The sequence below is a fragment of the Malus sylvestris genome, chromosome 16 (genome assembly GCF_916048215.2).
Source record: "Malus sylvestris chromosome 16, drMalSylv7.2, whole genome shotgun sequence".
NCBI classification, from domain to species: domain Eukaryota; kingdom Viridiplantae; phylum Streptophyta; class Magnoliopsida; order Rosales; family Rosaceae; genus Malus; species Malus sylvestris.
The window spans coordinates 18,704,227-18,776,315 of record NC_062275.1 but is presented as its reverse complement, the minus strand read 5'-3'; the positions used below and the strand labels follow the sequence as shown (position 1 = coordinate 18,776,315).

The following is a 72,089-nucleotide window of genomic DNA, read 5'->3' as shown; positions in this document are numbered from 1 at the left end:
AAGTGTAAAAAATGTAAAAAAAATATATACAATCACTCATAGTGACAAGCTTTACAACTTTCATAAAGGGGTCAGCTTCAAAATCCAACACTATAATCCATAAACCTTAAATTTATATTTAACCGTCGAATGTCATTTACGCTTTATTCTTGTTACTGAATTTCATTTTTTAAATTTTCTTTTTTGAAAACATGATCATCTGGTGGATGTAAGAAGATGAATGGTTCAGATATTTGATATCACATTTCGATATTTACAATTAACTGAAATATGAGTCGATGTCATATAGTTTGTAGAAAGATAAACATCAAGCAATATTTTCACTAACTATAAAACTCTAAACATAATATCAACGATCCAAACCGGTCATCTTTCTGCATCCTCTAATAGATCATGTTTTCAGAAAAAGAAAATCCGAAAAAAACAAAATTTGATAAGAAAAATGAAGTGTAAATGTAAACAACAATCAACGGTTAAATTTTGATTTATGATTTATATGATTATAATGGTGAATTTCAAAGTTAAGCTCTTCACGTAAATTGTAAAGCTTGTTATTACGAGCGTTTATATATTTTTTCTATATTTTTTACACTTCTACATTAATTAAAAAATATTAGCTTTGGGCAAATCAATAGTGAACTCCATATCTCGGTCTGACGGTAATCCAGGTAAATCATCAGGGAATACATCAGGAAAATGTCTGACTACTCGAACATCCTTCACACTACTTGAAGCAACATCATTTAGCACTACATGAGTTAAATATCCCTGGCAACCTTTCGATAACAACATTTTTGCTCTTACAACATAAATAACACCATGCCTCACCCCACTACGATCACCCACAAAAGTAACTTCAGGTAATCTAGGATGATAGAAAGTAACTATTTTCCCATAGCAATCTATGTTGGCACGATTATAATGCAACCAATCTGTGCCTAAAATCACATCAAAATCAATAATATCTAACGGGATAAGATTAGCTGGCATAACCACCTCATCCACCATCACTGGACATTCTGGATATACACAATCAACATAACATCTCTCCCCTCTAGGCATAGCAAACTCTAAATCATACCCTAGAGGTGTAGGATGAGGTTGCGTCACTTGAGCAAATGTATGAGAAATAACAGAATGCGTAGCACCATAATCAATTAAAACTCTAGCAAAGTAACCAAGAATGTTTAACGTACCCATGATCAAATCTGGATGATTCTGAGCATCTTGCAGAGATATATTATTTATACGTCCCTAGGCTTGCTGCCGTCCCCCACGACCTCTAATAGCTTGATTACCTCGCCCCTGCACACCTTGTCACTAACTTGGCTAACCAGATTTCTTTGAAGATCCTGCACTACTAGAAGCAATCTCTACTTGTTGGGGTTGTCCTCCCTGACACCATTGAGATCTACCAGTTGGAATGGAAGGATACGGTGTACACCCTCTAAGATATTGAGAATACCCATTCTGGTAATAGGGATCATGCGAATACTGATATTGCCCTAAAGCATAAGGAGCGACATCGTCCTGATAATGGTAAGCACCACCTCGACCCATCTAACCATTACTAGCAGACCCCGGAACTTGCTGGATCGGCGCTGGTGGTGGCATAGGAGGTTGATGGGGCCTCTGCTGACTCTGGGGACAATTTATAGCTCTATGTCCCATTTGCCCATAAGTAAAACATCCACTGCTACCTCTCCTACACTCCCCAAAATGCTTATTATTACATCTGCGGCACAAATGAGCACTTTCTCTTCTAGCATCTCCCTGCTTCTAGAATCTAGGACCTCTTGAAAATCTACCACCTTTCCTCTGACCAATGGCACTAAAACCTCTGCTAGAAGAGCTGGCACCAGTTCCACTCCTCTTAAAGCTCTGAGTCTTGCAAGGTCCTTGAGAAAACTGACCTTTACCTTTATCGTTTCACCTCTGATTCCCATTCGTTTCTTCTTCTTCTTCACTTTCACTGGGCATATTTTCTGAGTCTTCAATCCTCAACAAAATCTTATAAAACTCCTGGTAAGTAGCACAGGGAGTCGAGGTTGCTATAGAACGTCATTTCTTTTTAGTACCTAACCTAAAACGACAGAGCATCTTAACCAGATTAGCAACAACCTCTAGATGATAGCGAGACAAGTCAGTGAATCTCCTATAATACTCATTTGCCATCATCTTCCCCTACTTTAATTGAGTAAACTCTTGCTTTTTGTGATCAATATACTCAGGGGGAATAAACCTTTTCTGAAACAACTGTTTAAACATTTCCCAGTCAGCTGCTTCCTCTGATGACAACTAATAAGACTCATGTCTCCACCAGGATGCAAGCTCCGGAACCAGAAACCAGGTAGTCGTCTTGACCCACCTATTAGGAGAAAGATTCCATTGACTCTGCATTACACGGAAAGTCTTCTCAAGATGATTGATCCATTTCTCCGCTCTTTCATATCTTTCATTCCCCATAAAATGATTCAGCTTCAGATTATACATAATCTCAAGAGGTGTCCTTTGGGAAGGACGAAGCGAAGACTGAATAGCATTAGTTATGGCTTCCCCAAACTAAGCTATATCTAGGAAACTAGGCTCAATAGAAGGACGTGGATCTATACGAGGCGGTATAGGTTTGATAAAAGACATCAAAATAATTAGAAATTCTCAAGATATACAGGACTGCCAACCTAATGCTCTGATACCAAATTGACACACCCTGACCTGAAACAAGGCATGTTGGCCATCACATGAGAGTGACGTAACCATGTGCACAGTGCAGAAGCAAATAAGATATAAGGAAATACGAATAAACAAAAACCAAATCAACTAGAGTACTAGATAAGATAAGGTGCCAGTGCGAGATTAAGTATGAAATACATAACCAGAGCATAAATAGCCTAAGTGCAGTCAAGCAGGACAAATACTAATTATACAACACTCAAAGGTGATCTTACATTGTGATGTTCTGTCAGAACCCCCGTCGAAATCCTCATGATCCACCAAAGCACTTCTACCTAAAACCTGGAGGGGCGCAAAACAGAAAGTGTAAGTGGGCAAAAACAAAGCATTTAAAAATCATTTCATTTCTCAAAAGTTCCAACCCCTATCCGTAAAACTTGTATAATTTCCCAGAAAATAATAATAATAATAAGCTGTATCAAAAATCCTACTCAAGATGAAAATCCATAGAAGTATACCATGCCACAGTATCTCAATGCAATGCCATAAGTAATCCAAACAAAATATATCAACGTCAAATATTGCATCAGCAAAATCCCTCTAACTCAATCTGCACGGCTAAGTATATAGCTCATAACCAATCTCAATCATATCAAATCAAATCCTGCACACAAGTCGGGACCACCTAAAGTGGTCTGTATGACAAGACTAGGTGTAAAATAAATATACTCTAGTGCTACGATCACGTGAAGGCTGTGCGAATGATCGTGGGTCACCTACGAGTCGGAACCACCTATAGTGGTCTGTACGACAAGCCTATGCACCAACTTGGATCCAAGGTAAGCATATGGTGCGGGAGGTGAACATCACGTGAAGGACTGTACCTTAACTCTGGGCGGGAGCACTAACACCGGGGTGCAGGTTTATGAGCTCTCAATACATCACATCATATCTCACATAACTAAAGTAACCTTAAATCTTTAATTTATGAACTTACTTGGTACTTACCTGTGCGTCCGCATCACCAATCATAATTATATGCAACTACTAATGCATAAATAAAATAGGCAGATACTTTGCATGGCATTTCAAAACGTATAATCATTCAAATTCATTTTCTGGGAAAAATCTCAAGTATATAGGTATATACGGAAAACCAAAAGCCCACTCACTGATATGTCGAAGGGTCGTATCACCCGAGCCTCAATTGATGGTGCTCGTCCTCAAGATAGGTCTCACCTATATGCGAAATAACTGAATAAACGTTATTTAAAGCACATACACAAAACTAGGAAATAACTTCTCATACATTGCTCAAATGGAGTATTTAAATATACCACCATGACCTACTCAACCTCAGGAACATCCCCATATTTTTAGAAAAACTTTTCATGACCCCACGCGCCCTCACGCCCCGGCCAAGGCATGGCCAGACGCGCAGTCCACGCGCAGGCACGTGCCTGGCATACCAAATGGATTCCCTAACGGCGTTAAGGAATATTCCGTCAAAAATCAGAATATGCCGTTAATTATACCTGACGGTGTTAGAATATTCCGTCAACTTTGATGGAATATTCTCCTCCTTCTTCCTTGGTTTGCCGGAGTCCGACGCTGGTGCCGCTGCGATCGTCGAAAACTGGAAAATTTTAGAACTTCACTATCTTCTTCATTTCTCAACCAAAATTCACGAAATTTAAACCAAATTGAAGCTTAAGATGAGAAGAACATAATCATACCACTTTGGGGACCTAAAACCAACGGAAAGTCGCCTGAAAAACCTTCGATATTCCAGCCAAACCTACAACTCACTAAACTTGAGCTTCCCGACATCCAAAACGCTCCAACTTTCTTCCCCGAGCTTCGTGAAAATGTTTTAAGGCTCCCTATAACCTTAAAACTCCTTGAAAACTTCACGATCATGAGTGCATGAACAGTACTCAAAATATGAGATTTTGGGTTCTCGGGTTTTCGAAGGTTTGACGTCCAACCACCACCACCATTCGATTCCTACGCTTGGAAGGAGTTCAAAGACATCAATCATGCCCTCGATTTGTGGTGTTTGAAAGGGTTTTGAGGTTTTTCCGTACAGATTGTACGGAAAATGGTTAAAATCTGAAAGAGGGAGGAAAGAGAGAGAGAGTCAACAGGTAAGGGGGTGTGTGTCTGAGTGTGTGGTCCAGCTTGTCACCAACCAAAACTAGGAAAAATTTTAGTTCTAGTTGGGTCCAAAAACTAAGTTTATACACACACACACAACTCAATAAGAAAAAAGGTATAGTAGAAATTTCCACACCCGCGAGGATAAAGAATATATACGTTCGGGACGGGCTGTCACAGAATAGTAGCATATAGTGTTGCTGACAAAATTTGACAGTAGGTTCAAATAAATTTTAATTAATTATGAAATTATTTTTATTGGCTTAAATGTTTATTGTAATTAATTGTTGATTGTGTAACTGTTGCAATTTGTCTTCTCCTACGTTTTTATTAATCAAAGAATTTTTTTTCTTTCTAATCAACGAATTGCTTTGTGAATGGACATCGTACAGTGCTTTGTAAACATCCTATAATGCTTTGTTGGATTATTTGTGTTTGTACCATACTTGACCAATCCCGAAACTACTGAGCGCCGGTCAACGTTATACCGTCAAGGACCCAGAAGAGTTTCCCTCCAACCAGGAGGCCAATCATAGCGCGACACGTGTCGACATCAGAAGCCAATCATAGCGCGACACGTGTTAACATCAGAAGCCAATCACAACACGACATGTGTCAATGTCAGAATGAAACTAGAAACTCTCTTCTATAAATAAAGATCATTCTCTCACAATATTTCCTAATGTCATTTGTACTAAATCATTCACTTGTACTCACTAAAGGAGAGCTTGAACCTATGTACTTGTGTAAATCCTTCACAATTAATGAGAACTCCTCTACTCCGTGGACGTAGCCAATCTGGGTGAACCACGTACATCTTCTGTTTGCTTCCCAATCTCTATCCATTTACATACTTATCCATACTAGTGACTGGAGCAATGTAGTGAAGATCACAAACTTAACACTTTCTATTGTACCAAAGTCCTCACCGATTTTGTGCATCAACAATTTGTTTTAATATTCTGTTGTTAATTAATACTAGTATATGGGCACACACAAAGTGTGTGAGAAAAATTTTTATTTTTTTTTTTGAAATAGAATGAGAGAGGAAGAGAGTGATAGAGAATGTAGGAGTGAGAAGGTTTGAAGGGATATTTTGAATGCGGTCCCTAATCCTTATCATTCTTTGACTAAAATCTTAATGGTATTCAAAGTTTGATCAAAGTCCCTTAACTTTGTACACCTCATTATATTACAATTAATATTTATATTTTTATAGTTTTGATATTAATTGTTTGATATTTTATGAGATTTATAATCCAATAAATTTAAAATCCCTCATGATAATACTATTAGAAACGGTTACAATAAAAAAATTCAGACATTTTGATTGAATAAATGGATAAAAACTATGTAAAAATAAGAAATAATAAATGGCAAAAGAATGTATCCATAGTGTTAAAAAAATTGGTACATTTCACATATAACAAAGTGGTACATTAATAAAGAAGAATGTGTACATTATAAATAAATTAGGATACAGATAAAAGATTAAAAAATTATGAGTACAAATGAATTTTTAAAAAATATAGGCACTAAAAGAAATTAATACATGGGTACAAAATAAAACTAAAAGGAAAATACTACAAAATTTAAAAAAATGTTGCAAATTAAAAGTCGGTACAAACTAAAAATATAAATATATGATACAAAGTTTAGGCATAAAACATAAATATACCATATGTAATTTTTCTATCATTGATTAAATATACAATGTCACGTGATACACACATGAGTTGTCACAGCTCGTCCCGAAATTTCATTTATCGTTGATGTGAATTGACGGAATTGCCCTTAAAGGTTGCTAAGGTATGTGTGACATGTTTATTTGAATAAAACATACCTTCCTAAGTTTTTGGAAAGTTAAGTTGGATTAAAAATTATGTGCATTTTGTGTGGTTAGGGTCTTAGGAGGACCACACATCACCTAAAGTACCTCTCCCTCTCTCCCGTGGACTTCCTCTCTCTCTCCCTCTCGGTTTCTTCTTCTCGTGCACTGAGCACATACGGACAAAGGTGGAACTTGTTCATTTCTTCACAGATCGAGACTGAAAATGTTAAGTTTTAGAATCCTTGCAAGCTTGTGAGTTTATTGGTACCATTTTTGGAACTTAGAACCTTCGAAAACTCATGAAATCCAAACCCCAGTTTTGAGTATTGTTCATGTGGTCATAAATATGGTTGTTTCAGGGAATTTGAAGCTCTTAGGAAGCTTAGTGAGGTTCTAAGGAAGCTCGGAGAAGAAGAAGCGAAGGAATTGGACGTAAGGATCCCTAGTTTTTCTAATCCTCGAATTGGTCCTAAAATTAGGCCTTGAGCTTGCTATGGTCCTAAAATTAGACCTTGAAACTTGTGTAACGTGATTCTACATGCTTAGGGCTTCATTTTGGTGTAAATTGCGTGAGAAATGGTTGAGAATCGACGGAATAAGTAGTTTGAAAAATCCCCAGTTTTCCGGCGCCGGTGACGGCCACCGGAGCTGGAGGTTGAAGACGACGAATATTCCGTCATTTTTTAAGGAATATTCTGACGCCGTTAGTTAAAGTTGACGGTTTCTGTTAGGATTAGACGAAATATTTCACAGAATATTCCTAACGGTGTCACCATCCCAACCTCGTGTGCCAGGCACGTGCCGCGCGTGGATGGCGCGTTTGGCTGTGCCTTGGTCAGCGCGTGACGCTTCCAAAAAAATTTCTAAAAATTTGGTGATGATCCTGAAGTTGTGTAGATCACTGTGGTATATTCATATACTCAAATTGAGCATTGTATGAGAAATTATTAGCTAGTTTTGTCTATGTTGTTTAAAATAACGTTTTTATAGTTGTTTCGCATATAGGATAGACCTATCCCGAGGACGAGCGCATTCAAGGGCGTCACGGGGGTTACGACCCTTCGACATACCAGTGAGTGGCAGTTATTTTCTGTATATACCTATATACTACTGATTTTTCCCAGAAATTGAATTTAAATGATAATATATTTTAAAATGCCATGCATATATATTATATGAAATATATGAACTAGTATTTGATGCATATATGTTAAATGGTGTTGTGGACGCACATGTGAGTATCAGGTGGGTTTTATGTTGTTCATGTAATTTATTGTTTGATGTGATTTATGTTGAGAGCTCATAACCTGCACCTCCGGTGTTAGTGCTTATATTATTCACCCCGCACCACACGCTCACCTTGGATCCAAGTAGGTGCATGTCGTACAGACCATTAGAGGTGGTTCCGGCATGTCGTATAGACCATTAGAGATGGTTCCGACTTGTAGGTGACTTTAGATTATTATACAGCTGTTGATGAGAGAAGCACTAGAACGTATTCTTACATCATTCTTGTCGTACAGACTACTTCAGATAGTTCCTATTTATGTGCAGAGTAGGGTCGTACAGGTCACAGTTGGTGACTCCGGCTGGATTGGATATCGAGCTATAGAATTAGCCGTACAGGACAACTGCAGGGTCTCCGGTTAATTCCTTATTTCACCTGTTATATTGATGCATCCTTATTATGTTTTGAAGTATAGCATGGCATATTTTCCTGAAAAGTGTTAAAGACTTGTGATTTGAGTTTTGTTGATATATATGGTTATATATATACTATTTTTCTGGGAAAGTATACAGGTTTTACAGCGAGGGGTTAGAAGTGTTATTAAATGAAATATTTTTGAAAAGCTTTGTTTTACTGACCCACTCAATCTTGTTTTGCGCCCCTCCAGGTTCTAGTTAGCAGTGTTGGTGGCTCACGAGGATTCCCACGGCGTTCTGACAGACTATTTAAATGTAGGACTCACCTTTGGGTGTTGTAATTTAGTAATGGTCCTACTTGACTGCACTTAATACTTATGCTCTGATTATGTGTGTTTCACACTTAAACTCACTCTAGCATGTTAGTTGGATATTATTGCTAGTAGTTGGTTTTTATTCCTTCGTATTTCTTTTACCTTTTTGCTTCCGCGTCGCATTTTTGGTTACGTCACGCCCACGTGGCGGCCATCACACCTTAATTCTAGGATCGGGGTGTGTCATGAGTACAAACACAAATAAAACTTTAAAAAATATAGGCACAAAAAGAAACTAATACATGGGTACAAATTAAAAATAGGTACAATCTAAAAATAAAAATATATGATAAAAAATTTAGCCATAAATATAAATATACTAATTGTGACATTTTTAACACTAAAGGAATATATTTAAAAATAAAAATATTTTATTATTCAAATAATTAATGATGTTATTAATACCCAAGGACCTTGATTAAAAATTGAAAATGAATAAAATTTTAATCAATAGAGTAGCAAAAAGAAGGATGTGAACCTAATTTCTCATTTAAAAAAAAATTTAATTAGAGATATGTTAGGATTACATGTAGGTGAGGTTTTGAAAAAAAAAACAGTAATATTTGGTTGTGTGAAATTACATTTCTGCCCTATATTTCTTATTCAAATTATGTTTTAATTAGAGAGTTAAATTGGTAATTTCATAGGATTTTGGTTAAAATGAGTGTTTTATTAATTAGTAGAAATAATTTTATCATGAATGATATATATAATTTAAAATATAAAAAATAATAATTTAGTTTGACATTCTGAATAGAGAGCAAAACTTTAAAATATGTCAAAGTTCAATTCTCTTCACTTGTAATGAGTGGACTTAGGTTAAATTCTCGCCAAATCTACCGGTTGAGCTCGCCAAATTCACTTGTTAACCCATTATGACGCTTAACTCATTCTTTGATAAATGATATCATTTGTTAAAAAAAGAAAAAAACAACCTTGACCGGTAGATGCCACAACTCAACCGGCAGACTCATTGATGTGTCGTCTTCCTGCAAGGCCTGTCAATTCCTGACACGACCCGATAACCCGACACGACACGACACGACACGAAATTAACAGGTGTTTGGGTCGACACGATAACGAATCGGGTGTTATCGGGTAACCCGATAAGCACCTGTTAAGATAATGGGTTGGTTCGGATATACACGTGGATAACACGATACACGATAAGCAGAATATTAATTTAATAATTTTATAACACTAAAAAAATACTATAATAGTTATATATATTAATTTAACAATTTTATACCCCTAAAAAGTTTAAAACTATAATAATTATATATATATATATATATATATATATTAAATTAACTATAATAATTATATATACTATAATAATTATACCCCCAAAATATTAACTATAATAATTATATATATATAGATATATATTAAGTTTTAAATTAAATTTTATACCCCTAAAAACTATAATAATTATACGTACAAAATAAATAGATTTAAATCTACATAATAAATAAATATATATATATATATATACATATATATATATATATATATGTATATATATACACCATTGAACTTCCATTGAACTTGATGGGATACACGAAACTAATTTCAACGATCCAACCGTTAAATTTGTTTGTATATGCTTCGAGATCGCATCAGCAAAAAATCGCAAAAACCAAACATTCAAAGATCAAGTAACGGGACAAAACTTTTCGACGGTTTTAAAACAAAAAATCACGATTTAACGGTTATTTTAACTCCGATTTTGATGATTTTTTACAATTACACTCCTTCACCCTATATGAATACATTGAATGAATTTGATCGTCAATTTAAAATATTTACACAAGTGGATACCACAAAATCTTATGGTATACTTAATGAAAGTATAAATAAACTCTAAGTGTTAGTGCATCTATCGTTTTGATGGGATACGAATTTTATGAAACTAATTTTAACGATCTAACCGTCAAACTTGTTTGTATATGCTTCGAGATCGCATACGCCAAAAATCACAAAAAATAAACATTCAGAGATCAAGAAATTAGACAAAACTTTTCGACGGTTATATAACAAAAAATCATTATTTAACGGTTATTTTAACTCCAATTTTGATGATTTTTTACGGCTACACTCGTTGACCCTATATGAATACAATGAATGAATTCGATTTTCAATTTAAAATATTTACACTAGTGGATACCACAAAATCTTATGTTATACTTAATGAAAGTATAAATAAACTCTAAGTGTTAGTGAATCTATCGTTTTGATGGGATACGAATTCTATGAAACTAATTTCAACGATCCAACCGTCAAACTTGTTTATATATGCTTCGAGATCGCATACGCCAAAAATCACAAAAAAGAAACATTCAGGGATCAAGTAATGAGACAAAACTTTTCGACGGTTATAAAACAAAAAATCACGATTTAACGGTTATTTTAACTCCAATTTTGATGATTTTTTACAACTACACTCCTTGACCCTATACAAATACAATGAATGAATTTGATCGTCAATTTAAAATATTTACACAAGTGGATACCACAAAATCTTATGTTATACTTAATGAAAGTATAAATAAACTCTAAGTGTTAGTGAATCTATCATTTTGATGAGATACGAATTCTATGAAACTAATTTTAACGATCCAACCGTCAAACTTGTTTGTATATGCTTTTAGATCGCATACGCCAAAAATCACAAAAAAACAAACATTTAGAGATCAAGTAATGAGACAAAATGTTTCGACGGTTATAAAACAAAAAATCACGATTTAACGGTTATTTTAACTCCGATTTTGATGATTTTTTACAGCTACACTCGTTGACCCTATATGAATACAATGAATGAATTCGATTTTCAATTTAAAATATTTACACTAGTGGATATATGTTATACTTAATGAAAGTATAAATAAACTAAGTGTTAGTGAATCTATCGTTTTGATGGGATACGAATTCTATGCAACTAATTTCAACGATCCAATCGTCAAACTTGTTTGTATATGCTTCGAGATCGCATATGCCAAAAATCACAAAAAACAAACATTCAGAGATCAAGTAATGAGACAACTTTTCGACGGTTATAAAACAAAAAATCACGATTTAACGGTTATTTTAACTCCGATTTTAATGATTTTTTACAACTACACTCCTTGACCCTATATGAATACAATGAATGAATTCAATTTTCAATTTAAAATATTACACTAGTGGATACCACAAAATCTTATGTTATACTTAATGAAAGTATAAATAAACTCTAAGTATTAGTGAATATCGTTTTGATGGGACACGAATTCTATTAAACTAATTTTAACGATGCAACCGTCAAACTTGTTTGTATATGCTTCGAGATCACATATGCCAAAAATCACAAAAAGCAAACATTTAGAGATCAAGTAACGAGACAAAACTTTTCGACGGCTATAAAACAAAAAATCATGATTTAACGATTATTTTAACTTCGATTTTGATGAGTTTTTACAACTACACTCCTTGACCCTATACGAATACAATGAATGAATTTGATCGTCAATTTAAACGATCCAACCGTCAAACTTGTTTGTATATGCTTCGAGATCACAATCAGCAAACTTGTTTTTTTATAAGGCTCTTATTTTCGAGTGTAGATGTAGTACTTAAATGACAAATATGTTTTAATGTTTTGATGTAATATTTATGTGGTAATGTGTGGTATGTGCAAATTTAAGAAAATTTATATTTTTCTTAATGGGTCATAACGGGTCGGGTGGGTAAAGTGACCCGACCTGTTAAGGATCCATTAAGATAACAGATGTGACACGACACGATCCATTAAGATAACATGTGTTACAAAAAAACGACACAAACACGACAGATACGATCCGTTTGCAAGCACCTGTAAGCACTCAATCTCTCAAGGGACAAAACAATATCTTCCCCCTGGACACTCCCCAATACTGAAAACTGAAAAGCGTCATAAAAATCAGCAATCTTATCCTCTAATTTTCACATGGCCCCTCAACCTCCCTATCCCTCCCTCTCCCACTCTCCCTTTCGCACGTGTCCCCACCTCCCGATAAATCCGCATGCGAGAAAATCCACACGCCAAACGAATCACGTACGAAAACACAACTCACACCCAGCTCAGCCTCCATCAACGGTCCTGATCTTGCCACGTCATGTACCGTACCGTCTAACAACGGCCTGAAACTCCCGTTCTCTCTCTCCAGAATTTTTCTTCCTTGTTTCCCCAATTCTAATCGGATACAGAGAGAGAGTAGGGAGAGAGGGAGAGAGAAAGGGATTGGATAACCGAACGCCGATGTGATTCCGTTTTCTTGAGCGCCCATTTTCTCGGGAGAGTAATACTTTCTCGGAAAATCTCGGTTTTAGGCAGGATGGAGGAAATGTTGTCCGCTCTGTTGGAGTTCTTCGTAAAACCCTCGATAACCGAAACATTCGTCGACATATTGCTTTGCGCAGTCCCGATATGGCTGGCCGTCATGATTGGCCTGGTGATCGGCTGGTCATGGCGGCCCAGGTGGACCGGTCTCCTGTACCTCGGCCTTCGGAGCAAGTTCCGGTTCCTCTGGACCGCGCCGCCGGGGTTCGGCGCTCGCCGCCTCTGGCTCGCTTTTACCGCGCTCTCCGCTTTCTCCCTTTGCCGCACGATTTGGTCCAATTTCAAGGGAAAAGGGAAAGTAGCGCCGCCGTCTGCTGGGGACTCGGCCGCTTCGGGTTCGGCTGCCACGGCTGGGAGCGACACCGACATTGTTGGGTGAGTTTCTAGCTGTATCAGCTTCTATTAGTAAAATTCTGCTTTTTTTATTTTTTTTATTATATATATATATATGTTAGAATTGTGTTAGGGTTTGTACCGATTGAATTCACATTATGTTTTCGTTTGAATTTCGACGTTTTCGGATTCTTTTGTCAGTGAATTTAATATTTGATTGGAATGTGCAACATTTTAAAAATGTAATTCATGTTTTTCTGGCGGACTGAAAAGATTATGAGTTAAATAGGACCTGAATTTCTTTTCAATATTCTTGCGGAAGATGTAAGCTTATCTATTAGAATCTAATAAAATCTATCATTTGACAAAAAAATAAAATCTATCATATGGCTTACCGATAAAGGCTAGCTCTTGGAGTTTAGTGCAACCGCTGGATTTTGAATGCGTTTTTTGGTTTTACTTCCGCGAAATTGCTGTTTGGAATAGGAATTATTGCCTATTATAAAGTTGGCGTCTTGAATGTGGTGACATTATGACGTTGGCATCAATTACATGCGCTCTTCTTGAATCGGAGTTTTAGTTCCTGCACAGCCTAGATTGTTTCCGTTCGACGATGGAATTTTGCCAACCTTTGAAAACATATTTAGTTACTAATAAAAGTGGATGTTGTGGAGAAATGCTTCCTTTCTTTTTGGGTTGGAGAGTTATTCATGTTACCCTTTAATTCACTTGGGAAACAAGAAAGATCTGCATTTTTGTGTAGGCACCTGAAATCAAAAAATTAATCTGTTTAATAGTAATATGTTGCAATCCTTATAATTTTACCTTTTTGTCTTGTTCTTGCCTTGAAAAACTGTTCTTATTCACTTTCTCAGACCCATTGCTAAAGGTGCCGAGAGACTGCAGGATGTTGTCACAGAAACTGATTTGGAGCACCTAGTGAATTTAATTGGAGGGAGAGATGGAGAGATGGAATGGCAAAGCCTGATGGAGAGGTCGACTCCAAGCATGGCATACAAAGCATGGCGCCACGATCCTGAGGTAGATGCTGACCTTGACTTTTTCTACTCTTTAACATCTTAAGTTTGTGCTTCATCTGCTGAAAACATACGTCTGAAAACTGTTGATTTATCTATCAAGAAATTGTTAATGGTAGGGAATAGGGATGCCTATTTTTTACCTGCTGCTTTCATTGACATACGTTTCTTGTGATCCTCAATTGACATCTATATCAACGTCATGTATGATATTCTTTTAGCCAATCTTGTTGCATAATGACATATTTTATTCCTTTTTCCATATTATCTCAAATGTGGTTTTCAGTTCCAAAATGCCCTAAGAGTTTGTCGCTAAAAATCCTCACTTATTGCAGAATGAAATGATTCATATAGCTATTGCAGTTACCCTGATTCTTGTTTTAGCACTTCAAAATATCAAATTTTTAGTACCATATATAGTATTCTAGTAACTGATAGTGGTTTTGCTTACCAGACAGGTCCCACTGTGTACTGTAGTAGAACTGTCTTTGAGGATGCAACACCAGAGTTGGTTAGAGATTTCTTTTGGGATGATGAGTTTCGACCTAAATGGGATCCGATGCTCACATACTTTAAGATATTAGGGGAATGCCCTCAGACTGGAACTATGATTGTTCACTGGATTAAAAAGGTCAGTGAAAGAAAGGATTTGCTCGATTGTGTTGATTCTGCATTTTCATTGTATCTCTTTCTAATTGAAAATATGAATGACTGCTTCCCACTTTGTTCCTCTGCTGTGCAGTTCCCCTTTTTCTGCAGTGATCGAGAATATTTAATTGGTCGAAGAATATGGGTGGCTGGAAAAACTTATTATTGTGTGACAAAGGTACTTGTTGAAGCCTCTCCTCGTTGATGCTTGTATTGTAGCTCTCTCCTCGTTGATGCTTGTATTGTAGCTCTCTTTCCGCAATTATTTATTTTACTTTCTTTGTGAAGAGGACATTGTGGCAATTCCATATTTTTCACTTTAGAGAAATAGGCTGGAGTCTGTTTCAGTTGAGTCAGACGCAGAATAGAACTGAGATGGGTGGGTTGAATCTAATTGATCATCAGAAAAGCTGAACCAACATAACTGAAAAGAAAATAATTTGATTTGGTTGGTGTTGCATTGTTGAAGGAACACAAAAATGTGTCAGGGGTTCAGATTTAAGAGGTAAAGAACATAACAAAACCGTGAAATCTAAAGTCAAGAAATGTTTTCGTCTAGCATCTCTCCCTATGCCGTGAATTTGAATTCTTTCCATGGTTTGAGCATCATATCTTTCTTTCACAGTGTGCGGATAAAAAAAAAATGATTATGTTGGTATTCATATATACTCTGGGTCTTACTGTATGAGCTACAATATTGCAGGGTGTTCCATATCCAGGCTTGCCTAAGTGTGACAAGCCCAGACGTGTGGAACATTATTTTTCTAGTTGGATAATCAAGGCTGGTAAGAATTTAATGAGAAATCTGATTTTTCAACAATAAGTTGACCAATCTTGGTGACAATGTAACGGTGAATACTCATTTGCTGAATTGGAAAACAAATGCAGTGGAGTCGCAGAAAGGAGATGGACAGTTATCTGCATGTGAGGTTACCCTCGTACACTACGAAGACATGGGCATCCCCAAAGATGTGGCAAAGTTGGGTGTCCGTCATGGGATGTGGTGCACTGTGAAGAAATTACACTCCGGTATGAGAGCATACCAGAATGCGAGGAAATCAGAGGCTGCTCTATCTCAAAGTGCCCAGATGGCCAAAATCACCACCGAGGTATCCTCCGATGGAAGCATGAATCATTTGGAGCCGTCACCTGGTGAAGAAGAAAAAGGTCAAATCCCAAACAATAAAAGACCAAATGAAAACGGCATTGATTGGAAATGGATAGTTATAGGTGGATCTGTGGCTCTGGTTTGTGGACTTCACACAGGTGTAATAGGGAAAGGGTTGTTACTTGGAGCAGGGCAGAGATTCGCCCGAAAGAGATGAGAGTACCGTGCGAAGACTTAATCTAGCCGATCACAGACGTAGTCTATCTGTTTCTGTATTCTTGAATTTTTGTTCACATCGACCCATTAATTGTTACAAATTATGATAACCATAGGGTAAATTTTTGTATTGGCTTCAAGTTGATCAACATCATGTCTATGTACTTTTATGTTCCGTAATCTTATTTCCTTGTCGACGTACCTTATGAGCTGAGAAAAATTATGTCAGTGAAGTAAAGCACCTTAATGGCTTTGCGGATCCAATTTGTGTGCCTTTTTCAGCACAAATGAGTGTATATGATAAGGAGTTTGTCTCTGGGTGACTAGCCCACCAAATATAGGTGCTCTAGGTCGGCTTCAAGCTGCAAGGACAAAGATACTCGGGTGATGAGCTCTAAATGATACTCGTGAGTAACATATCATAGGACACTCTACTTGCGCTCAGATCATAGAACACTCTATTTGCCAAGAAAGCTAATGAAGTGACATTTTTTGACCAAATGAGACTTGCGATGGATAACCAGTTGAGAGAGGAGAAAATGTTGTTTAACTAAACTGAAGAAATTCCTAACCTGAGCTGATTCTATGACTCCAGTAATGTTTAATTGAACTAAATTTGTGTCGATTGTCAACCGAGTGATATTTAACTGAACTAAATTTGTGTTGACGGGTTAGTGAAGCAATTAGTATTTTTCTCAAGAGTATGAAAGAATTTCTTGTAGGGCGTTTATTTGTGTGTCGAGTTAAATGTCCCTGTTCATTGTCTGCAACTTTGTATTTATAGGCACATGCATGCTTGGCGCGGCTCCATTATCCTTGACGTGGCTTGATACTTGCATGTTCAAATTGATCCAATCAGCCCATGTTTAATTAGGTCAGTTCAAAGCACATGGCAGGAATTTAAGTTATTAACACGCAATTATCCAACCAATTCAATTGCATGTGTTTGGATCAAAACTTGAACTTTGGGCTCAGGAAAGGGGCCAGCCCAAAGGGATGCTTAAAGGAGAGCCCAGCCAAAGCCCAGAAAGCAGAAAAGGGGCTTTCCTGACTTGGTGCAGCTCATGAAGACCACTTGCTCACCTACCCAAAAGCCAAGTGGTATAGACTGACCAGCTATACAGCCCATAAAGTACTTTATAATGGCAGAACAAGTAATATAGCTGATGAGTCACTGCCTCTCAAGTTGCATTCGGGCAAGGCTGCTGCTACAAGAGGCCAAGCTGAGTTGTCTATAAAAGAAGAAGGAGAAATCAGGATTAAGGACACTCAAACAAACAAACAAATGCAGACACTCAAACAAACAAACAAATGCAAGCACAAACTCTGCTCAAAGCCAGATTTGCCTTCAGAACGAAGCTGTAGTCAGCCCAAGCCTCCATCCCTCTCGGGACAAGCCTTCACTCAAACCCTTGTAATAGCTCTGTTACCCTGTTCAACCTTGCTGTAGTATCGATTTCTCTTTGTAAAACTCCCCTCCTTACCTCTCCCTAAAAGCTCTCAGACCCTTGATAAGCCACAAAGATAGGAACCTGCAAGACGACCAGGCTTGCCCGACAAGGTTAAACCTTGCCCGACCTTCTTTGTGTTTTTGTCTTTTCATTCATTAGCCTAGCAATATGTTGTATACTTCCAGTCGTATTCAAGTTATTTCTAGTAAGATGACTATTAAAAGAATCTCTGAGTGCTTGGATCCGATTTGAATATATCTTCATTATTCAAACCAGATCTAAGTTCTAAGCCCTCGGGCATGTAAATTTGATCAGTTGAAAGTCCTTGGCCTCAAGGCATAAAAAAGAACCTTATGTGGACTTAACCCATCCACGATAGCCCTTGATAAACAAGAAGTCCGAAGTTACTTGGGGCGCAAGTAATCGACCTATCCCTTAGTTTTATTTCTATTATATTATGATTATCATAGAACGCTTAAGCATGGAATGGATTCTGATGGGAAGCCTTAAGGCCTACACCTAAGGCCTCACAAAGGCACCTATTTGGATTCATTCCATTCCGCGGTCTGGAACGCTTAAGCATGGAACGAATTCTGATAGGAAGCCTCAAGACCTACACCTAAGGCCCCACAAAGGCACCTATTTGGGTTCATTCTATCTCTCAGATTCGGGTAATCAGAAGTATAATAGTTGTAAGGCTCCTGCAATCAATCGAACGAATATTATATGTTCGAGCACTGGTTTAGTTACTGATGGGAAGCCTCAAGGCCTACACCTAAGGCCCCACAAAGGCACATGTTATAACTAACACGGTTTCTCGGGTATATATATATATATACAACTAAAACACGACATCCATTTTACATCTGCCATGCTAAAGATGGCAGTGGCACGCCTGAGTACTTAGAAGTTAATCTTGATTGTGAGCCTTAAGGCCTACACCTAAGGCCCCACAAAGGCACATCTCAAAGTTAACGATGTCCTTCTCTTCCAGCCTTGCCCGATAAGCAGTGCCCGACGAGCCTTGCCTGGCGAAGCCCGACAGTGAAGCAGAAGCCTGACAGCAGCCCTCAACCGGCGCCAACCTCTTGGGGAGCTGTGCACTCGTCGGCCAGGAAACGTCCCCAACGGAAATTCCTGACGCGAACAGCATGAGATTGCACGAAAAATCACCCATTTTTAATTGGATCAAAACCAGTCCTTGCATGAGATTAACATGCAATTATCCAACCAAAAATCACGTGCCAAATTAAAACATCCACAACTTTATCACACATGAATGTCAATCTCCTCCTTTACACTTCAAACTCTTTAGCATGAAAATCCCAAAAGGACATGTGGAGGGAGAGAAGTCCTTGATTTCAATTTGCACTCTCCTCATCTCGATTCCGAACCACAAGATAATTACCGTGTAAACTAATCAATAGCGACATGATAATATCAATATGGTTTTAAAATATCATCAAATCCTCAAGCATCTATCTCTGTCTTCCTTTCATTCAACCCCTCGCCCCCCAAACCAACCCCCAACCCACACACAACACTATTACTACCACCAATACCCTTAAAACCGTCGTGGTTGCCATTGCCTTAACCACTATTGTCACCATCACTCCCATCAGTGACGCCACCAACATTCTTAGGACCACTACAATTTCCAACACTGCCACATTGAACACCGTCATCATCTTCACCAACATCACCACCACCATCACCTCACAGACCATCATGCACCATTGACACTACATACCATCACCCTCTACCATCATTGCCCACTCCCTACCCCACACACCATAAATGCAAGTCAATATATTTTTTTCTGATCTATTTAGTATATACAACTTTGAATATCATGTCAATTGCAATTATAATACAGATATATTACATTTTTAAATCAAAATTTATAAACATTGTAACGCTGCTTTTCGCACTCACATAATTATTAAAAATAGAGTTTACCGACGTGTAACTATTGTTATAAAAAAAAAAAAAATAATCAATAACAAACTAGTCCTAAATATTAATGCTAATTAAGCGAAATGCATGTCTTTGTATAGCGAGCAGCTGCAATATGGGAAATGGTCATTGTCATTGCCAGTCCTGAAACCCTAATCTTAACGATAGCTTTTTGTGGTGAATGAAACTGGTATTGTGGAGTATTCTACAACATGCCCTCGTGTACTGTCTCGATGGTTGGACAAGCTTGAAAGAGAGAGACCATCCGTCGATATCCCACTTGCTCAACTGGCAGCCGGTGGTTGACATAGGGCCAGACACCCTTATCCCTAACCTTAAAATTATATCGACAATGGAATTTTTAGTGACCTTTGGAGCCTACCTTTGATGATAAATGTATAGTTTTTTAATTAAATTTTTGGATCAACATCTCATCCATATTGCCAAATGGCAGACTTTATTCATGCTGATTAAAACCTTAACCACCCAACAGTAGGCAGTGTGAATTTGGTAAATGGTTCTTCTTGTCTTCTCACACGATATAGGGCAGTGTGAATTTGGTAAATGGTTCTTCTTGTCTTCTCACACGATATAGGATTTGTTGAAGGATTAAAACCTTAACCACCCAACAGTAGGCAGTGTGAATTTGGTAAATGGTTCTTCTTGTCTTCTCACACGATATAGGATTTGTTGAAGGATTCATTTTGGCTCATCACCGGTGTCAAACATTGACACTTATGTATTGGTTTTTGTTAGATGAGTGAAATTTGATCTATATACTTTATAAATTTTGAAATTTAAACTCATCTAACGATAATCCATACAATGATTAGTGAGTGGTAACTAGTGAGCAAAAATATTTCTATGTGGTGAATCTATAAATACTTGTTCAATAACTTTGCAAACAGCTCGTCTTGGAGGACCGCATCCTTTCCGATTTCAGTCCATGTGGACTTTACATTTAGAATTTTATGTTTTGGTTACTAAGTGTTGCCAGTCAACTATTGCATATGGGTGTCCCATGTTTGTTATGTGGGAAAAACTCAAGGCTCTTAAGCATTATCTTCAAGATTGGAACTCTAATATTCTTGACGATGTCCATAGAAATGTCACTATTGCGAAGGAAAGACTTCATAATATCCAAAGTATTATTTCTTCTGATGTGAATTCTCAAGAGAGGTTCAATGAAGAGGTTGTGGCTAAGACAACTGTCCTCGATGCTCTTCGTATGCAAGAAGCTTTCTGGGGTGATCATACTCGGGTTAAATGGCTTACTGAGGGTGATCGTAATACTGCCGTTTTCCATGCTTATGCTCGAGGTAGGCATTCTTCTTCCAAGATTGTTACTCTTTTGGATGGTGATAATGTACTCTTGTCTCCTAATAATATTGTTGATCATGTGGTAAACTTTTATCGATCTTTATATAATTCTTCGTTCACACCAAGTCGAATTGAGGATGTTTGTGGTGTAATTCCACCTATGGTTAGTGAAAAGGAAAATCTTTCTCTTTCTTGTTTACCTTCAACTGATGAAATTAGAAATGTCATTTTTTCTATGGATCGTTCGAGTGCTCCAGGACCTGATGGCTTTCCCGGTTCATTTTATTAGTCATGCTGGGATATTGTTGATTTGGATGTTACCGTTTTTGTACAAGATTTTTTTAAGTGTGGCTAACTTTATCCAAACGCTAGTTGCAACTTTGTGGTGCTTTTCCCTAAAAGTAGAAGGGACGACCACTATTGCTCATGATCAGCCCATTACTCTTGCTAACTTTCTGTTCAAAATTATTCCCAAGATTCTTGCTGATCGATTCAGTCCAATTGCCACTCGCATTATTTCTCTTCAACAAACAACATTTTTGAAAGGTAGATGTATTTTTTATTGCATTGGCTTGGTTTCAGAAGGTTCCAATTTTATGGATAAAAATGCTTTTGGTGGTAATGTGGGTATAAAAGTCGACATTGCTAAAGCTTTTTATACTTTGAATTGGAATTTTCTTCTTCACATGCTTTCTAGCTTTGGGTTTTCTCATATTTTTGTTGATTGGGTGCATGTTTTATTACAGTCAGCTCGTCTTTCAATTTTGGTAAATGGCATGCCGTATGGATTTTTCTCTTGCACACAAGGTGTCTGTCAGGGAGACCCTCTTTCATCACTTCTTTTTTGTCTAGCAGAGGTTTGTCTTTGCTTTTCTCTACTGGACATATTACTGCTATTTCAACTCTGTGAGGTTGTTGCCCTTCAACTCATGTGTTATATGCTGATGACCTTTTTATTTTTTGTCGTGGGAATGTTCGATCTCTTCGTTCTCTTTGAAATTTGTTGGATAAGTATGGTTGTGCATTGAGACGGCTTGTTAATGCAACTAAGAGTACTTTTTATCTCGGTTCCACCTCTGCCCATCGTAAAGTGCATATCTCGAGACTTCTTGACTTTCGTATGGGTGTTGTTCCTTTTACTTAGCTTGGGGTTCCTAGTTTTAGTGGTAATCCAAGGTAAATTCATTTTCAAGCTCTGGTAGATAAGGCTAAAGCTTGACTTTTAGGTTGGAAGGGTAAACTTCTCTCAATGGTTGGGCGGCTCCAATTGGTGCAATATGTTTATCAAAGCTTGTTTCTTCATAGCTTCTCAGTTTACTAATGACCAGCTTGCCTTTTAAAGCATCTTTCTACTTGTGCATGGAATTTTATTTGGTCAGGGGACATGTCTTTCCGAAAGTTAGTAACTATTGATCAGAGTAAGGTGTGTGGACCTAAGCATGAAGGTGGGCTTGGTCTTCGTGATTTGGCTGCTTTGAACTTGACGGCTTTGCTTATTTTGGCTGGGATGCTTTACATTCTTCTTCTTTGTGGGGTTATTTCACTCATCAACATTTTCTTCTTGCACCCTACAAAAAACAAGATATATATTTACGGTCTTCTATGTGGCATGGTTTGAAAAGAGCTTTGCTTATTTTGAATAATAATAGTCGTTAGGTTATTGGTGATGGAATGTCAGTCTCTTTTTGGTTTGACAAATGGTTGGATGGCCTAATTATTGACCCTTCATTATCTTTGGTCATTTCACCCACAATTTTTCCTCAGGTTTTGTTGATGCACAAAACTGGAGGTCTTGGAACAACGTAAATCTGACTGTGAATCTGCAAGAAATGTAAATAACACAAGATGTATCGTGGTTCACCCCAAGGTTTGGGCTATTTCCATACTGATTATGTATTTATCCGAGAGGTGAGGGAGAGAACATCTGAATATGAAAGGGGATGTGAGAGGGATGAGAAGGCTTCAGAAATGGCCTCCGAGGGTGAGAATGAGGCTCTCTCTAATTGTGAGGGTGAGAGGTCCTTTTATAGAATAAGGGCTCTTCACTTATTACATATTTGCCCCTTCCTTTATTAATAATTACATTTAAGTCTCCCGAGTATTTATACAAGATCTAAATACGAAGGCCCTAAGTATGGTATAAATAGTAGTCCCCCAAGTCTTCAGCCAAGAGAGTCTTTTGGTTGGAGACTTGAAATTCTGTCCATGTGTGGGCCGAAGTAACTAGATGTTGTCTTGAACTGAATACTCGATATAAGGCGGCGCTCAATGTGAAATGAGGCTCAACTAGATGTAGCACATGTTGCAAGGCTGCTCGGGTTGTGGCTTATGTTGCCTTGGTTAGCTTGGCTTGTGGCGTTTAAAGGTGAGGGAGTCCATTTTATACAATAAGGGCTCGTTCTTCAATACATAAATGATAAGCTAGAGTTAATGCTCACGGCGAGGCGGTTGCTTAGTAGGCGGCGATGCTCTCTAATGATGGTGAGGGAATTCCTTTTATAGAATAAGGGTTTGCTCCTCAATACATAAGTGATGGGTTAGGGGTGATGCTCTCGGCGAGGCGGTTGCTCAGCTGGCAGCGATGCTCTCTAATGATGGTGAGGGAGTCCTTTTTATAAAATAAGGGCTTGCTCCTCAATACATGAATAATAGGCTATAGTTGATGCTCCCTAATGATGGTAAGGGAGTCCCTTTTATAGAATAAGGGCTCGCTCCTCAATACATAAATATGGGCTAGGTCCCCAAGTATTTTTCATTAGGCCCAATATATGGTACATAATGTAGTCCTCCAAGTCTTCGGTCAATAGAATCTGTTGGCTGGAGACTTCAAATTGAATCCATGTATGGGTCGAAGTGGCGGTTGTTCGGAGGCGGTATTTGTATACCCTGCACTGAAGCTTTGTAGGTGAAGCTTTGCAAGTGAAGCTTTGAAGCTAAAGCTCTGTAAATGAAGCTTTTGAAGCTAGAGCTTTGTAAATGAAGCTTTTGAAGTTGATTGACATGAGGGATGCTCATGAATGTTTATGTTGATTGACATGAGTGATGCTCATGGATGTTGTCATGAGTGATGCTCATGAATGTTGACATGAGTGATGCTCATGAATGTTGACATGAATGATGGTCATGAATATTTATGTATGATTGTCATGAGTGATGCTCATGAATGTTTATGTATGAATGACATGAGTAATGCTCATGTATAATTTGGAGTACTTGGCGTACTTTTGATCACCTGATTGGTGGGATGAAGGAAAGTACGGGTTGTATATTTCATTACCTGGTTGGTGGCATGTATGGCTAGTTGCCAAATGATATTAGAGTACGGGTTGTACATTTCATCACCTGGTTGGTGGTAATAGCGGCAGGTTGCCGAATAATTGTGGAGTACTGGGTGTACGTTGCTGAATAATTGTGGAGTACTGGGTGTACTTTTGATCACCTGGTTGGTGATAATAGCGGCAGGTTGCCGAATAATTGTGGAGTGCTGGGTGTACTTTTGATCACCTGGTTGGTGGTAATAGCGGCAGGTTGCCGAATAATTGTGGAGTACTAAGCGTACTTTTGACCACTTGGTTGGTGTTAATAGCGGCAGGTTGCCGAATAATTTTTTGTAGTACTGGAAGTACTTTTGGTCGCCTGGTTGGTGCTATTTTGGGCTTATGGGCCTTCACTCTCCCCACAACATTCTAGCCCATTTATTTTGGGCTTTGCCTTTTTTTTTTTTTTACCCTTTGATGAGGTTTATACAGATGTCTCTGAAAGAAGGGAAAAATAACTCACGTCATATAAAAACCAGAAAAGTAAATCACATCATTCTGGTGGGGTGTTTATTCCTTGCTTTTGCTTTCTCTTTTCCCTTAACATCATGGTGTCGTCTGTGAAGAGTGGGAACATGCACTCCTTCATGATGAGAGTCTTTATCTTTTTCAGAACTTGATGCCTTTCTGAATGGCTCCAGCTATCACGTTCGAGAACATCTTCTGTATGGGTGGTTGAAAGACCATGCAGGAGAACCTGTACTTGTACCAGAACTTCCCACGTGCCTTTTTCTGGTAGCACATGCCGACCCACGATGCAATTAGAATGCTCACTTGAGACTGAACCAAACATGCGACCCACGTGCCTTTTTTCTGCTTTTTTTTTTCTTTCCATTATTCTCATACCTGGCAACTCATACTACTTCAGTGAGGCCACGTGACCAGTTCCGTTCCCACTCCCCCTTTTTCTTTTCTGTAAAGGAAAAGAGACTTTGGGAATCTGTGAAAGAAAAGAAAAAGCTCTTCTGGTGCTTTGGAGACATTCTTTTTTGTAAAGGAAAAGGGGCTTTGGAGACATTCTCTTCTGTTTCTTTTGGCACTACAGTTGAAACTGTGGGTTTGGGGTCGACGGCGACGGCGAGGTAGATGCCGAGGCGCTTTTATGTAGGGCGAATCTTTGTGCTTTAATATCTTCCATAACTCTATCATTCCTGAACCTCGTGGGAAAGGCAGGCCTGGACTCCATCTGATTCACTCTGCTCAAAGTAAAAACGAAGAGCAAAACCGTAACCATGCATAGCGCCCACCATAAGGCATTGGGGAACCCCGGTCGCAGCGGCCGTCGGAAGTCCGCGTGAACTCAACACATAGATTACTACTACTAAACATAGAAACCTCATGATTCTCTTGCTTCGTCAGAAGGTGACATTTGTCACTCACTTGGTGCACTTGCAGGGGTTGCAGGTGCAGCTATCCCCGTACTTGCATCCGTTCTCAGCTGCAACTCCCATCTCAGATGCCTCAAAGTGCGACTTCTGGGGAGAAACTCCCATGACAAAGGTCTCAGTGGTGGACCCCTCCATGTAGCTCAGATCATGAGCCATCCCGCACCTGTTGCAGCCACTGCCACTGCCGCAGTCGGACCCGCAACCATATTTACCACTGCAGCATGACGACATTTTTGGAATTGGAGATAAACAAATTCAGAAGGGAAGGTTTGATTGAATTGATGACAATAAAGCAGATGACCATAACTCTGCTTTTGAATCGAAGAACCGTGGTCTTTCATCACCCTTGCTCTTCGAGGAACTCATCACACCTGCAAATCAATCACCATTTTCTCAGATAAGTCGTAAGCTCGACCTCCCTGTCGTAAGCTCGGGCCGCCTCAATCAAATTGGAAGCTGCAACACTTGGGTTATGAGCTCCAGATTCTGACGTATCCATTGGTTGAGGCAGATCTGAGATGGGATCTTTGGCTCTGTAAATGAAGCAGCGCCGATTTTATTTCCCACTCGAAAGCGCCTTTAGTTTACCTTGATGAGGATGGTGTTGCCATAGAAAAACGGTAGCTTTTCCATGGTTTCGGGATTCATTGAAACGATGGAGTTATCGTTGTTTACAGCCTCATCAATGACGAGACACTTCGTTGACTTCTTCCGCCCCAGAATTGCCATCCACAAGTCCTCCTTATTCCAATAAGATGATTCGGCTTGGTAAGCCATGCCGGTGGATCATTTCAGAGATCAAGAACTGTGGTAAACGAAGAAAAGAAAGAGGAGAGAGATGAGAGAGAAAGGGAGTGTTTGGAATGTATTTAGCAGATCTGGGTCCTTATCTCCCCTAAATATCCGGGTATTCCTTTGCCATTCTGTAGGTGTTTGGTTTCTTGGATTGTGCAGATTCTTCGGTGGACAGTGGTGAAATTTGATGAAAAAATGAAAGAGAACCAACATAGTTTTTTGTGTCGATTCCCACAGACGGCGCCATATGTTGATGCACAAAACCGGAGGTCTTAGGAATCGACACAAGAAATGTAAATAACACAAGATGTATCGTGGTTCACCCCAAGGTTTGGGCTACGTCCACACTGATTATGTATTTATCTTAGAGGTGAGGGAGAGAACCTCTGAATATGAGAGGAGATGTGAGAGAGATGAGAAGGCTTCAGAAATGGCCTCCGAGGGTGAGAATGAGGCTCTCTCTAATTGTAAGGGTGAGGGGTCCTTTTATAGAATAAGGGCTCATCACTTATTACATATTTACCCCTTCCTTTATTACATAATTACATTTAAGTCCCCCAAGTATTTATACGAGATCTAAATACGGAGGCCCTAAGTATGGTATAAATAGGTTTCAAATGCTATTGAAGCTCAATGATGGTTTTTACCAGATTATTTTGTAGATTTATTCCCTTTTGTAGTCCAACAGATTCTTTGGTTACCTTTTCCTTTAAATGTAGAGAATGACAAACTGATCTGGGAGCATTTGTTGATTGGAAAATTTTCCTTTTCTGCTGGTTATCATCTTTTTTTCCGGAAAAAACATAGAAATTATGCTTGGGCCAAGGTTATTTGGCGACATTTTATTCTGCCTTGACTGTCTATTTTGACTTGGTGGCTTTTTCATGACAAACTTCTTACCGAAGGTGCACTACAACGACATGGTATTTCTCTGGCACCCATTTGTTGTTTATATCATAGCTTTGAGGAATCTACTTTTCATCTTTTCTTCGGGTGCCGGATATCTAGGTAGCTTTGGAGGTGGTTATTCTGTCAATTTGGTACCTCTTTGCTGTTTTCAGATTCCTTGGTTGTTTTCTAGGATGCCCATGTACGTAAATCTTTTTCCCAGCAGTTGCACAATCTTTGAATTTTTTCGGCTATTTGGAAAGCTCGAAATAAGTTTATTTTTTAGGGTCGCCCAATCTATTTTCATCATATTTGCATGTCTATTAGTTCTGGGATCGTTCACAGTGGGAAGTTTATTCTTGGTTATTCTCAGGGTTTTAACGCTTGTATCATTTCTTTTCTAAGGATTTTACTTATGCCTAGCAAGGCGCCAACTATTCTTCATGTGCTTTGGTTTTCTCCTTGGTTTCCTTACATTAAACTTAATATAGATGGTTTATCTAAAGGAATTCTTGGTCCTGCTGCTTATGGGGGAGTTTTTAGAGATTACCATGGTCAGTTTCTTGGTGGTTTCTACCAAGGGATTGGACATTGCAACTTTTTTTTTTCTCTTTTATTTTTTTGCAGAATTATCAGCAGTTATTATTGGTATAGAGTTTGCATATCAATGGGGTTGGCATTGTCTTTGGCTGAAAAGTGACTCTTTTAGTGTTATTTCTACCCTCCAATCAACTGATTTTGATCCTCCTTGGCCTTTTCGTATACAATGGTCTATTTGTTGGACCACATTCGAAAGATGACTTTCTATGCCTCTCACATATATCGTGAAGGAAATTTAGTTGTAAGATCCCACATTGCCTAGGGGTGAGGATCCTATAAGCCTTATATATATATATATTCCCATCTTTACTTAGCATGATGCCTTTTGGGAGTTCACTGGCTTCAGATTCCGTTAGAACTCCGAAGTTAAGCGAGAATGGGCCAAAGCATTCCCAGATGGGTGACCTACTGGGAAGTTCTCATGTGAGTTCCCAGAAACAAAACCGTGAGGGCATGGTTGGGGCCCAAAGCGGACAATATCGTGCTACGGCGAAGTCAAACCCAGGTTGTGGTAGGGGCTCGGGCTGGGATGTGACAATTTGGTATTAGAGCCAATCCCTGGTAGGAAGTAACGAAGACGTCGGGCCCCTAAGGGGGGTGGATGGTAAGATCCCACATCGCCCAGGGTTGAGGATCCTGTAAGCCTTATATATATATTCCCATCTCTACTTAGCATGAGGTCTTTTGGGAGCTCATTGGCTTCGGATTCTGTAGGAACTCCGAAGTTAAGCGACAATGGGCCAGAGTATTCCCATGATGGGTAACCCACTAAGAAGTTCTCATGTGAGTTCCCAGAAACAAAACCGTGAGGGCGTGGTCGGGGCCCAAAGTTGACAATATCATGCTACGACGAAGTCGAGCTCGAGATGTAACAGTAGTTGTGAGCAATTATGTTGATATGGGCTTGTCTTGTCCAACTTTGGTATGGAATGATTTCCCTCCAATGGTGGTTCGTCCTACTTTGTTTTCAAACTATGTTGGCTTGCTTGGCTTCCGCTTCTCAAATTAATGTGCATCTCGGCATACATGTTTGTCTCACTTTCGTATCTTTTTTTTCTTAACCTTGTGATGTTGCTTGTTCTGTTTTGCAGGTTTAGACCTTTAGATTTGGCTTTAGAGGGGTTAGGTTTCATGTCCCCCCCCTCTTTTCCTTATATCTTTATTGTTTTTGTTTCTAAAAAGGTAAGGTTTATGTCCTTCCTTCTTTTCATGTATTTTTTTAATTAATTTTTCTTGTATTATGAGGGGTTAGGTTTATGCTCCCCCGACTAGGTGTATCATTTTTTCAATATCAATAAAATTCCCTTATACCATCGAGGTTTTCTAAAAAATAAAAAAAATAAAAAAAACCTGCAAAAAATGAATGAATTCCCTATTAACCAATCGAACCTAATTAAGTAGATGCAAACTTGAACCAAATCTGGATCTATCAATTCCTATATTAGCTTAGTTCAATGGTGAGAATAGATACGATGATGGAAGAAAAATAGGCAAAAAATCCATTACTCGAATGTTATGGATAATTGGCTTAGATATGATTATTCACTATATTGAAGTCATTTTGAGGAATTTTTTTCTAAATTGAACGTTGCCCATAAAATAAAAAAGTTATCCTTCTTTTGAACTAATCTTCAATTTTGACAAAAAATACAAAATTTCATGCATTTCTTCATTCGAAATAACTTCAATATAGTTAATAATCTTCTCCAAACTGATCCTCTCTAACGAACGAAACCTTTGAGCTGAAGAATCTCCCAATTCCATGAGTTGTATCTATCGATTCCATGTTAGGAACTAATCTACTCACAAGTCAATGTTTAAAGCCGGCTTCCATATTTAGGCATATGGGCAGGCAGTCTCCTATATTTGGGCATCATCTTTTTGGCTTTATTTTAGTGGTGGGGTTTGAATAAGAGTTGGAACTTGGCAGCCTAGTAAAAGAACAGTTGTCCTGCATGTAGTGTCTAATTAACTCTTAAGATACTTCCTCTCTATTCTTTTCGCAACACCATTGTTCATATAAAAAGACGACGAAGAAGAGGAAATTTTATTTTATATTTTGGCATTTCATCGCCAATTTAATTGGTTGTTGATCTCCTCCACCCACAGTATGACCAAACACTAAAGCTTTTGCCAATGATAAAAGCGCATTATACCTTGTAAGTGCATTATGTCTATATCGAAGCCTTATAGAATGATTAGCTTTTAGATTATATGATCAAGTGTTTAGTCAAAGAGGTTTACAAGTCTAAACCATCATCAAGTTTAAAAAGTCTCATGTAAAACCAGCACTAGAGTTAGAGATTTTGCTATGGGATCAAATTTACATGAGTATTCATTTTTTATACAACGAAATATTTTATTTTACACAATGAGGTGAGAGATTTGACTAAGTCACACTAGACCTGGCATTTGTGTCGTGTTTTTTGTGTTCGGGTCGCTGTCATGACATAGCCAATAGCTTAACGGGTCGTGTCGTGTAACACCCATTAAAGTAAACGGCTAATATGATCTGACTTGAAATTGACCTGTTAATATTATCAGGTAATATGACCCAACCCGTTAAAGAAAATATATTTTAAATCAATAAATAATGAAAATGAAAAATATAATTTGACAAAAAAATTGGAAAATATAATTGTGACGACCCGTCCCAAATTAATATATAATTTATCCTTGAATGTGTGGAAATGATGATTATACCCTTGAGTCGTGGTGACGTAGATGTATGTATCCCGTTGACGTAATTAAATCATACTTGATGTCACGAGAGTGTCAACGTGATTTAGGGCTGAATTGGGTTCGTAATGAAAATATTACAAATGAATAGGTGAAATTGGGTTGGTTTCTTTTGATTGGATTCCATTTGCATGGACCTTAGACACTGTAGCCCAATTAGGGCTTGAGTTTTTTTTAGTGGCCAATCCCGTAAGCCACACACACACACATACACACGTGCAACCTTTTTCTCTCCCCTCTCTCTCGAAATTTCCTGCCCAACTCACCCTTAAACTAAACGAAAACTCTACGGATCAAGCTTGATGTTTCCAGATTCTTACTCCTCTCAAGCTCTAGAATCCAGTGATACCTTTTGTTCGGTGATTTGACTTCGAAAACCCGAGAACTCGTAAACTCCAACAGGGTGCTCTGCTACACCATCGTGATCGTGGACATTTCACGGAGTTTTAAAGCTTAAGGGAGTCTTAAAACTACTCCATAGAAACCTGGAAACAATTTTTGGAAGGTTTTGGACATCGGGATAGGTCAGTTCCTCGAGTTGCAGTTTTGACCGGAATATCGAAGGATTTTTCGATTATTTCCTGTCAGTTTTAGGACTTCAAATTGGTAAGAACATGCTCTACTTGTTCAGGGCTTCAAATCCATGTAAAGTTTGTGAAATTTGGTTGCGATTTGAGTGAGATATTGAAGTTTTATGATTTTCCAGTTTCCGGTGACTCAGCGGCAATTAGCGCAAGAATCCGGCGAACCACTGGAGAAGGAAGGGGAATATTCCATCAACTTTGATGGAATATACTAACTGCGTCAGGTAAAGTTAACAGTATATGCTACTATTTAATGAAATATTCCTTAACAGTGTTAAAGATTATGTCCGTGTGCTAGGCACGTGCCTGCTTATGGCCGGTGCGTAGGATGTCGAAATTGTTTTCTAAAAATATGGGGATGCTCGTGGTGTTGAGTAGGCCATGATTGTATATTCATACACTCTAATTGAGCAATGTATGAGAAGTTATTACACGGTTTAAGTTATGTACTTAAAATTAACATTAAAATAGTGGTTTCACATATAGGTGAGACGTTTCCAGAGGACGAGCGCATCCAGGCGAGACTCCGGGGTTATGATCTAACTACATACCAGTGAGTGGGCTTTTGGTTTTCTATATATACATATATATATGCTTTGCGTTTTCCCAAAAGTTTGTTTTAAATGGATTTACAATTTTTAAGTGCCATGTCAATTGCATTATACTTTAGAGTATGCATTATTATAGATATGCATAATGTTGCTTGATGTTGTGGACGCCTAGGTAAGTTTCAGGTGAGTATATGTCGATGATAGTGGAGATATGTTTATGGTTATACGTAGATGCATTTAGAGCTCATTATCCTACACCTTGGTGTTAGTGCTACCGCCCGTGGCCAGGGCACAATCCTTCACGTGATGTTCACCACACGCTCACCTTGGATCCAAGATTGGTGTACAACCCTGTTGTACATACCACATTAGCTGGTTTCGACTCATAGGTGACCCGCAATTATTCGCATAGCCTTCACGTGATTGTAGCACTTGAGCGTACTTATTTGCACCCAGCCTTGTTGTACATACCACAATAGGTGGTTCTGACTCGCATGCAAGCATACCTAATGAGCTATAGGTTCAGCCGCATAGGTAATGTTAGGGGACTCCGGCTAGCATATCATTTTACATTGATTTATTTCACTTGGCTTACTTATTTCCATGCTGAGACACTTGACATGGCATATATTTGATTTTCAATACTCTCAAGCGTGATTTCTATATACATATTTATTATTATTTTTTGGAAAACTATACGGGTTTTACTGTGAGGGGTTATTACTTTTGAAAAGAGAAATGGTTTGAAAAGCTTTGTTTTGTCCACTCACGTTTTTTGTTTTGCGCCCCTCCAGGTTCTAGTTAGAAATTTGTGTTGGTGGCTCACGAGGATTCTACGGTGGTTCTGACAGACATCCATCAATGTAGGTTTTCCCTTATATCCTATATAATTAGTGTTTGGCCCGCTGGACTGCACTTTGGTACCTACGCTCTAATTATGTGTATCTACACTCTAACACTTCTTCTCGCACTTATTTACCTGTCTAGTGTGCATTAGCTAATTGTTTTTTTGATTTCTCACATTTTCATATCCCTGTCACTTCCGCACTGCTCACATGGCTACGTCACCATCACGTGACGCCCACCACGCCTTAATTCAGGTCGAGGTGTGTCAATAATACTAAATTAGTATATGCATACCACATTGTCACCTAAATATTACTTTCAAAACATTATAAATAAATAAAAAAAAGACATTTGTTTTTCAAGTATTACATACCCCAAAATAAGAGCCTAATGAAAAAACATTGGTACATTACTATAAAATACCAAATGTTCAAGGATAAGCAAAATGAAAAGAGTTGTGTTTCAAGGTTGAGGATGCAATCATGAGCGTTTATATATGCTTCCACATTTTTCAGACTTTACATTAATGATAATGAATTTTATTTATTTTGAACTCCCTTAAAAATACTATTCATGAGGGTTTGTATGGTTCTAAAAATTCAAACGGTGATGTATCCGTCCTCAAAGTGTAAAGGATGCGAACATGAGCATTTACCTATATTTTCACATTTGTAAATTAATTATTATAATTTTTAAATGTGTTTGGTATTTTTAAATTACTTGATATTTTTATTTTTAATGTGTTTTATAATTTTTTTTAATCTTACTCTTTGCTATAATATACAATAAAAACAAATAAATAAATAAAACTTAAAATTTTTAAATTTGTATAGAATAATAATATAATAATACATATTTAATATACAATGTATCATATACACTATGACAATTGTATCTTATAGTAAGTTTTTTTAGTAGTTTAAAAATTGAAATCATCAAATTAACATTCTTCTTAATGTGTCAAAATGTGTTATCTGAATGTCACCCTCGTGTAAACCTGTTAAGGACCCATTATTAACGGGTTCTTATCGTGTGACCCCGATAAGAACCCGATTAGTTATTATGTCGACCCCAAGCCCGTTATTTTTGTGTCATTTACGTGTCATGTTAACGGGTCGTGTAAGAAATTTTCCAGGTCTAAGTCACACAATAAGAATCGAAAAACTTAAAACTTCTCACTTTCAACTAAAAATGGCCAATGCTAAAATTGAACTCATTATTCTTAACCAAGATATGAAAAAAATACACATCCATAAACGAGTATTTATCAAATATAGCCAAAAATTAACTCTTAGTTTCAAAAATGTCACTTTTTATAAAAACTTTCAAATATATCTAAAATTTCACTTAAATAGACACAAATACCCTCAAATTTAACAATTAAATAAATTAAAAGCTTTTTAGCTATTGTCACCTCAAGCTTTGGTCCAACTTCACATTCGCTTCTACACTCCACCACCACAACCCTATCCCCTTCGACCCCTTTATCTCCGACATTGAGCGCCGCTGCAGTTACCGCAAGTGGGAGCAACAGAATTTCAATCATGCTTTTAACACCTTTTTTCTTACTAATATCATTTTTAGTTTTAAATATAAAAATAGTTTTTAAAGTTAATCCACAAGTCGTTATATGATTGTATTTGTGAGACCCACGTGGCGCCACATCATCACACTAATAGAGCAATTGACAGATTTTTCACGAAAAACTAAAATGATCACGATAGACAAATTCAAAGAAAGACTAAAATGATTCACAATAGACAAATTCAAGAATACTACTATTGATTATCATTAATTGTTAAGGACTACATTAAGGAGTTATATCAATGTCACGAATTATTTTGGCTAAAAAGCCTTTAATTTATTTGATTGTTAAATTTGAGGGTATTTGTGTCTATTTAGGTGGAATTTTAGATATATTTGAATTTTATAACAAGTGACATTTTTTAAATTAAGGGTTAATTTTTATGTAATCTCTTATTCATCTTAGTTATGCATTTTCCTATTATTTTTCATTTAAGTGTTTCACTATTTCTCGTGTTAATAATAAATTCAATACATCTGTAGTAGACTAATAATTATCATTCAAAAGTTATTATATATAGACTTTTCCTGACCTACTTCAACTAAAAGTCAAACAACATTAGTAGGATTCAATAATTACAACGGCGAGAAGAGTCAAAGCTAAACAAGCTTAGCAAAATGTCAGAAGAAGAACAACAATGTTACAGTGATGCAAATGTGTAGAAGGGTAAGTTTACCATTCTAGTTCTTAATTGGCTCCGCTCTCGTGTAAAACCATGGGAAAGCACTGCTAAGTATAAAGTAAACCGGTCATGTTATTTGTATCACTTCAATTAAGCATTTGGTTTGCTATTTATAATTGTGGGATTTTGCTAGATGGTTAGTTGATGTAAAGGATAGTGATCTAATGGTTTATAAGGGGACACTTGTCACAAGATTACAAAGGTTGTTAAAGAAGTTAGTTAGAGTTAGGTTTCTTAGGTAACAAGACTCATAGTGTTAGTAGTATATCAATGTAATTGTAACAAAATGTTGAATCAATGAAAAATATATTCTCTCTAAAGATTTCTCTCTAAAACCTTCATCTTCTTCGATTCCCTACTGTTATATCAGTTAGGTTTATATGGTATCATCGCCGGAATAGCTAATCTCTAATTGAGAATTGTCGATCTTGGTGTGTTTTGGGGCTTCATCTTTTTTTCCCTTGCATCAAAGGTGTTCGACACAAGTTCTGCATTACCAATTTTCTGAAATTGCTTGATTCTTGCAACAAGGTTACATCTTCTCAACTACAGATCATTCAGTCACCAATTACCTTGTTGATCTCCAGTGTTTCAACTTCTGTAACGGTGAAGCTTGATGCAACTTCTTCTTGAAGAACATAAAGTAATGGAGTTTGTGGATGGTTCTCCCCCTTGTCCTCCTTAGGTCACAATAGATGCATTAAGCGATTTTGAAGTTAATTATGGTAGCTCCCAATCTAATTTAGATGAATAGAGGTATGGAAAATGCATGATCATGCATTAATGCAACTGATCACTACCACTTTGTCACCACCTACAGTTTCTTTTGCTATTGGTAGCACCAATGCCAAAGATTTTTTGACTAGGTTCAATGAGCAATTCTCTATTGTCATAAGAACTAGTATCTTCCAAATGAAGTCTAAGTTGCATGTTCAGAAACACAGATACATCGTGAATGACGGATGTCAGATTTATGGCAAGAAGAATCACAGTGCTCAGGTTTGTCATTTTCGAAATGCAAATATGAATTCTAATATGGTTCAATGAATGCTATGCATGTTCAAGCCTTTGCACCACCTATGGAATCAAATTCATCATCTCAACAAGTATGGCTCACTAATTGAGGTGCAACAAACCATACGACAGCTGATTTGAGCAGTTTGTCATTAGCAACTCCATTTCCATAAAATGAAATGATACAAATAACAAATGGTGAAGGTTTACATATTTCTCACAAAGGTTCCTCTATTTTGCAGACACCATTTCATAATTTGAAGTTAAATTAAGTGATATATGTATAAAAAAATATCACAAAAATTTGTGTCTGTACATAAGATCTACCTTGACAATAATTGTTGGCTGATGTTTGATGCCTTTTGTTGTTGGATTCAGGACAAAGCCACATAGAGAATACTGTTCAAAGATCTATGCAATAATGGATTGTACCCCATTCATTTCTCATCAAATTCTCAAAACCAAAAAGCTTTTTCAACTGCTGCATACATTAGGAAACAAGTAAAGTCTAGCCTTTGGCACCACAGATTTGGGAACCATTCTAATCATGTTGTTTATGTCATGCTTAGAAAATAAAACATACCTATTATTGTTAATTATATACATGTGATGTGCTCAAATTGTCTAGAGGGCAAAATTAGTAAATACCCTTCCAGTCAGCTACACATAAGTCACTTACCCCATTTGATGTTATCCAAAGTGATGTATGGAACCCTACACCTTGTTTGTCTATAGAAGGCTTTAAGTACTATGTTACCTTCATAGATGAATGTACTCCATTTTTTTGGATATTCCTACTCATTAATAAAGCTGAAGTTTGTTCCACTTTTGTTACACTTTACCAGTTTATATTGAATCACTTTTCAATTTCCATTAAGACATTGCAGAGTGACGGAGGGGGTGACTATGTAGGGAAACAATTTCAGTCCTTTCTTGCTACCAAATGGATTAGTCACCAAATGTCATGCCCTTATACACCAAAACAAAATGGTTTAGCAGAGAGGAAACATCACCATATTATTGAAACCGCCATAAGCCTTCTGTAAAAATCACATCTTCCTTCAATTTTTTGATCTTTTGCTTCTTAAGCTTCAATATATCTTATAAATCCAATGCCAACTCAAACACTCAACCAAAAATCTCATTTCAAATCCCTGGTTCTATACCTAATATTGATCACTTAAGGGTATTTGGTTGTTCATGTTATCCATTGTTGAGACCTCTAAACACCAGCAAACTACAACCTAGGACCACAAAGTGTATCTTCCTAGATTATGCCTTTAAGTACAAATGATATATATGCTATAAAGCTGTAAAAAAGAAGGTGTATATATCTAGACATGTTCTATTTGATGAATCAAAGTTTCCATATTCAACTATAGTTTCATCCAAAATAAAACCATCAATTACATCACAGGTTCCAATGTTTACTCCATAAATCACAGTGCCTAATCTTGAAAATGCTATGGTGTCACCATAGACAATACATGCACCCCTACAATATCTATCCAAGTTGATATCCCCACCACATACATTACCTACATTCAGTCTTACTTTATCTCCTTAATCCTCACAATCCATTACTACAAGTGAACATTCTTCATTACCACTCATCCATGTGGTGCCTGAGTTTCAACTTGAGAGCCTTCAAGTTATTCTCTCTATTCCACCACTGAATTTGCACCCAATGCAAACTAGGTCCAAGAGTGGTATATCAAAGAAGATGGCATTATTAACAACAGTGCATAAGAATGGAGGAGTGGATATGTCTAAAGTAAAACTTGCAACTTACAAATCTGCATTAAAAAGTGATGTTTGGGTTGTTACAATGAAGGAAGAGTTGCATTAGATTCATAGTGTACATAGAGTCTTGTTCCATTACCAAAACATAGTTGGCTGCAAATGGGTTTTTTAAAATAAGGAAAAATGCAGATGGTTCAATTGGGTGATATAAGGCAAGATTGGTTGCAAAGGGGTTTGATCAAGAAGAACAGATTGATTATGGTGAGACATTTAGTTCGGTTGTTAAACCAATAACTGTTCGAATTGTTCTAGCTATGGTAGCACATTTTGGATTGTCTTTGAGGCAATTAGATGTCAAAAATGCCTTCTTGCATGGAATTTTACAGAAGAAGTATATATGTCTCAGCCTCCAGTATTTATTGATTCTCAGCACTCTGATTATGTTCGCAAGTTACACAAATCACTGTATGGATTGAAGCAGGCCCCTAGAGCCTAGAATGAAAAGTATACAAGCTTTTTGCCTTCACTTGGGTTTCAAACCACATATGCAGATTCATCATTGTTTGTTAAAAGGCATGGAACTTCTGTTGTGATATTACTCTTGTATGTAGATGATATTATGATCACTGGGAATACACCTACTATGATTGATGATGTGATTGCTGCTTTGACAAAGAAATTCGTAATTAAAGATTTGGGTCCACTACACTTCTTTCTCGGTATACAAGTTATTACTCAAACTGATCGCTTATTCTTGTCTCAACCAAAGTATGCTAAGGAGTTGCTTGCCAAGACAAAAATGTTGGACTCCAAACTATGTTCTACTTTTTGCTTGCCATATAACAGATTGTTACTTGATGATGAAGCACCATATAACAACCTTGGTTTGTATAGAAGTGTAGTTTGAGCATTGTAGTATCTTACATTTACAAGACTTGGTATAACCTTTGCAGTTTATTAGGTTTGTCAATTCACGCAAAACCCTATGGAATCTCACTTTATTACAGTCAAGAGGATACTGAGATACTTGAATGGTATAGTCAATCTGGGTGTACATTATGTTAAGGGTGATTTGGATGTTAACTTGGATACTGTTAGAGCATTTTTAGATGATGATTGGGCAGGATACCCTAATGACAGAAGATTTATAACAGGTTTCATGGTATTGTTGGGATCAAATCCAATCACATAGTCTTCTAAAAATCAATAAACAGTTTCCAGGTCATATATTGAAGCTGAATATCGGCACTTGCAACTACTGTTGCTTAATTGGACTATAAGACAGCTTTTATCATTTTTGCATGTCCCTATTCCTACTCAACCTATTCTTTATTGTGATAATATGTCTGCCATTGCACTTACTTGCAATCTTGTGCTACACCAAAGAACTAAACACATTGAGGTGGACATTCATTTTGTTAGAGAAAAAGTGGCAAAGAAGCTGTTACAGGTGCAATTTATGTCATCCAGTGAACAATATGCTGATATTTTAACAAAGGGCTTGTCTACACCCTTGTTTCAAACACACTTCAACAATCTCAGTCTTGGATATTCTCCTTTCCTAAGCTTGAGGGAGAATGTAAAGGATAGTGATCTAATGGTGTAAAAGGGGACACTTGTCACAAGATTACAAAGGCTGTTAAAGAAGTTAGTTAGAGTTAGTTAAGTTGCTTAGGCAGCAAGATTCATAGTGTTAGTAGTATATCAATGTAATTGTAACAATATGCTGAATTAATGAAAAATATATTCTCTCCAAAGATTTTTCTCTCTCTAAAACCTTCGTCACCTTCGATTCCCTACTGTTATATCAGTTAGGTTTAGAGTTGAGATGGTAAAAGTAGTTTTATTTTTAAAGCCAGTAGTTGTTCAATACTTAATTTAGACTTCTAGTTTGATTACATAATATGTACAACCTAATGCAACTAACCTAATATGGAATTGTCAAGGGTTTGAAAAATCTTGGATAGTTTAGGGGATGCTAGATCTTGTTAATTAGGCAGAAAGATACCATGATGGTGTTTTTGTTTGAAAAAAATGTCATCTTTCTACCCTTCATTTACTGAAAGCTCAAGTGGGTTTCAGCAAGGTTTATTGTATTTATTCGAGAGGTCAATCGAAAGGTCTCCGCATCTTCAGAAAAGTAATTTAAATCTTAGAGTTCTCTCTTCCACTGAGCATTATATTGATGTAGAGATTGGTGGAATTGGATATGATGGCCAATATGAAAATTCACCGGCTTTTGCACTCACCCGGTGATAAAGAATGACTTTATTGTGGGACATCTTTCAGCGATTAGCGTCAGCTAATTCTATATCTTGGGTTGTTGGAGGAGATTTCAATGAATTACTCCATATTTATAAAAAGGAAGGTGAATGAGTGCAACCTATCAAGAAAATCCTTAATTGTAGGGGATTTGTAAGTGCTTGCAATTTGAAAGACTTGGGCTACCTAGCCTTCCTTACACTTGGATAACAACTCATCATGCTAAAATAAAGAGAGGCTCGATAGGGTGTTTGTGACTACATAACAGAATGAGCGATTAACACACCCAGATCTTGGTGTTCGGAGGCCAAGGAGATGGCCAGTGAATGGCCACTAAAGAAAGTTTAGGTTCCACAGTAAAAACCAATTAGAAATATAGGGAGTAGCTCAACTACTTATAAGCACATGCAAGGTCCCTCAATTTCCCAACGTGGGATTCACTCTCAACACGTCCCCTCACATGGGGCAAGTTTTCAAGCCTAGCACGTGGATGACACAAATAGAGTGTTTTAGAGCATGTTTGGCCGTTGGGCTTCACCAATGGGACAACCTGCTTTAATATCATGAAGAAAGTTAAGGTTTCACCATAAAATCAATTGGCAATAAGAGGAGGAGCCCAACTACTTATAAGCACACGCAAGGTCCCTTTTTTCGTGATGTGGGATTCACTTTCAAGTGCCACATGCTGGTCGACACTCAATGAGTGACACAAGCCATCATATCGAGGTTATGCTTAGAACGTGTAAACATGCATGCAAATTTGCGCCGAATATAATAATTATAAATAAAATACTTATCTTCTAAAAATTAAAATATGAGAATGCAAGAATATGTTCAGAGTGTACGACTAATCAAGATTACAAGCGAGAGAAATATTATTTAAAAGTGCGGTTACATAGGAAGAGGACGTACATATAGGGGAGGACTCGAAGCTACCCATACGGGAATGCCTCGAAGTTGGGGTCGTATTCCTCATTTCTATGTTCTGAACGGGGCGAAGAACAAAGGTAAATGGACAAGAGTTCATAGAAAAATAAGTAACATAACTCTGTTTTTTAACCTACTAATCCTTGTTTTGGAAAACTCATATAGTATCATACGAAGTAGGTTTTTCTGAAAATCCTATCATGCCATAAAATATTCGTATATCATATATGACAGTGTGCTTATTAGTGGTATCATATTAATCATGAAAAGACTCATTACAAAAGGCAAATTTGTACAACATTGGGTTGCCCTTGTGAAGAAAACATGTCACGCCGGCACTAGCCTTGGCTAGTGAAGCTTCTTGACACTAGTTTTGCCAATGAAGATAAGAGTATATCATATGGTACCTTGATACGCATAAAACTACATCATATGGCCATAGACAGGTACATACTCTTGTTGTGTGTATGATTACCGACTAAATAAGAACATAAAACATAAACATATTCTTTTCATATCATAGCATAGGAGCTCAATAGCTCGAAACATCGTATCATAAAAATTCAAGAGCTTTCTAGCCCAAAACGTCACCATAGATCATAATCGTTTCGTAGAACGTGAAATCCTTCAATTATGTTTTTCATGTGTGCATCTCTAGTACGAATTCTATAAAATCATGCATATGTAAAAAGGGTCTACTCATAGATACTCTGTCCACGAAAAATTGTTCAAATTAGGAAGGACGAGGTCACCGATAACAATCGCACCTAAGCATATAAAGGACCCATTAGTAAAACTCTATTAAAACAATTGAATTTGGAGAAACAAAGTGTGGACTCAAAATTAGCGTGTCGAGATGCCCTGGGAGGGTCTCAAAGCCAATTGCGTCAAAATGTCAACGGTAAACGTTAACTGGACATCGCCAGTCGAAGTTGGTTCGAGTCAAAGTGCAAAAAAATACAGGGTTCTACAGATTTTAGTCGGAATCCTTCCGGCTTTAGTGCGTCGTTGTGTGTGCTCCACGCCTGGTTTGATGACTGCCTTCCCAACCTTGAGGCGAGTCCAATGGTGGTATTGAGCCTTGGTTTCTTGCCGTTTGGCCGGAAATTAGACGGAAAGTTGTGGACTTTCCGAGCATCAATTTAGCGATTGGGAAGGAAGTTCAAGATGAGACTGGGTATTATGGGATCATGAGGACAAGATGAAGCTGGTGGTGTCCTTGATTTGCAAAGTATCGGATATGCCACATTATTTGCTGCACGTATTTACTGTATATAGCGTAATTGTGGTATATTATATAGCTTTAGAATTTTATTACTGACAAGAAAATTTCATGGCAATCAGAGCCGAGGTGGCTAAAAGATATTCTGTTAATTGTTAAACTACAGTGACAAGCGTCATCCATCATTGTTTACTTTTAATGGCTAATTTACAAGCGACACATCAAGCTTATTTCCTAATTTACAAGTGAAAGGAGGAAAGAAATAAAAATTTAAATTAAATAGAAACTAAAATTCACTCTCGTTTTTGTCCTTTGAAGCAAAGTCAAATAATGCCGAAGTTTCAAACACATATAGCAAATCTCAAAAAAACCAACTCCCCAACATTTCTTTTGGAACTTTAATGCCCTAAACTTTTTCCTTTCCATTTTAAGATCCTTCCTTTTAAATTGATGTGGTAGAAAAGAGAGCTAACCTATTTGACACAAGATCCTTCCTTTTAAATTGGCGTGGTAGAAAAGAGAGCTAACCTATTTGACACGGATTTACGGAGACACTGTAATTTGGCAAGATAAATTCTTTGTCTTACTAGCTAATGTGATTTTGACATTTTGTGCTAATTTACAAGCTAATATGAAAACAAAAATATATAAATATCATTGATATTGCTCAACGTCACAATAACAATGTATCGGGACTTACGTTGTATCAGTTATTTCCTTAAGATTCAGAAAATCACTAGTTTGAATCTCCGCCCACCAGTAACATAGTTTGTATCAAAAGATGTGGACAGTATGGCACAAGAAGTTTATGCCGCTGTTACTGACTGTGAACTGAATAGTAAACTCTTTGCACAGTGGTGTTGGCATGCATTGCGTCCACGTGGAAGTCCCTGAACCTCATACCTCAGAATCTGAGCAAAATGTTTAAGGGAAGGAGCCTTCATGCTTCTACGCATGGCAGGCATTCTCTTGCTTCTACTGCAATCCCTTCTCTCTCTCTCTCTCTCTCTCTGTGTGTTAAAATTTAATTGAAACTCAAACTCTCATTCATTCTCTCTTCTGCTTCTTCTTCTTCTCTCCCTGTGCGTATATGAGAATAATTTATGGAGTAAATGGACAACAGGTACATGGGTCTTCAGACTCTATTACCCAAATTATTATAATTGTTGTTTTTTGATGCTGTTTCTCATTAAAAAGAAGAGAGAGAGAGAGAGAGAGGGTATTTTTCTTTTTCTCATTAAAATTTAAGCTTGCAATGAATTATTTTTTAAACCTGCTGAAGTTTAATCCCCTTTCTGTTGAATGGTTTCACTATTAATTGCATCGAATCCTTCCACAAGGAACTTTATTATGTATATATGATGGCTTGCAGATCAATTTTGTTGCTTATTGTGTAGTTGCTTCGCCACTTGCCTATTGGATTGTACTTGTGTTTAAGTTGGGGACAGTATTGATGTTGTTTGGTAGTGGTTCATACCTGTGCGGTGGTAAATTTGCTAGCTTTATATACACTGTTGGTCCAGTCCCTAACAGTTTAAGACTTTTGGGGTACAATGGTTATCTAACATGGTATTGAAGCTATGGTTTGCAGGAGGTCTTGGGTTAAAAAACCCAGTAGTCATTCCCCACTTCTTCGTCGGTTTACATGGTGAAGGGTGGGGATGCACCTATATGTCTCTCTCTGTCTGTATTTCTCTGCCTCTCCTCCAAGTGCAGGATAAGGCTATATGTGAGGGAGGGTGTTAGCTTGATTTATATTGTTGGTCAATTCCGTTTACAGCTTAAGCTTTTCAAGTTCAGTGTCGTCTAACAGTATTTTGTTAATTAATTCAAATAACAGAAGAATCTAATCAAGTACCTCAAAAATTCTATATATCAATAAAGTTTTGAAACCTGATTAAAGATTGTATTAATATCACAGGTAATAGAACTCTATGCTTTCAACTGCCAATCCCTCTGATTTACGGTTAGGTATCCTTATTGCTGAGCCAGCTTAATGTGTAGGTTGCATCTATCTCATAGCAAAGGATTCATAGTGGATATAATGTGGCTGATGCGCCTTGTGATGTGCTACTTTTTTTGTACCAGTCTTTTTGTTGTGCTACTTTTTTTGTCCCGGTTGGTTTGTTGTATCCTCTGTGAAAAAAGTATAGTTGATAAGCCTCCTTTTAGCAGGCCATTAAATTTTCGAACATCTTCATAGAATAGTTTCTAATTATTGTCCCCATGGTTTTCAAAATAGAAGTGAGAGGAGGATCGTCACATATTTTTATTAGAAGCCTAAAATTTCAATGGGAAGTGATTGTTATTTTTCTTGTAGGAACATAGAGCCTGTGACTGATTTGGGACTAGTTCTGGGTCATTCAAATCAATGCATTCAGAGAAAGTTGAATGGTGATTCAGGTGCAGGTGCAAATGCAGGTTCAAGGATACACATGGCATTCGTGGCTCCCGATCCCCTTTCAGAATTAGTTTGGAATACAGATAAAGGTTCGTGTCTAAATTGAGCTGATTCCATCTTTTCCAAACAGAAAAATCTTACTTTTCTTGGGTTGCAGGTGTAAGCAATGTCACTCTTTCACCACCACAAAGCAATAAAGGTGGGAGGTCTGCTGCTGACAAGCCTATTGATGATGAGGACTTTATAACAGCACAGACATCATTTCATCTAAAGAGCGAATTTGCTGGTAAAGATATGACTATGTCTCCCACAAGCAATGCTGGTGTCATGCCATTATGCGGGTCAAGCCATGACACGGGTGAGGCCTTTTTCTTAAATATTTGTTAGTTGAGTATAAACACAAGAGTCTTTAAGTTGTAGGATGATGAATTTGTAGCATAGTTTTGTTACGTTGTTTGTTTATTTATTCCCCCCAAAAATTACTGTGGGAATTGTTGAGTAACTCCTCTTTGCAGGAACTGTTGGTAACGTGGAGGAAGAGAAGGCGGCTGTGGAACTATCTGTTCTGTACAACCAGGAGGGGACTTCTAGTCAAGCGAATATCGAAGTAACTGAAATACCTCAGATACCTGAAACCAGAGAAAATTTCATTTCAACATTGACAGGTGAATTCTGCCATTGACATTTTCAGTATTGCAAAGTTATTTTGGTAGATGAAATTTAGAAAGCTCCTGCAGCTTATGTTCAAAATGCAGTAAAATTGTTCGATGGGCCATTTTTCCAGTATATGTTGCCCTGCCGACAACAAACCTTTTCTTCATTTTGCATACAACATGTTATTGATTTGATTGTACACCTGCAGGTAACGGTGACAGAGAGGGGGCTGATATCTTATTAGTCGAATCAGATCAAAAGATACCTTTTGTGGAACAAAATGAACCATTATTGCGGGATCCTGTTGATGAAGATAAACATGCTGATGTTGGTGATCAGAAAATGCAAATGGATCTTGTTTTGGCTTCCGAAGTTAACCCAGTGAACGAAAGTAAAGCTTCGGGTGGCCCTGTGGTGAATAAAAAGGCACAACGCAATAGGCCTTTGGATAAACTAGAGGCAACAGCTGAGAATGATTTAATGACTCTCAAAACCCGACATGCTTATGGTGCAGCGATTCAGATTTTAGGTCCAGAATCTGTCCCAGGGGTTAAGGACAGGTTCGATCAGGGTCAGGAGAGGGTTCCTGAAAACGAATCTGTTCTGGACAAACACTATCCTAATAACAGCAGAATCCATATGCATCAAAGGAAAGGAAAAGAAAAATTGTTATCTGATGGAGATCCTAATGGAAGAATGCCAGAAGATGAGAATGATAGCAATGAGAGTGTCGAGAGCTGTAATAGCGCAGGATTGTTTTCGTCAGGCAAGAAGAGTTGGAGATCTGAAGAAGAGTTCATTGTTGGGAGTAAAAGATTCAGAAAGAAAATTCAAGAAGCTCCGATTTCCACATCCTATATTAGACAAGATAGCTCCTTCATGAATTGGATATCAAGCATGGTGAAGGGTTTTTCAAAATCAATGCAAGATGAGGCACCACCTCTTGCTCTTACCCTTGCACATCCTGATCATGGAGATGAGAATCCTGATAATAAACGTATCACATGTAATACAAACCAAGATGATGGAGTAAAAAGTATAGGTTTCCAGACGATTTTTCAGTCCTTGTATTGCCCAACTGCAGACTGCCAAGAAGCACGGATGTTGAGTGACAATCATAAAATGGGAGAAATATCAACGGAACTCGAGCCAGCTACTTCTCCAAAAGTCTATCATGGGGAGAACGTTAATTTAGGCCAAGAATTTCTACTGTCAGTTGAGAAGTTCAACAAATCTTCATCTGGAAATGAAGTTCGTTCAGCAGGTAGTCAGGAGAAATGCCATACTGGTTCCGAGAAGAAAAAGAATCCATGCAACTTTCCGTTTTATAAAGGGAAAGATAGAGTTATCCCTAATTCTTCTCTGGGTAAACGCAAGGAAAGGAGGATCGAGAATTTTGAATCTAGCTCACAATTCAAAGGGAAGACGACTGGGGAATTTGGTTATAGAAGGGACCTTCTTGGAAGCTTGTGGATAACTCGGTTGACTCCAAAAACATCTGGTCCATCTTTAATCGCAGATCATTACAACAAGAGTGCTGATGGAGTTCTTGAGAGCTCCAATGACCTCAAAAATATGGGAGCCAGGGAGCAGTTTGGTGAAGATTTAGTTATTGTCATTGGTAACGATCTGCAAAATTATGCGGCTGAAAATGAGGGCTCATCTGCTTTCAATAGAAACAAGGGCCAGAATGATGAAGCGCCCATGTCCGAGTTCAGCCCTATCATGCCTTGCTCTGAAGTCAGAAGTTCGGAAGGAATGGCTTCTGTTTTTGCTAGGAGATTGGATGCTCTTAAGAACATCACCCCACCTGGTGCCACAGGTAATGCAGCCGATGAAATCACGATGTGTTTGTTTTGTGGCATAAAAGGTCACCATTTACAAGAGTGTTCACAGATAAGAGAGACAGAGCTTCAGGAATTATTAAGTAAGAGCAAGTCCTATAATGTAGCAGAAAATCTGCCTTTTTTCTGCATTAGATGTTTACAACAGAGTCATTGGGCCACTGCATGTCCTAAAGCACAGTCAATGGGGCAACCACAGTTGGAATGTAACGTTTCTTTTCTGGATTATTACTGCAGTCAGAGTGGAACGAATCTCAACTCAAGAAATGATGGAAATATGAAGCTCCCAACTGGTACGGAGAGCAAGTTCGAAGCTTCTGTTGCTCATACATGTTTTAACGAGGACTATTCAAGAATGGAGACAGATATAAATATGAGCTGGAAGGATAATGCAATGGGAGCCCCTAAGAAAAGGGCATATCGCTCAAATTCAGTTATGAAATGCAGTGCTTCGAGTTCTGTGGAAAATAAGTATAAAGAAAATCAGATGATGCCCTTGTCAAAGTTAGTCAATACACAGATTTCAAATGTACCAAAAGGAATTGTTGAGTCTGTAAAAAGGCTTCGCTTGTCTCGTACAGATGTCCTGAAGTAAGTTTAGCATACGAAGTAGCCTCAGTTTCTATTTTCTTGTCAAATCTTATAAGAGGAAATTTTCTTGCATAAAGCAGTTTGTTCGATCACTCTGATAATTGGCATATGCACTTCTAAGTAGCTGAATTGCCTAATTATTAATTATTAATATCCTTAATACTACCCCACTAAACTACATTACTTAGCACGCAAACTACATATGTTTATATAAATCTTCAAGTGGATATTCTCATATGATCATGAACCTTCAAAAAATCTGACCAAGAGTGAATACAAAGAACTCGGTACAACCATACAGAATATTTAAGCAGCTTCATCCTTGTGTCTTTTAGTTATTAAAGCATGAAGAGCTTCCTTCTCTTACGCATTTAAACTAGTTCTTGTGCGTATTTGTGTTTTCTGCAATCAGGTGGATGGATTCTCGCACATCACTCTCACTACTCGAGGGGTTTTTCCTGCGCCTGCGGCTTAGGAAGTGGGAAGGACTTGGGGGAACTGGATACTATGTGTCTTGCATAACTGGTATGACTAGAATTAAATCATGCTTGTTTACTAGCTTTACCAAAAATAACTGCATAGTCTAGTGCACTTCTTAGATTACTAAGTTGATGTTTCTCTCGAGTTCTTTTTTGTTCATTTTTATTTCTGATGTCATCAGGCTCTCAGAGAGAGAGTTGTCCACTGAATGTGAAAGCCTCTATAGCTGTTGTTGTTGGGGGGATTAGATGTATGGTTAAGAGCAAGTATGTATCCAACAACGATTTCCATGAGGTAATTATAATCTGACTTGCTAACAAGTTACAACTTGATTCAACTTTGGTAGCGCGTTTACTAACCCGTAATCGGAATGAGAATAAGGAATCCGATTCCGATTGCGGATTATACCTGTGTTTACTAAAATTGGGATGAATCAAAAGTGCGTGGGGCCCACACAAAAAATGGAATCCAATTCCTGAAATTGGAGGATTTAGATTCCCAACATATACAAGGTATTTGGATTCCGGATTGCCCAAGCAATCGGAATGATAATTTTTTTTCCCTTTATGCCCTCACTTACTTTCATTATTTTCAAGATTATCCTTTTAACCCTAGACTTATTTTCCCCTCGTTGCATGTGCTACTAGCTCATTAAGCATAATTCTATGTTCATTCATATTATGCACAACTTCATACATATGCCGAAGAGAAAAAACTACAACTTGAGCGAGAAAATTTAGATATTAAAGTCAATACTTAAATTTATAAAAAAAAATAAACAAAATCATTTTAGTATGTCTGTGAAATAAAAAAGCAATTTAATTTTTTCTTACTATTATATACTATATCAAATTTTATTACAAAAAAGTATATAAAATATTTGATTTGAGACAAGGGCATTTTAGTAATCATACTGGTTTATATTCTGATTCTGCTGAATTAGTAAACAGCTTTATAGAATTTTATTCCGATTCCGAACAGTTTTAGTAAACAACTTCAACAAGAATCTGATTTTGATTCCACCTCATTTCAATTCCTCCTTAATCTAATTCCTTCTCAATCCAATTCCTCTCAATTTGATTACGGATTAGTAAACGCGCTATGAGTGAGGAATGTATTCCCACTATTAAGGTTTTTCTGGTCTTATATTTCATTGATATACGCCTCTCCTACATAATGATTATGGCCAAAAAACGGAGTTAATAGTTGTAAACCCTTTCTTCTTAAGACGTGCTAGCTTGTCTGTATAGCCCTTAGTTGTGTTATAGGACTCCATGTTTTATGAGATTGTGTCACTTTCTTTTGGACTTCTTGCTTATGCTCTACTCTACAACAATTAACTAGGGTTTTGTCATAATAAGATCACTATCATCAATTAACCGTAATCCTGGTAAGTGCACATAAAGATGTTAGAAACTTGATGTTCTATTTTCTTGCTGATTTCACCTCCTCATATATTGCAGGACGAGCTGAGGGCGTGGTGGTCTGCTACCTCAAAGGGCAGTGACAAGATTCCGTCTGAAGAAGATTTGAGAGAAAAGGTAAAGAGAAAACGAATGTTAGGCTTGTAGTTTTCGGCATTTATAAATTTCCGCTTGGTTTAATTTTCTCATGAAAAATCAAGAGTGAGGTAAGGATATGCCAGATGTACTCTGTGCATAGTTATTCTGAAATTTTTACCTTGGATATTCTTTTGGCTGTGTCAATCATTATTGCTATACAGTCGGTATTGATGTGTGGATACCTAAAATGTTACACAAATATTAGATAAGGTGGCTCTATGTCAACGAAAGTGGGCGGCTTCTACTATAGATGTATGTGCGTCTCAGTGTGAAGTAAACTTACATAGTCCGGGTTCTTACCTATCTCAATCATCCAGTGATATGTAGTCATGTAATGAACAAGGGATGAATGAGATCGGTGGAGGGGGTAGGACCCCGTTGCCGGCTTTGGGGTATTTAACACACCGAGTTTTTTATCGTTACATTCTTAATCAATGATTCGATGACCAAGATGTAAAGCCAACAATACTGGAGTACAGGATATAGGAGGTTTTACCTGGTTACTTCCTTCACATGTTCGAGAAATTTACCATCTTTATTGAATGACTTGTATAAGTCTTCAGTGAATTTTGTAACAAGAGGAGTGAATCTTAGGAGGACGTGGAGAGAAATGATGAGGGTCATGACCTGACATAGTCGTTAGCTTCAACAAGACAACGATCGCTGGTATTGATGAAATAAGTACAATGACAGTCACCTACTCACCTTTCCTTTCAAATATTTCGTTTTCATTGATCTATTTGTGGTCGAAACAACATTCTAAAGGAAATTCCTTAATTACATACTTTGCGCATATTTTATCGAGAAATAACTCGATGAAATATAATAGCAGATAATTTGTTGCATAAGTCATACTCATGGAGAAGAGATCATCTTCGAATCTTTTCCACCAAGGCCACCGGATCAAGTGATCCGGATCTTTGAAATTTCATCTAACGGCTAAAAATTATTATAACTTTTAAGAAGTCAAAACAGGTGAGTCGTTAGATGAAATTTCAAAGGTCCAGATCACTTGATCCGATGACCTTAGTCCTTCTCACACTTATGATCACTCATGTTTTTAGTTTATAATCGCAACGACCTTGTTTAGCCACACCATTAATATTAAATTATTAATTGATTAGTGTTAGAGTAGTTATGTTTTTATTTAAATATTTAAATATATTTATGTTTTGTTTTATTACCAATATTAAAAGTCAATTAATTTGGCTTAAGGAGTTATCTCCCCTAAATATAAAACATGCAATCAAACCGTTTTGTTTTCTTTTTCAGTTTGAATTGACTTACGTTTTGTCCCGTTGTGGTTTTTATCCGTTTTTATTTCAATTGCCATGATTCCTTGCGGTTTGGATTTCAATTGCTTTGATTCCTTACAGATTGTAATCTCAACGTATTTTTTTTATTATAATATATATATACACACACACACATCAACATATACAAAAAAGACATACAAATTATGCGTATGAAAAAAAGACTAAGAGAGAAAAAAAACTACAGCTTATATATTTTTTTAAAAATTGAGTTCTGAAAGCAACATTTAGAAAAGGTGTGAGTTCGAAGGTTCTTTCATTGTGCAAGGAATAACTTATCAGAGGAATAAGATTCTGGGCTGTTTTATCCTGGGGACGAAGTGGTATTTGTGAACTGCTTGCACACTTTGGGCAGAGCCGTGAAACGTTTTAAAGAGAGCGACTTAGTCCACAACTTATCCCAAGAATCATTCACCACTCAAGGCTTCTACATTTTTTGGGTAACTTCGTTCCTTTCTATTTCAGTTTTCAACAATTTTAAGACGAATTCAATATGCCATGCATTATAAGGAAAACTCTGCTTCTCAGGAAAATCTTGTTGAAGAGTGATTGATTGCAATGATATCAGAAATCAACCTAGTTGATGGATCCGAAGGGTGATGGGTGGACATTGGTGCTTCTCGCAATTTTTGCTATGATCGTTCCCTTTTCAAGACCTATTCTGTGGCTGAGGGAAGAAAGGTGTTGTTGGGTGATTCGCACTCAACAGATGTTGCTGGTACTAGAGATGTGGAGTTGAAGTTCACCTCTAGAAAAACCATGATACTAAAAGATGTGATGCACACTCCAGCGATAAGGAAGAATCTGGTCTCAGGCTTTCTTCTCAACAAGGTTGGATTCACTCAAATGTTTGGAGCAGATACGTATACTTTTACTAAAAATGGGGTTTTTGTGGGAAAAGGGATATGCTACTAATGGAATGTTTAAATTGAATGTTGATAAAATATCTACTTCTTCTTACATGTCTTCTTTTAATACTTGGCATGCTAGACTTTGTCATGTTAACAAAAGCTTGGTTAAGAACATAAGTAACTTAAGTTTTTTACCCGACTTATCATTGAATGATTTTGAAAAATGTGAATATTGTAGTCAAGCTAAAATCACCAGAACTTCGCATAAATCTGTCAATAGAGAATCTGAACCACTTGACTTAATTCATTCCGATATATGCAAATTTGATAAAGTGTTAACTAGAAATGAAAAACATTATTTTATTACCTTTATTGATGATTGTTCGAATTACTGTTTTGTCTATCTTATGAAAAATAAAAGTGAAGCCATTGGCATGTTCAAAGCTTTCTTGACTAAAGTTGAAAATCAATTTAATCGTAAGATTAAAAGATTTCGTAGTGATAGAGGACAAGAATATGAATCTACTGAATTTGTTAATTTGTTTAAGTCTCATGGAATTATTCATGAAACTACTACTCCTTATTATCCTAAAATGAATGGTAAAGCGGAAAGAAAAAATCGAACTCTTTGTGAATTGATTGTTGCTACTTTACTTAGTTCTGGAGCTGCTACTTATTGGTGGGGTGAAATTGTGTTGACTGTATGTTATGTATTAAATAGAATTCCTAACTCAAAAACGAATATTCTCCTTATGAAATTTGGAAAAATAAGAAACCAAATGTGTTGTATTTCAAAACTTGGAGTTGTTTAGCTTATGTTTGTAAACCTGATCCAAAAAGATCGAAATTGGCTAGTAGAGCATATGAATGTGTTTTTATTGGTTATGCATGTAATAGCAAAGCATATAGATTTTATGATTTGAAAAACCATGTCATAATCGAGTCACTTGATGCTGATTTTTATGAGAATAAATTTCCTTTTAATCTTCGAAATAGTGGGGGTTCTAATTCTTCTAAAATTTATGAACCTACTATTGTAGAACATAGTCAATTTGCATCAGAACCTAGGAAAAGTAAAAGAGCTCGAATAGCTAAAGAGTTTGGGCTTGATTTTCATGTATATAACTTACAAGAAGATCCTAATACAATTCAAGAAACTTTAACTTCTTTAGATGCAGATTTGTGGCAAGAAGCTATAAATGATGAAATGGACTCCCTGGAGTCAAATCAAACTTGGCACTTAGTGGATCTTCCACTTAGTTGTAAAACAATAGGTTGCAAATGGATTCTTAAAAGAAAATTAAAACCTGACAGTTCAGTTGAAAAATTTAAAGCCCGACTTGTTGCCAAAGGCTATAAACAAAGAGAAAATATATATTTCTTTGATACCTATTCACCTGTGACTAGAATAACATTTATTCGTGGATTGTTTGCTTTAGCTTCTATTCATGATCTTGTTGTGCACTAAATGGATGTTAAAACAGCTTTCTTAAACGGGGAATTAGAGGAAGAAATATATATGGATCAACCAGAGGGTTTTATTATTCCAGGACAAGAAAATAAAGTTTGCAAGTTAGATAAATCACTTTATGGATTGAAACAGGCTCCTAAACAATGGCATGCAAAATTTGATAGTTTGGTTATTCGAATGGTTTTAAAATAAATGAAAGTGACAAATGCATCTATTATAAGTCTGAAAATAATATATGCACTATAATATGCCTATATGTGGATGATTTGCTCGTTTTTTGTTCGAATATTCATGTTGTGAATAATGTCAAAATTTTGTTATGTGCTAATTTTGATATGAAAGACTTGGGTGAAGCGAGTGTAATACTTGGTTTGAAAATAACTAGGTCCGAACATGGGTTTTCTTTAGATCAATCTCACTACATAGAATTTTTTTTAATAAAAGTATAATTATTTTGATTGTAAACCAGCTTGTATTCCTTATGATCCTAGTGTAAAATTGTTCAAAAACACTGGTGACAGTGTTAAACAATCTGAGTATGCAAGCATTATTGGTAGTCTTCATTGTGCTACTGATTGCACTAGGCCTGATATATCTTATGCCATAGGAGTTTTATGTAGGTTTACTAGCAGACCAGTTTGGAGCATTGGCATGCTATAGAGAGGCTTATGAGATACCTTAAAGGACGATGAATTTCATATTACAGTATGAGAAGTTTCCCGCTATCCTAGAAGGTTACAGCGACGCTGATTGGAATACCCTTTCAGATGACTCTAAAGTCACTCGTGGATATATTTTTAGTATTGGTGGCGGGGTTGTGTCATGGAAGTCGAAGGAACAAACTATCTTGGCTCAGTCTACTATGGAGTCAGAATTAATAGCGTTAGCTACGGCAAGCAAAGAAATAGGATGGTTGAGAAACCTACTATCAGATACCCCTTTATGGGAGAAACCGATTCTAGTAGTTTTGATCCATTGTGATAGCACAGCAGTAATAGCTAAAGTGCAAAACCGTTATTATAACAGGAAAATGCGACAAATACGTCGTAAGCACAACACTGTAAAAGATTACCTTTCTAAAGGAGCTGTAAGAGTGTATCATATATGGTCTAAAGAAAACTTAGCTGATCATTTGACGAAATGACTAGCGCGAGAAAAGGTTTGGAAAACCTCGAAAGGGATGAGACTAAAGCTCATAGAAAATTGAGTCATTTGTGATAGCAACCCAACCTATAGACTAGAGATCCCAAGAAATAGGTTCAAAGGGTAATAACAAGTCACAAGTGATATGAGTGAAGTCTTACTAATTTTAATTTGGAATATTATTCCATGTCCATCCCTAAGAAGCATGACATCCTAAAGCGTTTTTAGGTTGAGATTTTTTTTTTCTCTTAGTAAGGTCTATACTCTATGTTGAGTGGGATATCTAGCTGCAGGAATATCCTTTAGAGTCTTACCTGTGTGAATGTGGAAGTGAGGCCGCTTCCTATGAAATCTTGGGCAAGTTTCTAGAGCGTTCATTATACTGGGATATAAACACATGGTCGTAATATGCTGGCTTTTTGAACTTCACCTTAATAAAGTTATGTATGTGGTGTTGTCAGAAATAGAGTTCAAAATTATAAGTTACTCTGGTATAATTTGGATCACTAACACTATGTACAGGTTCAAGTTGAGAAACACCTTTACTTGCATAGCTTTAGGATATGTTGCTTGATATATATTTGAAAATAAAAACATGTGGGGGATTGTTAGAGCATTTATGTTTTTATTTAAATATTTAAATATATTTATGTTTTGTTTTATTACCAATATTAAAAGTCAATTAATTTTGGCTTAAGGAGTTATCTCCCCTAAATATGAAACATGCAATCAAACCATTTTGTTTTCTTTTTCAGTTTGAATTGACTTACGTTTTGTCCCGTTGTGGTTTTTATCCGTTTTGAATTCAATTGCCATGATTCCTTGCAGTTTGGATTTCAATTGCTTTGATTCCTTACAGATTGCAATCTCAACGTATTTTTTATTACAATATATATATACACACATCAACATATACAAAAAAGACATACAAATTATGCGTATGAAAAAAAGGCTAAGAGAGAAAAAAAACTACAGCTTATATATTTTTTAAAAAAAATTGAGTTTTGAAAGCAACATTGAGAAAAGGTGTGAGTTCGAAGGTTCTTTCATTGTGCAAGGAAGAATTTATCAGAGGAATAAGATTCTAGGCTGTTTTATCCTGGGAACGACGTGGTATTTATGAACTGCTTGCACATTTTGGGTAGAGCTGCGAAACGTCTTAAAGAGAGCGACTTAGTCCGCGACTCATCTCAAGAATCATTCACCACTCAAGGCTTCTACATTTTTCAGGTAACTTCGTTCATTTCTATTTCAGTTTTCAACAATTAGCACTTTTGATATTTAACCATGCGCATCAAATGCTAATAAATTAATAACTTAATATGGTGCTAACGAGTCGTTTAGGGCCATTTCACAATATTTCTCATAATATGAACCAAATTGTTTGTAGGGTTATAACTAAAAGATCATCCTTGCAAAATTTAATTGAAATTGGAAGATGTTTAGTTCTCTTATTAGGAGCTGAGAAATAAATGAACACAATGTTTTCAGTAAACTATGAAATGTTCACAATAACGATTGAAGGGGGAAACAATTTCCGATTTGAGTAAAATTTTCGAAGAATGATATTGAATAAGGACCTGAAGAATGAATGAAGTGAATTATGAAATTACTTTTTGGAACGAACCCAAAGGAGTAGATAGCGCTTTAACACTCTTGTACATATAAGAACTCGGCAGTCAACAACATTGGCTGCCACCAAGATTAATCTTTAAGCAATCAATTAATATTGCAATAACTGCAACTAAGGCCCCTAACCCTAAAACAGTTACTTGCATTGAGATTTTACATAGAGGGTATTGCACATATTCGACCCAACACATTTTTGCTTTGTGTTGGCACGCTTAGGTAGTAACCACTAATTAATTAAACTCCTTAGGTAGTAAATATTTAACCACCAATCTTGTGTTATTCAACACGTACAAAAATTATATCACGATTTTTTTTGTCGAAAAAATTATACCACAATTGAAATCAATCTCATTTTATTGAACACACATGAAAGACACGCATTAGCAAGTGGTGAATTACCCAGTTTTTTCTTTTCAAATTATTGTGTTTCGTATTTAACTTTTCTCCCTTATTTTAGTGTAAATTACATTTGTGACATCGTTTGTGTAAAAAAAAAATAATTAAGTAAATCATGGATCAGTTCATTGTTTTCATATTCATAGAAAAGGACTTGGATAAAAAAAAATAAAGAGGGCATGTGGTTTAATATATTAGTGGATAGGGTGTTAAGTTTCTGTCATGCGTTCTGGGTTTGACAATCTCAATTGCATAAACTAATGTAATAATTTTGAACCATTCTCCTCTTCTTAATAATAATGATTAAAAGAATAAAGAGAGAAATGATAACCATACTATTTTTTACTCTTTTTTTTTTTAACAAATAATATTATCTGCACTAAGGGAGAGTGAGCTAAGCCATTTAGTACTACAATCTAGTGATATTCTTTTTCACTTGTAAGTAGAAGATCTTAAGTTTGATTTTTACTAAAAATAAATTTGAACTACCTTATTGCTAACAGTCTTGTTCATGATTTCCATTCATTTTATTTAATCTAGTAGTAAAAAAAAAAAGTGTGTAAGAGTCATTTTTTTAGTAAAAAAAGAATTTGAGATCACCTTTATTTGGTTATATATGTAGAGAGAAAAAGGTGTGTCAATTCCAACCATTATAATTTGGAAGTTTTGGTAAGGGTCTATTTTTTATGATCTGTTAATCGTTTAAGTTTGAAATATTAAAAGGACGAATCCCGGATTTGAAAGGTGTTTCCATCCTCCCAACGATTTAAAATTCTCCTACGGTCCTACCTGCAAGTTGCGCTTTTTTAAACATAAAAGCAATAAAAGTGATGCAAGTTGATCTAGAATATCTATGCATTGAAAATTGGGGGACCACGTTTATCATGATTCATTATCTTCATCATTTATTTTCCATTTTGTAGGATCAGTATGATTCATCGCTAATATTAGGATATTATCGATATTGTCTAAACTTAGTTGTATATTTTTTCATATAATCAATGTGAAATCTTATTCTCTAAGGTGCCTCCTCACTAGTGGCCCCAAACAAAGTCACAAGGGAAACCAATTTCTACATCGGGAATCGGTCAAGTCATTATACCAGAACTAACGCCAATATTTTCAAGAGCTTGAACGGTCAGTATTTAGCCTTTGGAACCAACACTTATCTTTTTGAAGGACCAATCATGATTCGTTAGAGTTAGTGCATTTTTTTGAAAGTCCAACTTCAGGAAGCATGTTCGAGTACAATAACTCTGGCCCAGGACATATCGAGAATGGTCTGTTTTGATACTATGATAAATTTTGTAGCTCAAGCATAGTCCACCACCAATATCACTGATATTGTCCTAACTTAACCATCTATTACTAGATTTTGAATTTATCACAAAAGACATCAGTAATACTAGAAGTGAAAAATCTCATATATTAATTGTATATTATTTTTTGATCACCAATGCATAGCAATGAGAAACTAAAGTTTTCTTTCCGATTTGGAAATGACGGAAAACTAACAAGAAAATATTATTTTTTATTAAATATAATGGACATTTCTAATTATCAGTGATGGTAGGTTGGTCATAAAAAAAATATCTAATGTTATATTTGGTTTCCCACGAGGGAGAAAATAATTTCCCAATGTGGATAGCAAGGAATTCATTTCTCAAATATGACCTTACAAAACATGAGAAATACACTTCGACCAGAAAAAAACATAAAACATACATTTCTCATTTCCGATCTCAAGCACACTTTCCAACAAACGAAATAATTTAGTTGCGTTTGATATGCAGAAGGAATTCATGGAAACGAAATACCACTTCAAAATAATTAGGTTGCATTTCCCATGAATTCCTTATATTTACTCCAACTTTTGGAGTAAAACTCAAATTTTAAGTTCTAAACTTATCCTAACTTACTCCAACTCTTGGGGCAAATATGAGTTTTAACTCAAAACTCATTTATGGGGCAAATTTATATTAGGATTCCTCCTAAGTTAGTGGGTTGGCCCACCATAAATGTGTTATTATATATATATATATAATCAAATTCAACGGTAAAAAGAGGACCTAACGGTCTAAAATTAAATCCAATGGCTAAAGTTATTAAAAAAAAGTTGTTTTCATGTGTTTCATATTATTTCATGGTGTTTCACGAGTTTTATGGTGTCTGTTTAGTAATTTTTCAATATTTATCATAATCTGAATATTTTTAGGTTAATATGTTCATTTTAAATTAGGATAGTCTACATAATTCTTTCTTTAAAAAAATGTTAAAAGTTATCCTAAATTCCTTCTTTAGGCCTTACTTTGTTGTGTACCCCATTATTGTGGGTTTGTGTGACCTTGCCGTCCTTGTCTATCCCGTTCTAAGCCTTACTCCATTGTGTACCCCATTACTGTGGGTTTATGAGAGGCCATGTGCCTTTTGTGTGTACAGCTACTTTGGTGTTATGCCCTCTCCATTCCACCCTCATGGCCAACCCCCGCTCCAACCTCGGTGAAGAGGAAATTGACTGTATGTCCGTGATCTTTAAGGACACAGTTGACTTGGAAGAAAGACTCATTAACACAATTCAACTGACTGGCCGTCTCATTACTTACGAGGAACCCCTCGAATCGATCGTGAAAGAAGTACTCAGGCTTTTTTGGAATGGACTAGCTGTCGTTGGAATCATTTGTGTCAAACCTAACATCTACTCTATCACAGTGGGCGAGGACCAAGTGGCCAGCCGAATCCTAGAGGGCAATCCTTGGTTTGTGAAGGGCTACACTTTCTCTGTCAAACCTTGGCGTCTTTACCACTCTTTAGATGACATTGATGCTGACATGGTTGTTTACATGATCTAAGCTCATGGCATACCCATGAACCTTTGCACTATGAAAAAAATGCCCACTGTCTCAACGAAAAACTGGGTGCGGTCATTAAAGTAGAAGACCCATCTGAGGTAGGATTTCGGGGCTTTCTCCGACTACGTGTTGATTTTAACGCTACAAGGCTGCTTCAAAACTGCATCAAAATGTCATGCCCAGTGAACGACAATCGCTTAATTCGGCTCAAGTACGAATGATTGCTCCATTTCTGTTTCCGGTGTGGTCGTCTGGGCCATTCCAGGAGATGCTCGTAGAATAACCTGGAGTGCTATCTTCGTGATACTTTGTTCAATAAGGACCTGAGGGTAAGGCGCATATCACCGGTTTCATCTATGCTTTTCCCTCCCACGACCATTTCAAAGGCAATGCCGGAGACAAACGAAAGGCACTGGAGGAGAAAATGGGATTCAAATGGAGTTTTTTACTACCTCCCTGATGAAGCTTGGGAAGCATCAGCGAGACTCTTCACGGCTAAGAGGAAAGATCAAGAGGAACATCGGCGAGTTGGCAACGTGTCTACATAAGACAACCTCTTCCATATACCTCATCCGACAACCCCTGCATGTCCGGACAATGGTTGGTAGGCTCCTTAGTCGCCATGTCACCCCTCTCCCCAGGATATTGACAACAAGTGGCACCCAGAAAGGTTCGACACACAATTCTTCAACAAACCTTAACCATAGCCATCAATGCGCTCATTCTTGATAAGGTTTGGTGTGATCCTGACCAGGTACCACTGTGGGCCTTCAACACCTCCAAAAACCTGATATCCATTCCCTAGTTTTTTGGACTCGAGTTCAACATCACTGAGGCAAGCCCAACGTCATGTGGCGTGAGTGACCCAAGTGACTTGGAGCTTGACAGGGGCCCACTTGCTCTCACCCTTGTGTTAGGCCCACGCTGCGGTTTACAACCGTTAAGACCTTCACTCAAATGAGCCTGTCTCACTTCCAAACACGGTAACCAGCTCCGACTTCCTAACAAGGCTAAATCAGGTAATCAAGATAAATCCAAGGAGGAACGCAGTGGTTTTAGAAAATCTAAGAACTTTGATTTCCCTCGTATCTCCACCTCTGACGTTGAACTCTGTGATGTTCTCGTTAGCCCGTCAAATGATCTAGATGAGGCTGAGTCCATCTGGTTGGGAAGACGTGGCTTACAAAATTCTATCCCAAGGAAATTAGTGGCGGTTGAATCTTCTTAGCCCCGCCGACACCAATGATCGCCTTATTTTGGAACTGTTGAGGGCTTGGGAACCCTCAGATAGTTCAAGCGCTGCATCGTCTACTCCACAAGCAAGATCCCGCCATTGTATTTTTCAGTGAAACAAAATGCAATGTTGCTAGCCTAAAGTTACTAAAAACTAAGCTCAATTTTGACAAATGATTTGGGGTGGAAGCCAAAAGCAGATATGGAGGGATTGCACTATTATGGAATGACGATATCGATCTAAGAATCATCTCCTCTTCCCATCATCACATTGATGCGGAAATTGGTGGAATTTGGGACCCCGCTCATTGGTGTCTCATCGGATTCTATGGCCATCCAATCTCCGCTAAACGTCACAGATCTTGGAATCTCCTTCGCTCCCTCACCTTTGCTTCATCGTTTTCATGGGTGTGTGGTGGCGATTTCAATGTGCGCCCTGAGGAGAAAGAGGGTGGGAATCTTCGCCCAATCCGTCAAATTCTTGACTTTCGTGAGGCAATTGAGGACTGTAACCTCTATAATCTTGGTTTTCCGACGAAGTTTTCACCTGGATTACCTCAAGTCATGGCGGAATCAAAGAACTACTTGATCGTATCCTTGCCAATTTCCAATGGAAAACGCTATTCTCCTTCTCCACGGTCACCAACTTAAAACCCTCTAATTCTTACCACAACCCTATCCGCCTAGAAATTCGCAACGGCCCCCTGTCCCTCAGCAACGTCATTCTTTTTTTAAGTTTGAGGAAATGTGACCAAGCATAATAGTTGCGAGGAGGTAATTCAACAAGCCTAGGACACTACAGTAACTGGTGTTCCCATGTTCCAAGTCTATGAAAAGATCAAAGCGGTACGGGTTGCTCTACTGAAACAAAAGCAAGATATTTTCATGCCCCGCCTAGCCCAAATTGAGGATATTAGGTCACACCTTAACTATTTCTCAATCTTCCCTTCTTTGCTGATTTATTTGTTGAACGGTCAAATTTGCTCCTCTAGCTAGACAATCTACTTTCCCAGGAAGAATCATTCTGGAGGCAACATTCCCGTTCATTGTAGCTCAAGGATAGGGACTGCAACTCTCGTTTCTTCCATAAAACTGCCAGTTGCAAAAAATTAAAGAATAGAATCTAGGGCTTAAATGATGTCTACGGCAATTGGACTGAGGAGGATAGGGGTATTGAAAAGGTTGTTATTGACTACTTCTTTAATATTTTTTTCTAAGCATGAGGCGATCCAATCCGATATTGTCGAAACTTTGGGCTCACTAGAAAATCGGACGGACGTACACTCGAGGATGAGTTCTCTGATTAGGAGATTAAATCCGCCATTTTCAAATGGAACCTCTCACGGCATTAGGTCCCGATGGTCTTCCCCCTCTCTTTTACTAGAAATATTGGCACATCGTAGGGCCTGACATCTCTAAAGTTGTGCTCTTTTTTTTTTTGTCTGGGCGTATGTTAAAGAAAATCAACACACCTACGTGACCTTAATTCTAAAATCGAAGAAGCCATTAGACATGTCCCAGCTTCAACCCATCAGCTTATGCAACGTGCTCTACAAAATTGGATCGAAGGTATTAACCAATCACCTTAAAAGTATTATACCACGGCTCATGTCCAACCACCAAAGTGTTTTTGTGCCAAGACGTTTTATTTCCTGCAGCACAATCCTTGTCTTTGAGATTGCCTAATTCTTATTCAAAAGAAGCCAGGGGAAAAAGGGCTTCTTTGCGCTCAAATTAGATATAAGTAAGGCATACGATCGTGTTAACTGGAACTATTTGGAACAACTGTTGGTTGGATAGGATTCCCTCATCGATGGATTAATCTTATTATGGTATCTATTTCGACTGTCTCATACTCTTTTCTTATCAACGGCACTCCCCGTGGTTATTTACATCCATCCAGAGGTCTAAGGCAGGGAGACCCCCTTTCCCAATACCTCTTCCTGGTTTGTATCAGATGACTATCAGGTCTAATCAATCAACAAGAACGAGACAGTTGAATCCATGAGGTTTCAATCTGTCAATGGACACCATCCATCAACCACTTACTTTTCGCCAACGATAGTCTGTTCTTCGCCATAGCTAATCTAAATGATTGCCATCAGATTATGGATATCCTTCGATGTTATGAATGTGCCTCAGGCCAAATGGTCAACCTTAAAAAAGAGTGTCATTATGTTTAATAGAAATGTCAAACGTGATAACCAATCAACCTTCTCTAGTATCCTTAGTGTTGATCGGGTTGATCGTCATGAAAAGTACTTGGGACTCCCTACCCTTGTCGGAAGGAATAAAAGGGCTATGTTAGGTCACATCAAAGAGCGTTTATAGAAGCGATTACAGAGTTGAAGGGGTCATCTCCTCAGTGCGGCGGGTCGAGAACTGCTTGTGAAGGTTGTGGCACAAGCAATACCCTTATATACCATGCACTACTTCATTCTCCCCAAATATTTTTGTGATGACCAAAACCGTCTGGTGGCATCCTTTTGGTGGAACAGGTCTGACGATAAACGTAAGTTGCATTGGCTTTCGTGGGACAAGCTCTGCACCTCTAAATGTAAGGGTGGACTAGGGTTCCGAAACATGCATGCTTTCAATCTGGCTCTTTTTGCCAAACAGGGTTGGTGTATCATCCTTGAACCCCTCTCTCTGGTCTCCTAAACGCTGAAAGCAAAATATTTCCCAACCACCTCTTTCTTGGAGGCAACGGTTAACAATGAGGCATCATTTATTTGGCAAAGCATTTGTTCTAGTCGCAAGGTAATTTAATCGGGTTCCCTGTGGAAAATTAGGTCTAGTACATGTGTTAAGGTTTGGGAAGATCGATGGATCTCGTATCCCACACATTTCAAAATCTTCTATCCTCGACTGCCAGGCTGTAACATCGTGACTGTTGACCAACTCATCTATAACCAATCCAACCAATGGAAAGTCCTTCTTATTCTTTCCCTCTTCACTGAACCTAAATTCAATGCCATTAAATCTATGCCAATCAGCTTTTGCAGGCCAACCGATTGTCTAATCTAGAATTTCGACAATTAGGCATTTTCCCGGTGAAAAATGCTTACCATGTATCTCTGGCTTTGACCCGTCATTCACAATTGTTGCCCTCTTTCTCTGTTAGCTCGAACCCTCTCCAGGTTCTTTGGAAATGGATTTGGGCAGCAAGGGTTCCACCAAAGGTACATGTGAGGGCATGGCAAATCTGTCAGGAGATCATTCCAACAAGGGCAAACTTGGTCATAAGACATATTGGCTCCGACTCTTCTTGCCCAATATGCAATCACCCTGAAGAATCTACTCTCCACTTCATAAGGGATTGCCCTTTTGCTTCCCACACCTGGGTGTCCATTTCCATCAACAAACCCCGCCAAAGGTCTCCCACTGAGTCAATGAGAGATTGGGCTTTTTTCCTGGCATCAAAACTCAACAACCACCAATTTGACCTTTGTCTCTTGATTTTGTGGGCCATTTAGGGAGTCGGAACAACTTGGTCTGGAACAGCATCTTGGAACGGCTCGACTACACCTTTGACCGTGCTCTTAATTAGTGGTAAGGTTTCCTTAATGCATCATTCAACGCCTAAACAACCTACCCAACATCACCCCGCTTAAATGGCGCAAACCACCTGATGGTTGATTACGAATTAATGTGGATGGTGCTTAGACGGAATCCATGAAACTCAGTGGAGGCTGGGAATAGTGATTCGAGAGGATGATAGCAGATGAGAGTGAGATAAGAAATCTAATTCAATGGTTGCAAAAAGTTAAAATCTTATCAAGATCATAAATAATTGATCATAATATAGGGATGACATAATCTAATAATGTAGCCATAGCATAGGCAGGACATAATTCAATAATAAAGCCATTCTAGTTACATTTTTGTAAAGAAAATATTTGGTGTCAGAATTTGAATATATATATTGGCAAATGTTCGCAATAAAATAAAATTAAAAAAAATCTGCACCTAATCAAATTATCACAAAATCGTAAAAATCTCAAAATTAGGGATTTTATTAAAAAAACTCTTCTATTGGAAGCAATGTTCTTTTATGAACACAAAGATTCCCTTTAAGTTCGTAAATGTGTCCTCAAAGGTGATGGTGGGAGTCCCTAAATAGGGACTCCCATTGGAGATGGTCTAAGTTGAAGTATGACATTGCACTGCTCAAAAGACGAGTTATGAGTTTGTTATGTGACCCAAAATTGAGATGATAAATTGTAATTTACCCATATTCCTATTGCAAACAAATGATACATAATATATTTTCATTTATCACAAATTGTTAAGAATAAATTCTACATTGTTAAACCTTGCATGAGCTTTTAAATCAATTTAGTTATTCCTCATATTGTCAATTAGCTATATAGCTTCATAAATGATTTTTTTTTTTATTCTATACTTGACTAATAAGGCATGGAAGAATTTGAACTAGGAACGTATTGGATTGATCAAGAAAAAGAATATTTTGCGTGACAATTCCCCAATGACAGACGAATTCGAGAATCATATTATTATACAAGATAAAACAGGTCTAGTGGATTATAAATTATTCCTCCTTTTGGCTACACATTAAAAAATTAATCAACGTATTTCTTTATTCCTTGCCCCTTAGAATAGATGATTCTGACCTGCTCGTTCAACCCTTTGTCTTGGTGGAGGACATTCATGTTATTTGTGATACGCCTATTGGTGATGTAAGAAGTGGTGACAGGTTCATTTGGCCGGCTACTAAGAATGGCAAATACTATGTGAAAACTGGGTACCACTGGGTATGTTGATGCACAAAATCAGTGAGGACTTTGGTACAACAGAAAGTGTTAAGTTTGTGACCTTCGCTAGATTGCTTCGGTCACCAGTGTGGATAAGTATGCAAATGGATAGAGATAGGGAAGCAAACACAAGATGTACGTGGTTCACCCAGATTGGCTATGTCCATGGAGTAGAGGAGTTCTCATTAATTATGAAGGGTTTACACAAGTACATAGGTTCAAGCTCTTCTTTAGTGAGTACTAGTGCATGATTTCGTACAAATGACATTAGGAAATATTGTGGGAGAATGATCTCCTTTTATAGAAGAGAGTTTCTAGCTTTGTTCTGACATTAACACGTGTCGTGTCGTGATTGGCTTCCGATGTCAACATGTGTAGCGCTATGATTGGCTTTTAATGTCGACATGTGTCGCGTTGTGATTAGCCTCCTGGTTAGAGGGAAACTCTTCTGGGTCCTTGATGGTATAACGTTGACCAGTGCTTGGTAGTTTCGGGATTGGTCGAGTATGTTACAAACAGTGCTCCTCTAAGTTCTCAAGTGAGGGAAGCTCCTCGGTTGGGGACTTGTAAGATTCAAGCCGATGAGTAATCACAAAACTTCTAAGTACCGAAGTGTGGTATCGTCTTCACTTGCCTTATCTGTCTCATAGGTAGATGTGACATCTTCTCTGGAAGTACTCTTCCTCCATCCATGGGTGGTATCTTTAACCGGTGGAGATGCACAAGGTAATGTATCGATTTCACTTGAAGCTTACTTGTAGTTTCAGGCTTGGTCAAGTGCGATACAAACCATATAATAGGAGTCCCCCAAGTCGCCGAGCTAGGAGATTTACGGAAGGAGGTAACAGACAAGGTAAGCAATTAGACTTCCAAGCAAGCAACCTACATCGGAAGTTTGACTTCGACTTCCGGGTGATTGTTCTCCTTCTCCTTGTGTCGTAAACAACAACAAGGATAAGGAAAAGCAAATGGAGATGAGATGATATGAGATACTTTTGCTTTTGAAGAACTAACTTTCCACAGAGTTATTCTTGAACTTGGCTGAAGGGTTTTCTGGTTTCCTCCAGAGTATAAGACCGACTAAAAAATTTGAGGGTCAAAACAAGTCCATCAAATCTAGAGTCCGTTCGACCCTAATGATATGGGATACTTTTGCTGTTGACAAAGTAGTGGATGTATCGGCATGTGTTCTATTACGCTTGTCTCCACATGCTTCTTTGTATCCTTCTCACTTGCCCTATCTGTTCCTCAGGCAGATGTGGTATTTTCTCTGGAAGCATAAGATGTTGAAGATGAGTACTCGAGAGCAATGCCAGATGAGTAATCAAGCAAGGGGTTCCAGGCAGTCAGTTTCTGACTGGAAGCTTGATTCCAAGTGCTGATTGATTACTCTATTTCTCATTGTCTTGCAGGTAAGAACATGGGCAAAGGAAAAGACAAGGAAAAATCATGATATAGGATACTCTTGCTTTTGACCCTGATGATATGAGATACTTTTGCTTTGGTGTGGCTGGTTTACATAGATATTATTAGGGGGGAAGAAATCTGAGTATTTCGAGAGGCTTCGTTAGGAGTGCCCTCTCAGATATGAGGAAGGGTTGAACATTTTTACAAGTTTGCCTGTCCATGGAGGATGGAGGTCGACATATGTAGGAGTCTCCCTAACAACAAGTAGTAATGCTATTCCTTTACCCTTCTTGGTCATAGCAATGTAGTGAGAGCTGCAAGCTTTATGTGTTTTAACTTTGTCAGAGCACTTTGAAAACGTGGTCTGTGGTATCTGCAAAGCTGATGTTGCGTGTGAAGATTGCAGACAAGCTTTATCCAAGGAAATATGGCTCTCGTAGTTCGGAGAGCGGTGCCCTTTCGGTTTTCGAACAAGCAATCCTGTCAGAGATCTGGCTCTTGAGATTTGGAGAGCGGTGCCTCTTTGATTTTTGAGAAAGTAATCTTGTTGGGAGTCTGGCTCTTGAGATTCAGAGAGTGGTGTCTCTTTAATTTTTGAGAAAGTAATCATGTTGGGAGTCTGGCTCTCAAGATTCGGAGAGCGGTGTCTCTTCGATTGTTTAGAAAGTAATCCTGTTGGGAGTCTGGCTCTCGAGATTCGGAGAGCAGTGCCTCTTCAATTTTTAAGCAAGCAATCTTGTTGGGAGTGTTTCTCGAATGTCAGTAAAGGTTGGACATTTTTGCCAGTCTGCCTTGCCACGGAGCACGGAGGTTGACACACATAGGGACTTTCCAGTTATCAAGCAGTGGTGTTGTTCCTTTACCATTATGGGTAATAGTAGGGTAGCTGGACCTTTAAAATTTATGTTTCTAAACTTTGTCAGAGATCTTTGGAAAAGTTATCTGTGGTACCCGAGGAGTTGATGTTGCGTGTGGAAAAATGGTGCCTCTTCGGAATCCGGAGAGTGGTGCCTCTTCGATTTTTGAACCAATGGCCCTGTTGCACTTTCTTTTATAAGGGCACCAATTGTGTGCAAGAAGTACATTCAGAGAGTTATTGCTTATAGGAATTTTCCCCTTCCTTCAGAGATTTATTGCACCTCATTTCTCCTTCATCATTTCTGAGAATGTCTGGCCCATCCGACCATCGTTTTGACTTGAACTTTGGTGAAGAGGTAGCCATGCCTTCTTAAGACAACATATGGCACCCATCCTTCTTATCTCCTACTGGTCCTCTTACCGTAAGGGATTCTGTGATGAATAATGATATGACCGCTGCGATGGTGGTCAGGAAACTTCTCACTCCCAAAGATAACAGACTACTTTCCAAACGGTCTGATGAGTTGGCTATTAAATGATTCTCTAGCTCTCAGTGTTCAGTGTGCAGGTTCTGTGTCTAATATGGCCCAACGCCTATTTGCTCGAACCTGCCAAGTTGAATCATTGGCGGCTTAAGTGATAAGTCTCAAACAGGAGATCAGAGGGCTCAAGCATGAGATAAATAGTTGCACAGGCTCGCACATGACTATGCTACAAACATGAAGAGGAAGCTCGACCAGCTGCAGGAATCTGATGGTCAGATTTTACTTGATCATCAGAGGTTTGTGGGTTTGTTCCAAAGGCATTGATTGCCTTAGTCTTCTGGGGCTGTACCGCGTAATGAAGCTCCAAATGATCAACCTTCGGTGCCTCCTTCTTCTGGGGTTCTGCCTTGTACTGAGGCTCCGAATAATCACCCTCTGGTGCCTCCTCTTTCTGGGGCTCTGCCGACTGCTGAGACTTCTCCTGAGCAACCTTTGTGAAAGCTCCCTCTTGTTTGTTTATGTTGATTCATGTATATGTACATATTTGTAACTTATCGGAGATATCAATAAACAAGCTTTGCTTCATTTCAACATATTGTGTTAAATACACCAAGGCCTTCTTCACTAAGTTCTTTGAATTTTTCCTTTTGTTGAAGCTTGTATGTTGAAGCTTGGTGAATGAAGCATGTAGGTTGAGGTAGTGCTCCCTTAATTTCCCGATTGAGGAAAACTTCTCGGTTTGAGATTTGAAAAAATCCAAGTCATTGAGTGGTCGTGAGACTTCCGAGTATCAAGGTGCAGTAGCATATGGTAGGAGTCCCCCAAGTCTTCGGTCGAGAGAGTTGACGAATGAGGTGTCTTGCTAGTAGCCAAGTTTCCAAAGTAACAAAACTTCACCATTTTCCTTTCTAAGTGGTAGCCCAAAACTCCTCCTTCATATATATTTGTTATGAAAGTTGTTAGGCCCAAATAAGAGGAGGCCTAGGCAATTTTTTTTTTTTAATTTCCGAATTTCTAAATTTTTGAATTTCCGAATTTTTTAATTTTCGGATTTCCGAAAATATATATATATATATATATATATATATATTAAGCTTTATAGGTGAAGCTTTGTAGATGAAGCTTTGAGGTTGAAGCTTTGTAGGTGAAGCTTTTGTAGGTGAAGCTTTTGTTGGTGAAGCTTTTATGGGTGAAGCTTTTATGGTAGGGGAAGCTTTTGTGAGTGAAGCTTTTGTGGTGGGGGAAGCTTTTGTTGGTGAAGCTTTTATGGGTGAAGCTTTTGTAGGTGAAGCTTTTGTGGTGGGTGAAGTTTTTGTGGTGGGTGAAGCTTTTGTGGGTGAAGCTTTTGTTGGTGAAACTTTTATGGGTGAAGTTTTTGTAGGTGAAGCTTTGGAGTTGAAGCTTTTGTTAGGTACCATGAATTGATTTTGCTTTACACTATCTTGATCAAGATAGTGTGAAGCTTTTGAGAATTTGTAGTTGTCCTCCATTGATGAAGCATTGTTGAATTTCCCTTTTTTTTTTTTGGGGGGGGGGGGGAAACTAGAAATTTGAAAATGTGGGAGAGACAACATATACAAATTTTTCTTCCACACTATTGAGCAAGAGATTATGATACAAGCCACACCTTATAGTAGTCAAAGGTTTGGATGAACCATATAAATTGAATTTGCTTCAAAGGTTTGAGAATTGTAGTTGCCCTCCATTGATGAAGCTTTTGTTAGCACCATAAATTGGTTTTGCTTCACACTGTCTTGATTAAGAGTGTGTGAAGCTTTTGAGAATTGTGGTTGCCCTATATTGATGAAGCTCTTGTTGGCACCATAAATTGGTTTTAGTTCACATTGTCTTGATCAAGAGTGTGTGAAGCTTTTGAGAATTGTGGTTGAACTCCTTTGATAAAGCTTTTGTTGGCACCATAAATTGGTTTTGCTTCACACTGTCTTGATCAAAAGTGTGTGAAGCTTTTGAGAATTGTGGTTGCCCTCCATTGATGAAGCTCTTGTTGTCACTATAAATTGGTTTTGCTTCACACTGTCTTGATCAAAAGTGTGTGAAGCTTTTGAGAATTGTGGTTGAACTCCTTTGAGGAAGCTCTTGTTGGCACCATAAATTGGTTTTGCTTTACATTGTCTTGATCAAGAGTGTGTGAAGCTTTTAAGAATTGTGGATGCCTTCCATTGAAGCTCTTGTTGGCACCATAAATTGGTTTTGCTTCACACTGTCTTAATCAAGAATGTGTGAAGCTTTTAAGAATTATGGTTGAACTCCTTTAATGAAGCTCTTGTTGGCACCAAAAATTGGTTTTACTTCAGTGTTTTGCTTCACACTGTCTTGATCAAGAGTGTGTGAAACTTTTAAGAATTGTGGTTGCCCTCCATTAATGAAGCTCTTGTTAGCACCATAAATTGGTTTTGCTTAACACTGTCTTGATCAAGAATGTGTGAAGCTTTCTACAAGTTGTAGTGTTTGCATTGTTACAGAAGAGAAACGTCTGGAGCAGATGCAAGAGGGCTGAATACCTTAATCTTCGTATGCCATGCACTGAAGTTGTTGTTGGCTTGCAATAAGACTTTGTTGGTGACTATAACTCTTGTTGGGCATAAGTGCTCCCCTAATTGAGTTATCAAGCTTGAGGGTTTTTGATTATTTGTGAATGCTAGGAGTTCACATGTACAAGTTGTTCCACTCGTCTTCTGGTAAATGGAATGAATGGTGAGTTGCTTTCATCACTTGGTTGGTGGCACGAAGGTGGGTTCCTTCATCACCTTTCATCACATTTCATCACCTGGTTGGTGGCACGAGGATGAGTTCCTTCTTCACCTAGTTGGTTACATGAATGGCAAGTTGCCAAATGATATTAGAGCACGGGTTGTACATTTCATCACCTGGTTGGTGGCATGAAAGAGAGTACGGGTTGTATATTTCATCACCTGGTTGGTGGCATGAAGATGAGTTATTTCTTCACCTAGATGGTGGCATGAGTGGCAAGTTGCCAAATGATATTAGAGTACAGGTTGTACATTTCATCACCTGGTTTGTGGCATGAAAGAGAGTACGGGTTGTACATTACATCACCTGGTTGGTGGCATGAAGATGGGTTCCTTCTTCACCTGGTTAGTGGCATGAGTGGCAAGTTGCCAAATGATATTAGAGTATGAGTTATGTATTTTATCACCTGGTTGGTGGCATGAATGTGAGTACGGGTTATACATTTCATCACCTGGTTTGTGGCATGAAGATGAGTTTCTTCTTCACCTGGTTGGTGGCATGTTGCCAAATAATATTAGAGTACGAGTTGTACATTTCATCACTTGGTTAGTGGCATGAAGGAGAGTACAGGTTGTACATTTCATCACCTGGTTGGTGGCATGAAGATGAGTTCCTTCTTCACATTTCATCACCTGGTTGGTAAGAATAAGTGCAAGGTTTCGAGGCACATTGTAGCAAGTGTCGAAGACACAAAGTATGTTGAACCCTTTCGAAGCACAGTTGGCTTATGTATGGATGTGTTGGAATGTATGATGTTTATGTATGAATATGTTGGAATGTATGATGTTTATGTATGAATGTGTTAGAATGTATGATGTTTATGTTGATTGATATGAGTGATGCTTATGAATGTTTTGCTATGCATGAAGGGATCCATGCTTTTGATATGTGAACCATGTTGGTTGTAACACTTCGTATCACATACTTTGTGTCAAAGTACACATGTTGAAGCTCTGAGTTGGAGTATAAGGGTAGGTCAGCATAGACCAAGTGTTCCAGTGCTAAGAACGCAAAAGACTCAGAAGAAGTTGTCTGAATTCCCTCTTCTTTAAATATTTGTCGACTAGCTTGTGTGACAAAAGATCTCAAGCGGTTGAGAGTCAAAACATTTGTAATGTGTATGC

At 37.7% G+C, this 72,089-nt stretch overlaps 3 protein-coding genes across 10 annotated transcripts; 2 read left to right on the top strand and 1 right to left on the bottom strand.

The window, feature by feature from the left end:
* Positions 1 to 12,742: 12,742 nt before the first annotated feature.
* On the top strand, positions 12,743 to 16,579 carry LOC126608485 (uncharacterized). Of its 2 annotated transcripts, none has more exons than XM_050276398.1 (6): positions 12,743 to 13,411; positions 14,276 to 14,410; positions 14,861 to 15,037; positions 15,149 to 15,232; positions 15,758 to 15,839; positions 15,943 to 16,579. In XM_050276398.1, the coding sequence occupies exons 1-6, from the start codon at positions 13,124 to 13,126 to the stop codon at positions 16,377 to 16,379; spliced, it is 1,203 nt and encodes a 400-aa protein (XP_050132355.1). In that variant the 5' UTR covers positions 12,743 to 13,123; the 3' UTR covers positions 16,380 to 16,579. The 2 variants fall into 2 exon arrangements, with proteins under 2 accessions (XP_050132355.1, XP_050132354.1); XM_050276397.1 differs by having other exon boundaries at positions 12,751 to 13,411; positions 14,245 to 14,410.
* A 9,148-nt stretch (positions 16,580 to 25,727) lies between these two features.
* LOC126608084 (metallothionein-like protein type 2) lies at positions 25,728 to 26,087 on the bottom strand. Its single transcript, XM_050275850.1, has one exon. It carries the CDS (start codon positions 26,039 to 26,041, stop codon positions 25,799 to 25,801), a length of 243 nt encoding a protein of 80 aa, XP_050131807.1. The 5' UTR covers positions 26,042 to 26,087; the 3' UTR covers positions 25,728 to 25,798.
* Positions 26,088 to 43,186: 17,099 nt separating this feature from the next.
* On the top strand, positions 43,187 to 52,053 carry LOC126607084 (uncharacterized). Of its 7 annotated transcripts, none has more exons than XM_050274522.1 (9): positions 43,188 to 43,371; positions 44,577 to 44,738; positions 44,807 to 45,007; positions 45,165 to 45,314; positions 45,512 to 47,738; positions 48,151 to 48,263; positions 48,400 to 48,512; positions 49,682 to 49,759; positions 51,376 to 52,053. In XM_050274522.1, the coding sequence occupies exons 2-9, from the start codon at positions 44,684 to 44,686 to the stop codon at positions 51,424 to 51,426; spliced, it is 2,988 nt and encodes a 995-aa protein (XP_050130479.1). In that variant the 5' UTR covers positions 43,188 to 43,371; positions 44,577 to 44,683; the 3' UTR covers positions 51,427 to 52,053. The 7 variants fall into 7 exon arrangements, with proteins under 7 accessions (XP_050130482.1, XP_050130481.1, XP_050130480.1 ...); XM_050274519.1 differs by having other exon boundaries at positions 44,569 to 44,738; XM_050274521.1 differs by having other exon boundaries at positions 44,569 to 44,738; positions 51,362 to 52,053.
* Positions 52,054 to 72,089: the final 20,036 nt, after the last annotated feature.

What these genes read in the sequence shown, in the direction of transcription:
- LOC126608485 (XM_050276397.1), top strand. Translation starts at nt 13,032, where the DNA reads ATGGAGGAAATGTTGTCCGCTCTGTTGGAGTTCTTCGTAAAACCCTCG. An exon ending in CTTATTATTGTGTGACAAAG is followed by an intron (nt 15,233 to 15,757) that starts GTACTTGTTGAA and finishes ACAATATTGCAG; the next exon opens with GGTGTTCCATATCCAGGCTT. An exon ending in TAGTTGGATAATCAAGGCTG is followed by an intron (nt 15,840 to 15,942) that starts GTAAGAATTTAA and finishes AAACAAATGCAG; the next exon opens with TGGAGTCGCAGAAAGGAGAT.
- LOC126608084 (XM_050275850.1), bottom strand. Translation starts at nt 26,041, where the DNA reads ATGTCGTCATGCTGCAGTGGTAAATATGGTTGCGGGTCCGACTGCGGC.
- LOC126607084 (XM_050274519.1), top strand. An exon ending in TCTCGTACAGATGTCCTGAA is followed by an intron (nt 47,739 to 48,150) that starts GTAAGTTTAGCA and finishes TTCTGCAATCAG; the next exon opens with GTGGATGGATTCTCGCACAT. An exon ending in CCAACAACGATTTCCATGAG is followed by an intron (nt 48,513 to 49,681) that starts GTAATTATAATC and finishes CATATATTGCAG; the next exon opens with GACGAGCTGAGGGCGTGGTG.